Source organism: Artemia sp. Qi Xiang Cuo, chromosome 10 (assembly GCF_049724085.1).
Source record: "Artemia sp. Qi Xiang Cuo chromosome 10, ASM4972408v1, whole genome shotgun sequence".
NCBI classification, from domain to species: domain Eukaryota; kingdom Metazoa; phylum Arthropoda; class Branchiopoda; order Anostraca; family Artemiidae; genus Artemia; species Artemia sp. Qi Xiang Cuo.
The window spans coordinates 10,007,927-10,080,015 of NC_142803.1; the positions used below are offsets into that span (position 1 = coordinate 10,007,927).

The 72,089-nt window shown below is 35.3% G+C and overlaps 1 protein-coding gene across 1 annotated transcript; it reads right to left on the minus strand.

Annotated features, from left to right (window-relative positions):
* Nucleotides 1-10,642: 10,642 nt before the first annotated feature.
* LOC148947452 (uncharacterized) lies at nucleotides 10,643-42,816 on the minus strand. The gene is made up of 4 exons (XM_089095861.1): nucleotides 42,751-42,816; nucleotides 28,267-28,420; nucleotides 19,623-19,777; nucleotides 10,643-10,849 (listed from the first exon to the last, which is right to left on the minus strand). The coding sequence occupies exons 2-4, from the start codon at nucleotides 28,400-28,402 to the stop codon at nucleotides 10,721-10,723; spliced, it is 420 nt and encodes a 139-aa protein (XP_088951987.1). The 5' UTR covers nucleotides 28,403-28,420; nucleotides 42,751-42,816; the 3' UTR covers nucleotides 10,643-10,720.
* Nucleotides 42,817-72,089: the final 29,273 nt, after the last annotated feature.

Genomic DNA, 72,089 nt, shown 5'->3' on the forward strand with positions numbered 1-72,089 from the left:
CACCCTCTCTCATGTGTGGAAGGGTCTCTGTTTGTTTTAAATTTTAATGTTAACGAAATTCCAAAGTAAAATTCAATTTTGTGATAAGATTTTTTACATGTGTAAATATTTTTTGTGCTATCATTTTTTTGAGGAGGTGCCCACTCTCAGAAATCAAATACACCAGGTAGCGTGGCGAAACTGTGGCACAGGTGGCGTTCTGAGATGTACACCAGGCGGTGGGGAGCGGGCGCCCCCCTTGCATTTTTTATTTTGTTTCTGTTGCTTGATGTTTTGCTTAGTGATGGTGCTTCAGAAATCAACTTCGAAAAATACTTTAAGAAGTTACAGAATAGAAATATTCTGGTTGCACTTTTGAATCAGCATAAAAAGCTGAAATGAAATCAGTTGTTGATGCTAAAAAGGCTTATATTTTAGTGACTCTTGCCAGGGCCGTGAATACAGGTGGAGGACGAATAAGGTCCTGGAAATGTGCACTCAGCAGGGCCCACCAGTGAGTGCACATCTCCCGTGAGTTACACACCTTCTTCCAGCAATGTGTTAAATTGCATGGTGACACAGAACACCGTCGTGGGAGGATCCTCTATAGGAGGACAACTGCAGCAGGGCGTAAGACCAGATCTATGGACAACGGCCTCTGCAAAGGGCTGCCCTGACCCTTTTGGGGTACCTGCAAGACTGGGGACCTTGCGGTCAACTCTATTCCCGCTCGAGGAGTGGCGCCCCTTGAGGAAATTATAGCCTAGTAAACGACGCGGCAGTCGTGCGGGATTCTGATTAATGGATAATTCTTCTGGGCTTGGTCTGTTTTGGCGGGCGTTTTGTGGCTGAAAAACCTCTTCCTAGCTAATTTATTGACTATGGGTTGCCTCCCTGTATTAGTATAATATTTGTAGGCATGGATATATAATGAGTCGGAGGTAATAGGCATGAGATTGTCTGTGCAGGATTTTGACTCTTGTTGATAGAAGAGCATCACCAAGTGCTGAAAACCATTTTGTGACCAAGATGGACCCAGGATTGCACAAAGCCTCCATTCAAAGTTGAGGTCCCCGGGGCTTCTTGCTGTCCAGTTCTAAGCCGGCTTAAGCGCTTCGGTGTAGACCTGAGAAGATATATTCGTCCTCGTCCTGCACTAATATCCGGGACCTTTGCTTTTCCTGAGACCAAAATAATTTCAATGATTTAAAGAATATGAAAATTGGAACTTGGAATGTTACGACCATAAAAAAAAATAACTATCGTATCGACATTTTGACTGACAAATTCAGACGATTCAAACTGGATTTATTAAGAGTTTCAGAAACTCATATCGGTAGGAAGCATGAAATTAGGTAATATAGAATTTATTTATTCATGCAGGAAGGAAGGGGTACACAGAGAGGGAGTAGGACTCATGATGCATAAGGAAGCTGCCAAGTCTTGTTTAGGCTGGGAAGGTATTAATAATAAAATACTAATCGCTCTTTTATACTCCATGATCCTCTACAAGTGGCGGAACATTTTGCAAATTAGTTCTCTAAAATTGGTCAAACAGTGCAACAGGAAAACAACCAGAGTCCTGAATCCTTCCGCGAGTATGAGTTTCAAGATAATATATGGGACAGATTAGCTTTTGAGTTTGAGAGGTGTACCAGTGATGAACTACTTAAAATTGTTGGAAGCATGAGCTCCAATTCAGCAGGAATAGACGGAATGAACCTCCGAGCTTAAGTCAGTTTTGGTTTACCTTGTTCCTTGTATTGCTCATTAATAAATTAGTCGCTAGAAACTGGAATCTTTCCTGAAGGTCTCAAAACAGCCAAGGTTTTCCCCTTCACAAAGGTGGCTCAAGATCTGATATTTGGGAACTGGAGGCCAATCTCCATCCTTCCCCTTTTCTCGGAAGTACTAGAAAAAGTTGTTCATCGACGGCTCTACCAGAATTTGACAAATCATGGTATCCTTAGTGATACTCAGTTGGGCTTCCGCAAAAGTCACTCAACTACACATGCGATGTTACACCTATGTGATTTTGTGAATCAGTGTCTTGATAGTGGACAAATACCTCGCACTATTTTTATAGATTTTAAAAAGGCATTTGATACGGTTGATTTTAGTATTTTATTAAATAAATTAAAGCTTTTAGGGGTTAAAGGGGCTTATTTGAATTGGTCTGATTCTTTTTTAAAGGGGAGGTCAATAAAGGTTGTGATTGAGTGTAACCTCTAGTCCATATCTTGTGAATTGTGGTGTTCCGCAGGGTTCTATTCTGGGTCCGCTTTTATATTTGGTTTATGTAGATACCATGAGATTTTACCTTCATGATTCGTGTCTTACATCCTTCGCAGATGACACTGCTATTTCTTGTCGTGGTGTTTCTGTGGATGAGTTAATCAATAATGTAAATATGGTATTAAATGATTTAAGTGTATTTACGTCTTTAAGTATCTTGGAAGTTAATGTAAAAAAGACAAGTTTTATGGTTTTTAGTCGGATTGGTAAGCCCATTGATCTCGGTGGGCGAATATTATTTTCTGATAATTTTCTAGAACTTCGTGCGAGGTTGGGTGATGTTGCTTCTTAATCATACGATTATTAGCCCCTACATATCGTAGGGCTGTGTGGTATGGGATGGCAATTTTTTTGGTAATTATAGGCGTGTACAGGTATTACAGAATAAGGCAGTCCATTTGATAGGGGGCTACGTCCAAGAAATTAGTAATACAGCAGCATGTTTTGGGAAATTAAGGTGATGGATGTGGGACAAGTTCGTGACTACCAGGCTGCAGTTTTTACTTACCAGTGTTTTCATGAAGTGTGTCCATCGGTGTTTTTAGATTTTTTTCGACAAAATAGTGATTTGCATGATTATTATACAAGGAATGCTAATAATCTGGTAAATAGGAGTGGAAGTCGTACTGGATTTCAAATGAAACATCTAGGCCAGGGAGTATGGAATTCCCTCCCAGATAGTGTTAAGGCGGCGGAATACCAACATTTGTTTAAAAAAAAGTAAAGCATTTTTTGTTGAGGGGGGGGGGGTGAGGAACGCGGATTCAGAGATTGAAGATTTATGTTAGTATTTATTTTCTTTTGTTATTATTTTCTTCTTCTATTTTTCTTCTATGTTCATCAGTATGTGTGAAAATGGAAGTTTAAAATTTACTTTGAAATTTAAAAGTTATTTTTTAAGTATGTTGAATTAGTTTGTGTTAACCGCACAATCCCAGTGCATTAATGTCTTCCCGTGGGTGGTTACCTATGGATCATGTTTAACTAGGTCGTTTTTGTAATCCATTAATCTAATCTAAAATCTAAAACTCATTTTATGACTAGAAAGTTCAGGGTATCAGTTATAGTAGCATATGCCCCAAACCCCTGTCCTACTGACGACGGAGATGCTAGTGACTCAGATGAATTTTACTTACAGTTACAGGAGCAAATAGACAGGCTCCCAGCTAGAAATATGATGTTTTTACTAGATTTTAACGCCCAGGTCGGTAGAAATAGGGATAGATGGTATCCTAGCCTCGGTAAATTTAGTGCAGGCAAAGAAACAGTAATGACTACATACTGCTGTAATTTTGAAGGTATAACAATCTAGTTACAACCAATACAGTGTTTGGTCATAAAATGGCCCATAGGCTAACGTGGTATTCAAGTGATGGTAAGACAGCAAATCTTATTGATTATGTTATTGTAAATCGAAGACAGGCAGGATCAATACAAGATACTTGGGTTTATAGAAGTGCTGTCATTGATGTTAAAAGTAAAGATCACCGTCCAGTAGTGTCTAGGGTTAATTTAAAGCTGAAATTTCGGAAGCGTAACTACCTCCCGGAAAGTTATTATGTTGGTAGACTCCAGGATGAGAATTTGAGAGAAAATTTCCAGGAACAGTTGAATACTAAGCTGAGGAGTTTAAAATTTGACAATGCAGAAGATGGATGGAATAATTTTAGGAAACCAATTTGTGAAGTTGCTGATGGTGTCTTAGGGAATAAAGTTAGGAACACAGCTAGGAATATTAGTGAAAATGCTTTTTTATATTTAATACAGAGGAGAGGCTTGTACAAGAATTATCTGAGGGATAGATCATATGAAAACAAGAGGAATGTAAAGAAAGTGGAGAAGGCATTAAAATATGAACTAAGGAGGTGTGAAGTGGAGGCCATGGATAAAATTGCCGAGGATCTGGAAGATGCAGCCGGACGTCATAATAGTGAAATATTGTACTGGCATGTTAACAAATTGAGAGGGAGTAGTCAAACCGGACTTGTCCCAGTCAAAGATAGGAAAGAGGCCACAATTAGTGATAAGGAGAGAGTTAAAAAGACATGGGAAGAGCATTTTGAGAATGTGCTAAACCGAGATTGAGTTGCAGGAAAAGATACAGAGGAAAATGAAAAAGTTTGTGATACCTTGGATTTAAAGGAAGATTTGTTTTGTGAGGAAGAATTAGCGACAGTACTAAATGGGTTAAAAAATAATAGGACTCGAGGTGCTGATAGTGTGGTAGACAAGTTTCTTAATTATCGTGGCTCTGTTGTTTGAAATAATTTAGTGAAGATTATGAATATGATTTTTGAAAAAGGGGAAGTACCTAGTGCTTTTAGAAAAGGATTTGATCCATATTGAACTTTTATTTATTTATCGGGTGTAAAGACGGAGTCTTAGAATAGACTGGGATGGAGGAGGAACGTGCGCAGTGGTGTTGGCCTCAGGCGCCTTGATGCTGCGGTGAGTTGTTAGTAGTAGTAGTAATAAAATAATCGCATATCGCATCTTCAGAAAGAAAATATTGTCAAGGTATTTTAAATATTTTATTCAAAGAGAGCATCCTTAGGAAAACAAAAATTATTTTATAAAAGGACATTAAATAAATTATATTTAAAGAAAACAAAGCAAATGTCCTTTCATAACAGACCTAGACATGCATTTGTTACTTCTCAGAAAAAAACAACAACAAATTTTCATGTTTTTTTTTAAAAAGAGGAACTTGGAACCTCCAGTCAGGGCCGTATTCAGGATTTTTTTGGGGCGGGGGGGGGGGGGGCTCACACAAAAATCTCAAAAACGCAAAAAAAATTTGCTTATATTCATCTTGTTAGGTTCTTACGAGCCAGACAAACATTTATTTTTTTGGTAGGGAGGGGGTTAAACCCCTGCCCACCCCCTGGATACGACCTTGCCTACAGTACATGGTCCTTGGTAATACTAAATTTGATGATTTAATTTTCAGCAAGAATACTCCTCTTTTTGAGTGTTTCGTTCTTTTTCTGAGATTAGCAAGTTTTTTTGTTTTTTTTTAATTGGATCCAAAAGAGGATTATTGGGTAGCATTTCAGGATGTCCCGAGTGACCCTGACAGCAGAGGAGAACCTATGGTCTAGGGTCAGGCAATAAACATGCACATCGAATATTTAAAACCCTACTTTGGCAGTTTATCAGTTCATTCATTCGTCATCTCTGTCCACCCAGGCAGGGAAACTGAAGTATCCTGAACCGACAAAGGATTAATATTCTTTTTGGTTTTTGAGGAACCTTAAACGAGACTTACCGTAATGATATATTACCCGACTTCCCTTGAGAATATCTTTAAGAAGACTTAGAATCCAATCACATGTAAAGGCGACCAATTGACTATCAGGAATAATCTCACAATATTTATAAAATGCTACAAATTTTTTTTATAGCTATAAAATATTTAAATATAAAAAAATATTAAAATTGAATAGCATGATCAAGATCAGGGATAAAGCAAGCTCCATCAAAAGAGAAAACGTCTGACGTTTAAGGAGATTTTACATTTCCTCTTCAGCCGAAACATTAGATTGAACATTAAGGATGTGTATTAGCATATAGAGCAACATGATACCAGTGATAGGTAGGCTGGCGTTCATCAAGTAAGGCAATGATTTCTCCCCAATCATAACGTATCACCTAGGTTTTTTTGTTTCTTGGGCCCATACACACTAGAAAATTAGCGATGTAAAAAACTTATTTATGTCCTATTTTCACCTGTTCGCCCCTATATGATGACAATCCAAAAAAATGATTGGACAGCTGCAAACTTCATCCTCTTAAAATTGTGTCAGAGAAAGACATTGAAAAATTTAGATTGAAAATACACCTGTTTGTGTTTAGACCCTATTTATTAATATCAAATCTATAACCCCTGGGATGGTCCTGAGACCTTCCTGGAAATATTGAAAAATAACGTATTATAAAAGGCAGATTGACAAAGAATCCGATCTGATTACACTGAAAATTGACCTAGAGGCAGAATTTCAGAAAAAAAACTAAAGCAGCCTTTTCCATTTTAAATGAAATAGGAAAATCGAGAACAAAGTAAGGTCACCTTACTCCCTCCAAAACAAAGTAAGGTCACCCTTCGGCATCCCTCCAAAAACCATTTTCGTACAAATGAACATCAATGACAGCTTGTGAATATTGAGACCTATTGGCAAACCATATTTATAATAAGCCCTAACCATTTTTTAGGGAGACCATTAGTGTGGTCATCACGTTGTGGTGTTTAAAGGTCGTTAACCCGCTGGTACCAGGGGCGGATCCAGGGGGAGGACCGCGGAACCCCCTCCAAGATATTTCTGGCACCTCCCTTTTTTCTCTTTTTTACACCTTTTTTTAAAAATAAACTTGTCAATTTGGTCGATTACTGGCACCCTTGCCACATTGGGGCTTCCTCCTCCTAAGATGTTGCATTAGATCCATCTTTGATTGGTACCAACGTGATTTTTCGTCTTCAGTAACATATGTAAATAGCAGGTGCATACGCACTTCTATTAATATATTGATAAAATTACAGTAAGGAAGGGGCAATGTTGGTTGGAACCCCAAGCCAGAACTATATGTTGCTTCAAGCATATTACAAAAGAGATACCTTCAGTATGGCCGATTTTACTGAGAAGGCACTCTTCCAATAAATTTTCGAATCGATTACCCAAGGTGGTCACTGGATGATCACCTGCTATATTCCTAGTCCTAGATAAATTGTAGGTGGGAGTACTGATTTAAAACATACAATTAGCTCTTCTCAGCACTTGATTGAAAGATAATTAGTTTGTTTTATCTGTTTCGTCTCCATACACGAAACAGATATAATCGAGGCTGCTTAATGTGCATACGACATCAAAATAAAACATCTTGCATCCTGGACATTTTTTTGGATCGATTCAAGCCTGAAAATTGAGATATTACAGGAATGTTTCTACGGTCGCTTCAAGACTATGAAGATTTTAGAGTAGTATCATTAGTATCACAATTTCGTCAACGTTGCCACATTGAATCATGGAAATAAACAAGACTAAATAGTAAAATTGTTACGGCACTTTCCGTCTGTAGAGACTAACACTGACTATTTGTGGGTTCCCAAAGACAAATACACCTTCAAAGGAAAGCTATGCCTTCTTAAGCTGTTTGGTTCCATGTGTATTCACCTTATTTTTTGTTCATTTTTCATCCACGTTTAATTTTTTTGAATTTGGCGCGCAATACTAACTCATACTCCTTAACTGCAAATGGAGGTCCTTTTTCATTAAAAATTGAATCTCCTTTTTTTATTTTTCAGATATAATTATATAGTTGTGTAATCTTCTACTTAATCAGTTCAAACAATTAGATGTCATGTTCACCGTATTACGTACTTTAAGATAACAGTTTTCACGAACTTATTTACCACACTCAATCAAAAATTGATTCTCTTTCTCTCATCCACCTCTTCTGCAAAAAAGATTATATTCAGGAAATTTGTTTTTGGATACAGCCTATGAAGTGTAAAGACCATGCGTTACTTTAAGGTCAAATATAACATTGAAATGGCAATATCTTTCTGGGTATGTACACTGCTGGGAAGCGCATACTACTTATCTGAATATTTGGAGATGCACCCTTATTCCTTGGAAAGAGTGACTTTCCAAGACAAAGTCATATTATTTATTAGTTTGATAATGGAAGTTTTACCCTCAAAACAATTGGATTAGTTGAAATAGAAGGGTAAAACCCACTAGAAGTATAATTATGATTAAGCAAAACCCACAAAGTCCATGAACTCTCTAAGCATAAGAATCTAAAGGTATTCTAGCATGAGAAAAAAGATTAGTAGCGGCAAAATACTTAACAGGCAAGACAGGATCTACGCAACACGTTATTCGAATATCAACGTTAAGTAGACAGCTTCAGACATTGCTGCAGTAGCAAAATCATCGAAATGCATATGTAGTTGACAACCTAGCATACTATTAATGCTACAGTAGAAATAAGAAAGTATCAGACTCAGGTGCTGCCCCGAGAAACACCGACAGAGATTTTAAGTAGAAGCAAAAAACTTCACAGGAAACGTAAACGCTACACAATACGTTAGCCGAATATCAATGTTTACTAGATAGCTGCTTCTAACATTACTGTAATAGCAGAATCGTCAATACAAATATACAGTTGACAATCTAGTATACTATCGGAATTAATATACCTAAATTAGAAAAAAATAGCGTGTCCAAGTTCTCCCCTGAGGAACACCAGCAGGGATTTTACGTCGCAAGTCAGTCCTTGAGCCCCTTGGAATCACCTGAATATTATCCTTGTGGTCTCATATGCAGGAGGGTAACAGGGCTGTTTTTACCCATTTAAATTACTGCAGTCAGAATAAAAAAAAGTTAAGGTAAGTACCAAAAGAACGTCCACAAACTTCCTCCCTTGCACTTTGTTTATCAACGCTTTTGGCGGGCAGCATATGGACTATTCACAATTAGATTGGGCAATATTTCTCTGCTTAGAGATTGACTTAGCTTGTCTACTCACCTAGTTTTCATTAAAAGTGTGGTCAGATGATCTTAATTTAAACTGAAGAAAAAAAATGCTATTTGAATCTTTTAATTTTAAACTATTGTAAATTGAGTTTACTGGAAATATCTCCAGTATCTCTATTTAATGCTTTAAGGTCTCTATTTGTGGATTTTTTAATTTCAACTGCCTTCCTAAAAGAATGTGGGAAGCCATTTGCTTCTGATAATAAAGTTACCACATAACAAAGAACTAAATGGTCTGGATTTTCAATAATGTGGAGGGCCAAAGCAGAATCAATACCCTCATTTTTATTTTCCATCCGAGAGAAGTCGTGTGTTCATGCCGTCATTCCCCGGGAACCAATGATTACCCTCCCTTCTGGAAAAGCCCCCACCCCGTGGAAAATTCTCTCTCCCTGGCAGAAATCCCACCATTTCCCCCCTGGATAATTCCTGATCTTCATTAGAAGGGAAGTCTCAATTCATGCTTTCCTGTTTAAGTAAGAGGCAATCGTATAGCATTGCCTATAGTAAAGACCCTTAAGGGTTCACAATATTTTTTCATTTATTTTTTCCCAGAGGTTTTCATGTGTAAGGGGTGGTCGAATAAATTTTGAGGCGGCTCAGTTAATTGGAAAACGAAAATTCCAGAGTCCTTTTCTAAGATTTAGCCTGCTTTTTAACCAATTGCTACTGAATGTCTTGTTACTGACTACAGCATCTTTAAGAAATTATTATTCTAGTTTAACGGCCTTTGTGTTTTAGCGGTTGTTTTGAAACAATCTTTAGAAAATACAGAATTAGTTCTAAGGAAGATACGATAAGAGATTGGAGGTAGAAATTGGTATAAAATCCTCAGGGCCGTATCCAGAACTTTTGTTGTAGGGGGGGTGCTTCAGAACAGTCATAGTCATCAGAATCAGAAGGATAGGAGCTATATTTACCAGTAAATCCTGTTGATGATGATGGTCTTCATGACTGAAAGTGACTTGAATTTTCTGTTATTATGATCCAGTGCTTAGTTAATCAAAGTCATCAAAGTGCTACAAACCACTTTTTTACTTGCTTTCGGTGCTTTTATAAATACATGAAAAATAACATGTATATGATATGAGGAATGTGGCTGAATGCGGTTATTTAAATATGCAACGCTGTTAGGGTAACATTTCTTAGGTTGAAACACAGAAAAAAATAAGTAATATGATTTTACTTCAAATAATGTTTTTTTTCCTAAAAAAATAAAAAAAAATAAAAAAATAGATGCCCGAAATCAGACACTGTCCAAGTGCTGAGGAATTACCCTAGGCACAAGATTACTAAAGGGATAAACTAGACTATTAATTAAATTGATGAAACTCTAGATGAAGGGGCATTACCCTTTTCAAGCCCATGAAAATCGCTCATCAAAGTATTTCATTAAAATATGAAAGTGATGCTTGAAAAGAAATGCTCAACTGATCTTTTAGCTACAGGGCAGTTCTAAAACACCACTATGTTTCCTAGGGAGTACCATATTTTACCCTATTTTACCAATTTTCCCTTATTTTACTTACCGAGTTTTTATTTCGGTAATTTTACAACGCTAGTGGCAATTAGGTAAAATTTAAGTGTATTTTCGGGTCCAAGTGAACCAATTTATTTTTACTTCCGCGAAACAAATAATTCTAAAGCGGCAATTTTTTTTCTAAGTACATATCACTAATAGACGTCTTTTGAAGAAATAGTGTTTCATCATTAGACATTTTACCGCATAAGCTGAAAAAAATGAACTACTGAAAAATTCCTTAGAATAACCCCTCTCCACTTTTTTCAAAGAATCCATTTTATTTAGAACATTTTATTGATTTCTCTCTAGATGGAGTTAAAAATTCATTTATTTATATAAGTGACGACACACTATAACAACATCTACATCGTATACATATGTATATTTTCTACAATGTATAATTTGTATTGTGGGGAAAACTATCCATGGGCGGTGCCTCCAAAAATGCATCTTTTGGTAGAACGCCCTCCTTCTTTAGACGCTTTCTTTGATCTTGCATCATACGTATTCTTTTAGCCTGTGGATAGAAAGACATGAATTATTTAGCATTAGCCCTACATGAGTGAATCCCTACGTGCTGATAACTAAGATGCGTCTCTACTTTTTACGACTATAACTGTACTGCACTCTACTATAATTGCACAAAGGAATTTTATACTTTATTACAAAGAATGAGAAGGAAGTGCATTTGTTAGATTATTATATATAAGCTTATCTTAGTTTTAGTTTTATCCCTAATAAAGTTATACACATAAATTTATCTCATGGTCTTGTGAATTAATAATGAAAGCCATGTAAAAATGATTACAAAACTGGGAACAATAAGAATCAATCTATATGGCAGAATTGAACAATATCAGCTCAATTCTTTTGTCTACCAGATTTTTGGACAGCGTTGTTTTGTTCAAAAACGAGTTTATGTTAAGACTTTAGTATTTGACTGATGTTATAATTTGTTTTAGGCACAAGATTTTCTTTCAAATATGTCCCCAAATATGTCGGTGATGCAGTTTCCGGAAAAACATGCAACAGTGGTTCAATGGCTGCGCAACGTGTAACGGAGGTCGTGGGCTTAACTCCCACCAATGGTGGACTTTTTATTAAAAGCTTTTATTTAACTCTATCTCACAAGGTGGATAAAATAAAAAAAATAAAAAAAAAGAAAAAAAAAGTCGTGGATACACGCTTTCGATGAAGCCACCTAGAGTTACACACGCTTTCGGTATCACCTCATTAGTACACAAAAACTGTTTTAAGAGTGCCAATATAAACTGATAACAAGATATACAAAAAAGTGAACTATCGACAAGGCCGTATCCAGAATATTTTTTCCGGGGGGAGGGGGGTAATTTTTCAGGGTTGTGGTGGAAGGGGTACAAAAGACTTTAAAAACGCATCAAAACTCGTTAATATGAATTTTTGTTACTTTTCTTCGAGTCAGTAATATTTTTAGTCTGTGTGTGTCGGGGAGGGGGGTAAACCTGACAACCCCTCCCCCCTCTGGATACGGCCTTGATTATCGAATGGTAAATTTTCGGATATTCTTACATTAGCTCTATAGAAAATATGTAAGAAGGAGGGGTGAGTAGCCTAAAATGCCTATATGTATGCAGTTTGGAAGAATGAAATAGTTCTTCTACTGCACTATTAAAGGTAAAATAATTTAGAGGATTTTAACAAAAAGCTCTATATTTCATAATCAGTTTTAAATTTTATCATTAAAAAACACCCAAAATTAGGACGATTACATACGAGGAATGATACAACAATTAACAAAGACTACAAAAAGAAATAAAAACATAAAAAAAACCTTTTATAATTACAATTTTCATACTACATTCGACTCTCGATAACTTGAAATCCTCGATATCTCGAATTATTTACAATCCCCTTAGAAAAACCTGTCTAAGTCGAAAAAAAAACCATGCATAACTCGAAATAATTATACGGTCATATTTTACCTCTATAAGTCGAAGTGACCCGAAATTACCTCTATAACTCGAACTTCAGCAGATAAATCGTGATTTAATTTTTCCTTTACCTCCACAAGTCGGTTTACCTCTGTATCTCGCAGTTTTTCCAACGGACCTCTGTTAGTTGAAACCCCAGTATGCAGGTTGTAACGCATAAACTTTGATAAGCGTCAATTTTGAGAAACGCATTTTTGTATCAGATTCTGTTAATGTTCAATTATCTGTTTCCTACTAAAACAAAATTTATTATTGACATTTAAAAGTAAAGTCTTGATGTGTCAAGTCTATAATACACTAATAAAGTTATTCTTAACCTTTTAGTGGATGTAAGGAGTATATTTAGCGATTTTGTACCTCTGTAAATCGAATTTTCATTTGGCTTATTTCTATAACTCGTTACTTCTGTATATCGAATTTTGTGTAGAGTCATCTTTATAATAAAAATATTTTTCGCATTATTTCATATTTATTTTCATCGTTTTATTTTTTTCTTCTTATTCTTTTCCTTCTTTCAATATTTTCTTTTCATATATTTTCTTTTATAAAATATATTTCAGAAAATGCTGATTGAAGGAAACGGTTCGAATTTATTGCGTTCCATTTAGGTTCAATTTGATGAGTAGAACAAACAAATACAAAAATCATTGCAGCCTGGTATCTTAAGTTTACACAGCTCGCAACCTGAGCGCAAAAGTGTACTGCTGCTGGAAAACTGTTTTTTTTTTTGTAACAACGCTATGTAGAAGGGGAGAACACTACTCAAAACAGCTTTTTTTGCTCTTTTTGGGAGTCATTTTGGGGACTAATCTTTCCTATTGCACATTGTATTTTGAGCCCTTAAAGATGACACCCTGTTCCTTATCAATTGCCAGTAGAAAATGGTTACCAAAAATTCTGAAAACGCCTTTTAAAATAATTAATACTTATTTATCTCATTCCTAAAAGTGTGTGGCTTCAATTTTCACCCCTCTGAAAAAATCAAAGCCCACTATATGCATTCTTTAAAAGGCGTTTTAAAGAATGCACTATATGCATTCTTAAACTATTCTTTACAGTTGCGTAACTCTTTTAGCTATTACATTAATCAGAAGAAAAGAATCATGGTATTGAAAATGAAAACTCAAAACGAGGTAAACGCGGTAATTTTGCCGCGTAGTCTAACCCTCCATAGTCCAGTTAATAAAACCGTACAACCTTAATTTTTTCTTTAACTGTTAGTCATGACATCGAAGTTGCCTTTGAATAGTTTTAAAATGTCAAGAGTAACCAGCGCTTTTAAGGGGAACAAAAATATTTTTCTTTTTGTTCGTTTTCAAATAAAAGCATTATTTTTCTTTATATATTTTTTTTATACAGCAGACTTTGTTTTTTTTGTTTATTCATATTAATTTGTTCTCTTGATTAACATAGAATATTTGGTAGTCGAAATGTTTGTAAGTCCGCCCTAAAATAAACCGCTGTATAGTTAAATTTTGTCTTGAATATTAAGGCGTAACAAAAACAGTGGCGTCAAGTAACGAAAATGTAAGGGAGTCAGCGTGTTTTGCAAAAACTAGGGGGATCTTTTGTCGTTTTTTAATGGAGATATAAAAAGGCATTTTCAATGAAAATACCAAAACGGATATTTTTCGTAATCGAGAGGGGGAAGGGGAATCTAGAGAGGGAGGATCCACCTCTGCTGACACAAATGAGCAGAAAATCGAAGATTCGAATCTGTAGAGTATAGATCGACCAGCTCTGTTATCATTAAGAAGGGGACTGACCAAGACTGAAATATTAACATTTTACACTTTAATTAGATAATATTTTAAATTATTTTAATAATTAATACATCATTCTATTAAAATTAATAATTTTAATCAATGCTAATATTTTACAATGATTATTCGTTTCAAAAATATATGAATAGCAAGAAACATATTGGATACAATAGTAGAAATTACAATACAATAACAGAAGTGAACAAATTCACATCAATGCAACCTGCACACACAATGCAAGACGTATACGACAGAGTTGCAGGTGCGCCCCAAAACTACCAAAAATAATAATCTTTTTAGCCCAAAACTTTCCCTAAATAAGCCCTGAAATATTGCTGATTGTGATACAGTCCCTTCAGGAGTTTCCCTTTTTCCAAAAAAAATAACTCCCCAAACACAATTTTTTTTTATGCATTTGAGTTTACCAAAATAATAAAGAAAAAGGGGATTACCTCCCGAGGACATTGTATAACGGTTTCAAATAAAGTTTTCTTTTTTACCTGCATCTTTATGACCAGTTTACGAGTTGAAGAGATTTTTTGGTAGAGGTTCAAGTCGGATACCCCCTTGTTTTGGATACGGCCGTATCTGGGGTACAAGATTTTTGGACACAGTAATAGTTCGGTACACCTAGGTCACAGTTTATAGAATTAGCAGTATGATCATACCCTATCTCACCCATTATAAAAACCCGGACCAAGGTGCGAGTGCTCCAGAGAACGTTTTTGCAGATAGAAACATAAGCGGCATTAGATCTTCTCACGGGTAGACAAGTCAGATTTCTCTTGGACACGAAACAAGTGGAAACCCGCTATTACGAATAATGCACTTTGTAACCATTTCTCATTGATTGACGGAAACAGACGAACCCGCTAATGCAGAAAGAAGTGGGAGGAGCTTTTTGTTCGTACCGAGAATGAGGACCAGAAATGATCTGCAATAAACTTACTGGATAATTCTATAAACTGTGACCTAGGTGAATTATTTTTCTCATGAAAATAGCGGATCCAAAGTTATCATTTTCAATCTCGGGTCCAAACAGTGGAAGACAGAATAACATATTTTTGACAAAACAACAAGTCTAAACCTAAGTTGTGACAGGAGACAAATTTCACATTGGCAGCCGGGTTTCACATCACCTGATGAAAAAAACCTTTTCGTATGGGCAGAATTTTCGTTCGCTTTGTCAGAATTTTGACATAAAAGAGCAAAATTTTTTTAGCGCTTTTTTCTGCATCCAGGTTTTGCCAGAGATATCGTCAGTAAAGAATTTTTTCCGAAGTAACGGATTTACATGCTGACATGAGTTCCATGCTTTCACACTGGGTCATTTTGTATGAATTTTTATATGGACTTTTTTCGTTTTCATTGTATTTGATGTTTTCATTGTAATTTGATGTTTCAGAGGAAAGTCAAAAATTCGTTTCTCTGGTGAGTAAATCTGTGCTTAAAGCACCAAACCCAAGGGACCAAACCCCTTTCTTTGTTGCACCAAACCCAAGGGAGAATTCATTGAAGAAGTGTACATTCAAAGGGAATGTGTGAATGCATCTCTTCTTTCCCCTTCTATCGACTCTAAAACACTTCTAACAAAACCCTGGACCACTGTCTTTTTTATTGAAATATGTTTCATACTTGTTTATGAAATATAATAATTAAATGAATAATACCATGTAATAGGATATACATTAATATTTATTCGAATTAGCATTATTGAATATTGCAATATTCAATCTACTAAGGACATGAATACAATCATTTTCTGTCCCATGAATTCATCTTAAGTTTCATAATTATGAGGTTTTTAGAGTAGTACCACACTTTTGCCAATATTACAACGTTTTTCGTCCCTAAAAAAACAATTATAAAAAATTTGTTGATTCCATAGCCAATTAATGTTTATTCCATAGCCAATGGTATCTATTTGTAAGCTAATTAAAAAATAGATACCAAAAAAAAAAAAATTAGTAAAAAAAATATATACCAAAGCTCTAGATATTTCGAGGACATAGATAGTCATCATCATCAGTAGAGAAACTAAACTATTAAAACTAAAACAAACTATAATTTTAATACTTTAGTTTCTCCAATGATGATGATGACTATGTAATCAAAATATCTAGAGCTTTTATATATATTTGTTTCACTGCCTATTAAAAGGACCTATCCCTATTTGGAACTCTTATTTGTTTGGTTATAGAAAAGGCAGTGTGGTCTTGGAAAAAATACCAACTTCATAGCACCCTATATTTTCAGCTCATTTTTCCGATTTTTGACTCTTTCTTTTTTTGAATTTGGCACTTCCTGCTACCGAAAACTGTATAACTGAAAGGGAATTATATAATCTATATAATTATAATTTTAATTATAAAATGAATTACAAATTTTTCTCATTTTTTAATACAGGCCTATATGTGGTTGTTTAAGCTTGGAATTACCTAATTCTAAAAACAGATTTCATTTTCACTGTCCTTGGTATTCTGAATAATTTTTTTAATACAGACTTGTTATATGTATATTAATAAAATTTATGTATTATAATTTATAGACATAAATTTATTTATATATTAAATTTACATATAAAATTATATATTAATATATACATATATTAAAATTCATATACTTATATAAAAATTTACATTATATTTACAAATTTATACCTTATAAAAATTTATAAAATAAAAAAAAACGACCTGATAGAAAGTACTATCGATATTCTTTTTTGAAAGTTATGAAAGAAGTTCTATTTAAGAGATTTTAAAGGAAAATTTTCGGGGAATTTCATCGTTCAACTCTGATCCAAAACGGAAACGAACCAAACATTGACCCACACGAGGACATTTATGAAGATTTATTTATTTCATATACAATTTTATAAGCTGGAGAAGCGAACTCCTCAATTCTGATAAGAAATGGAAACAAACTGATTATTCACCCACATTGAGATCATTAGAGCTTCATTAATTTCATACACAGTTTTGCAAGACAGAGAAGCGAATTTTTCAACCCTGATCCGAGACGGAAGATAACCGAATAATCGCCCACATAAAGACATTTATGAAGCTTTTGTTTAATTCACTACTTTGCAACCCAAAGAAACATTTTTTTCTACCTTAATCCAAGACGAAACTGAACGGAATAATCACCAACATAAAGACATTTACGAAGCTTTGACTTGTTTCTCATTTACTTATTTATCTCAACTACAACTCGCTAAAGTCCTAAACCATCTGAGTTTAACAAGTGCTACCACATTTCCGTTCACTGGCAGCGCTACCCCATACCAGGCAGTTTATAAAAGAGCCTTTTAAGTATCAGAAAAGGCCACCGAAGTAACATGAGACTGAAAGCTCTTGCATGAATCGTCAAACTCAAATTTCCTTCCTTGTAATCTAATAGTTTAAGCCCCATCCTTTATTATGCTAATAAAAGGCATCCATAGTTATTTAGCCTGCCATAGGATTGCTGCGCTGGATTTAGGATCTTTTGTCCGAGAGGACAAGGGTTTGAATCCTAGTGTACTCAATTATTTGGTTTGGGACGGGGGTCACTGGCATGACTCTGTAAGCTCAGCCAGAGTCGACCCAGCTTTAAATGGGTACCTGAAGAAATCTGGGGAAGGTAAACAGGAAAGGTGTGCGAAAGCACAGGAGGGTTGGCTCCCAACCCCCCATTGCACTTCCTGACTGAAGGGACGGAGATCAGCACCACCGGTAGGGACTGTAAAGTCCAATGCCGTATTCTTTACCTTTACCTTACATTTATTTATTTGAAGCCAATTGAGAGAAACAAGAAGAAAATATCCAAAAAAAAACCTAAGTTGTAATCAAATTAATTCTACATCTGGAGCTAACCCCATTACAGGCCTAATAACCTTTAGTGGATGAAGAGAGCATTGATAATGCTGCCTTTAAATATATGCACAACACGAAAATTTATCTCTACGTGCTCCTCCTCCGCCCCAAACTATTAAAAGCTTTACTTAATAGTCCCCCATTCCAAGAAGATCCGATTCCTTCTATTCTTAAGAGTAGAGTTATAAGAATTATAGATTTATAGATTAATAAGAATCTATTCTTACAATCTCTTCTCACCCCACTCGATCTTATTTTTGTTTCATCCCAGATGGATGGATGGCAAAAAAGCATAATTATTGGCAATCTAACATCATTTGTCCGTAAAACGTGACCTACCTTTCTTAATCTTTCTTTCAATATAGCCATAGAAAGCGGGATCGAACCGTATATACGTTATTATATAATTATAACTATAGTTACTATATCATATACGGTCAGTTAAACGACTATATATAACTATCCTTTGACATTCCTCTGAACAACTCTCCCCTATGAAGAGTCCTACGACAATTGAACAAACGATTCCTGGACAATTCCTATTGTTTGATATACGGTCAGTCAAACGAGTAGCTAGATTTAAGGTCATGGATAATACGGGCCTGCATGTATGATACGTATCTAGACAGTTTTTTGTTCTGAATATATAAAATAAAGCCTTTCAATGCACCCAGACTTCAGATCCACACATGGCCCCCGTAATTACAACCCTTAGAAAACTAGACTAGACATTAGCGAACCCATTCAGTTTCACCACCAACAGACAATTTGTAAACTATAGTATGAAAAATATCATAGAGACGCCCCTCCTCCAGATGCGTACATAACTACATATACGGTCCTACAAAACGTGCAAAGCGTACTTTTTTTTCAAATGTGTCAAAGAATAGTGCATCCCCTCCACCCGTCGAGATTCAGATTCAGCATATAAAAATCCGCTATGGGGTCCTATAAACTCTGGTCTAAGTTATCTGTACTCCTAATACCCATTCAGAATGAGGCTCAGCGTCAGAATTTTAGTAACCGGTTCATATAAGTTTTACATCAAGCTAGAGCCAGCACCAAAGTTCAATTTATTTGAGCTTTATTCAGGAATTCCGCCACAGCCAGCCAATCAGAGATCTGCAATATCAATTTTTAGCTGCATAGAAATTTAACCACGTGGTTAAAATTTTCTATCCCAGCTAGTCAGAACTAGTGAAGCATAAATTGTATTATGGATGGGACTGATACTGGCTGCAATTTCGGAATTGAGACATTTCACGATTATGAAACTTCAAATTATCTTTTGATACACAGACCGTTGGTCATACCGTCAAGGTAAAGTTTATTATTAGACATTAAGCCCTCACATTTAGGGCCAGAATTAAGACATTTATGGCTTGTAATATGGGATGACTTGCCAGATGAGTTAGAGGCAGGTAGATACCAAATGAGCCTCTTATTAGAGGGTTCTCAGCTAATTTAGTTATTTTTTTCTTTTTTTAGGGGGGGGGGGGATAATTGCGGGTAATAAAACCCCTGTCGTATTTTTCTTCCTCTTTTTGTCCTTATTTGTTTTTGTTAACATTGTGCTTAATCCCTTACAGGCTAGAGACTCCGGGCATTGTTCATTGAAGAATTAATTTTTTAATGGCCAGCTCAATCATTATTAATAAGTAAGTCTGGTTATTTGCTAAATTTCAGTGTGAATTAGCCTTTACCTGTTTTTCACCCATTCTGCATTCACGTAAATCGTCATAGTAGTCTCTGCACTCCTTCAAATGTCTCGGGTGCCCATAAGCGGATACACACTTAAAATAGTTATTTTCAAATCTTGCACATTCTGGCCATGTATTTTGAATGAAAAGGGTTGAAGCTGCAAAGAAAAAATTAAGTATATAGAATTATCTACTTCTTCATCTGTTATACCCATCAGCTCTTTAGTATTCCCTACATAGCCTTCTTCTTTTTACCTGACGTTAGTAAGTGGATCATTGGAACTTCACGTGCTTTCTTCAGACCCATTCATAATAAGATTTTAATACTACCGGGATATTTGAGCCAATGAGTTTTTCATAGAATTTTTCAGCCAATCAGAAAATTGAATAAAAAATATAATATGATCAATTCAATGTTTTTTTTTTTTAATTCAATTCATTTAATTACAAAATAATATAACACATAACAATAATCCACGTGGCTGCCCAAAGAAAGACATAAAAGCACAAAAAAAGATCAAATTGCAAAATAAAAATAAAATGGTAAAGATGAAAAATGGGGTTAATTCCAGTCAGTGAAAACAGAAAATAATAAGTAAGAATATTTAGATAAAAGACCTTAGGACAAAATATTAACAAAACAAACCTTAAAAAGAAACACTAAAATTCTACACAAACTTGTATATTTTTTTTTGTCGTGTATAGCCAATGTTGTCTTAGAAATTATTTAAAGTTAAATTAGCACTAGCTAAATCACGGTTTGAGCAAAATCGCATAGTGTAATGGACCTTTGGCTAGATGAATGGTTAGACGTCTGTATTTTTTCTAAGACTTCACTCCCCTTCTATGTCGTAAAAAAATAAGAACTTACATTTATTCAATATTAAAGAACTCAAGAATTTGAATGAGCCCTCTAGGCCAATGGACCGGAAACTATCTATGACCCGTAAGTAATTATTTTGGTCTGTATAAATATAGGTTGTTTTTTACTTTAGTTCCGCTGCTGATGATGATCACTGATGTATATGGTCGAAATATCTAGTAGCTTTTGTATCTGTTTTTCCCTGTCTAATAAAAAGGACCTATCCCTTTGGAACTTCTATTAGCTTGGAATAGTTAGATGATGGGTAATAAAACTATTGTTGAATCCAGCGAGAACTACTTTCAAAAGAATGATTTTAATGTTTACCTTGATACCCCATTCCTGTCCTAAAGACAATAGGAAAACAGATGTGAATTCAAGTTGAGATTAATTTAGAAGCGTAGTTACTTACAACTAATTATTTAATGAGGTTCAACATTTAAGCGAAAAATTAACCATTAGGAGAAAAAAGGTAGAGCGCGAATACCTTTGTGGTACTTACTTGATATACCCCTACCTAATATTCTTCCAATATGTTTTTCGGACGCTCAATCCTAATGAAATATACCCAAGTGTGATAAAAACATATAATACTTTAGAAACAATTTTGGGCTATATATTTGCACATTAGGGAGGGTGGGGGTAAAGTATAACGGGTCTGCATGCCTAATGTTTTAGGTATAATTATTCTGCATATTATGTAGTAATAATTGTTTTCTAACTTCAAACTATCCAAATACTTACCCCTCCCCCTCTAATGTGCAAATATATAGCCTAAATTATATATTTTCCATCTATTCTGTCACTTCTCTTTGTCTTTTTTTATGCTAAGCTGAATGAAACTAACAAAAAAAGGTTCTGCAATACGTAAATGAATGAACAACTTGAGCGGTGGGGGAGGGGGTTTCATACAACTACCACTTTTGCCTCCAGATACTTAAATATCAAATTTTATATTTTAGTTTTTACACTTCTTGAGAAACTTTGATCTGCTAGGTTTTAAGAGGAATTAGTAAACTCGTGGGACCTAATTTAATTTACAAGATCAGGTTGAACATCTTTAAACAAACAAGGTCTGTAAACATGCTGTGGAGAATATATAATTATATATACAACTGTGTTAATTTATAACATAAATAGATTTATTTCACAAAAAATGGCAGTGGTCTAGGGTTGATTAGCAGCACTGCAGAGTCGGTACAACGGAAGGGGTTGTTCCTGATACTCCCCTTGAATACACACTAGATCCTGAAATTCCTTTTGAATTCAGGTGTCCTGCAGAAGCATTAATTTTTTGCTGGACCCAGTTTCCTAACAGCGTTCTTTCGTTAGTATTTGCCACCAAGAGCCCTGGTATTTATGCCAGGGTTTACTATGGCCTCACACGTGTTGTGCATACAAAATTTCCCTCCAGAGGCGGATCCAGGATTTATTTTTAGGGGGGGGGGCAAAATAGGTTGTTTCGATAAACTTGCCTTAGGAGCAAGTTTAGTTAACGCAATCTTGCGTTAATTAAGTAAATTACGCTACTTTAGACTACGTTAAAGGGGCGCGCACCCCCGCCCCCCTGGACCCACCCCTGGGCCCCACTGGCGTTTCTTTTGGCAGGTATGGCCCTTTCCGGAATAGCAATTTAAACGTATTATTAAATTTTCTTCCTGATTACCCAGTCCTGCATACACCCCCTGTTTGTCGTTTTTACTTGCAAAATGTGTCACTGAAGACTCCCCCCTAATAACTTCCACGATCAAACTACAACCGATTTGACCTATCTGGATACAGTACAAATATTATTATAAAAAGCAACAAGTCTTATTTATTTTTTCAATGATTTCTTTTTCATGTTATTCAATGAAAAAAAAATTCTTGTTTTGCATGATTTCATGTATTTCAATGATTCCATTTCCGTCGGATATGCAGACTGTTGAGGGTGTATTCATATCTATTTTTGAAAGTTTTAAAAAGAGAAAGTCTAATCTTGAACTGATAGATTTTAGGAAGTAAAAGACCCTTAACTAAAGGAAAATAGTTTGCCCTTAGGTAACGTGGCGAAACAGGAAGTATAGTACATTTTCGCATTTTTGCATTTTCGCCATTAACTAGGCTCACCTATTTACTTGATGATAAGGTTTCAAAGGCGGTATGTTTGCATAAACATTAATGCGGAACATATTAGGAAGTGTAATGAAACTCCGTTTTTCGCGTTTTATTTATATTAAAAACGAGCATGGATTAATTAAAAAAAAATCTGCTCAAAGTAAAGAACGAAGTTGAATCTTAAAACGAGCAACAGTTTTAAAGTTACAAAATAATTTTTTCTCGAAATTATTGGGAGGCAACTGCCCCTACCCCACTACCCCCCCAAAAGAAGCCACTGCTCTGAGGGGAATATTTTATCGTTTTCCCTGTGTTTCCTCTGACGTTTTGCACAATTAGCTGTAGCTATATTTGACTGGATAGTTAACTTTGAGCAGCTCTCAACCACTCAAGAAGCTTAAGATTAACTTGGGAGTTAAATGTTAAAAGCCCTTGAAGCGAGAAAATTCGTCCATTTGAGCTAGATCTAACAACATCTCCTACGTGAGAGAGTTGATCTAAGTAACTGCTTTATTGACATGGAATATTTTAAGCAGCTTGGCGTGGCACAGTGGGATTGATAAGGGGCTTTGATCCCAGTGATGGATTTTTTCCCCACCTTTCTTGATTTCGGAACCACAATTTTTTTTTTATATCCCCACTTCTAATAATTCATTTAAATTAGCTTCAAAAAGCAAAGCATCTAGCGAACAAGCAGTAGAGTAGATATTTATTGAAAATTTCATGTAAAAATAGTTGCAAACCGCTACATTGTTGCCATCTATATTATACGCTGTAGATCAATAGACGGAACTACACGGATAACTAAATAAAAAAAACAGATACTAGTAGTACTAAGATTTCACTAAGTATAATCAGTAATTCTGACGTTATCGGCTTATTTAATTTATTGCTGAATGCAGACTCAAGGGAGGGGAGAGGGGCAAAGACAGGAAGAAATCTTTGACTGTTTTTCTCAGGTCGGATGATAAAATAAAATCTAAGCTTTTCTATTGACAGATTTTCTTTGCTATTAAGGTAGGCATCATCGGCGTAATAAAAGTGGCAGAAGATTTGAATTATTGCTAATATTCACTTCAGCTTCAGACATTTGATTAAAAATATTTGCATTTAATAAGTTTCTCATACAATAGCAACATAATAACACAATATTGTGTAGATTTCATTTTCACTGTCCTTGGTATTCTGAATAATTTTTTTAATACAGACTTGTTATATGTATATTAATAAAATTTATGTATTATAATTTATAGACATAAATTTATTTATATATTAAATTTACATATAAAATTATATATTAATATATACATATATTAAAATTCATATACTTAAATTATACAAACACAATTATATTATACAAACACAAACACAATAACACAATAGCATTCTTACCTGTTGATTATTCATGTCATTGTCTTTTTATCTGCTATCTTTTTTTAATGACAATAAATAGTGTAAGTTTTGTCAACAGAAATAGAAAAAAAAGTGGGCTACTACAATTATTTACACTGACCACACTTTACATATTAGGGTAAACAATTGCTTCTGAGACACTCTTTTTAATGATTAATCATATTCATATACCAGGCTGAAGATAACAAATGAGACCCCTCAGAGCTGGATTTTTTTGGCTCCAGCACTTTTAGTAAACTAAACTACAGTTCAAATTAGCAATAAAAATACTACATTTTTATGTTTTATATTATAAATTTTTTATACTACATTTTATGTTTTATATTGCAAATAATTTATTGTCTACGTTAGAATATATTGTGAGAAATCAGAATGCAACATCAGTCCAAAATGAAGTCATATCCCTTTTTATTTATGCTGCCGTAAAATTCAAGATGCAAAGAATAGCCCAAATTGGGAGCTACATTACTTTTAAATACCTATTTTACAATAATTATGTTTTAAAATATTAATAGGAGTGTCATAGCCAGAAAGCCTAGGAACTTTAATGTATAAGTTAAAAAAACTGAAAAAACAGCTTTCACAAGAATTTTTGTCCATATTAACAAAACCTGTTACTTAAAAATGTTTTTCAAATCATTCTCTTTTTCTGTCCTTTTTAAAAAATTGTCCTTTTAAGTTTCAGTTACTTAAAAGAAATGACAGCAAGATAATAAAGCAAGCATTTAGAAACCAACTTTTTTAAAGTAGGCTACTAAAGTAAATAGTAAATAATAAAACAGCTGCCAGAGAAAATTCGTTACTATAAATCAACTTAATGAAACAGGGGGAAAAAACACCAGAAGCATGGCAAAAGAACTAGAGCAAAAGAATATAAAAACTGCTTACACAGCCTGCTTGCACAGCCTGCTAAAAACTGCTCATGAGCAACCTAATTTTAGTTTGTTTTAAGTTTTAAATGTTGTCTTTAGATTTTAATTGAAAATAAAACTGTTCTTTTTATATTTCTGCACATGTTTACAGTCCATCAATACGAATGGTAATCATACTCTAGTGGCTCTCTATATAAGGTTTGTGATCCTGCATGGGACCAAGAAGAATTTTTGGAAAGACAATGAAACTTATCAAATAATTTATTATTTGTACAAATATTTGTCTCAATTATTGCATGCAAAACTTCTTGGGATTACTGAAAAATATTCTTCCCCAAAGAATATTGTCAGAGAAAAGTAAAGAGCCATACTAAAACCTAATGGGAAGTAGGCAGGGACGTACGCAGGGAGGGGGGCCCCCCGGCCCTGACCCCCCCCCCCCGAAATCTCACGACTTTATTTTATTTTTCTATGATTTTCTCATTTTTCTCACAGAATAATGGATTTGAAGGATTTGGCCCTCCCCCAAAACAAATTCCTGCGTACGTGTCTCAAAGTAGGTGTAGGGGCGATCCTAACTTATAACACCTAAATCGTTCCTAAAGCTTGGTTATAAATTTAAACACAATTTTAAATATGTCAGAATTAACAGAAGAAGTCTTTAAAAATGCCATTTCGACAGGAATAATTCCCAGGTGACAATCCTGGCACCAACTTATTAAGCACTTAGTGGCTGTCAAGATACCCAATAAACACAGGTACAGTCCTTAAAAGTGGGAGGGCGAGAGGGTTTTTCTGAGCGAGGATGTAAGCCCAAAACACTTTTACAATTTTTGGACTGTTCTTGGAAGACATCCCCACTCCTTATATCAAAATAAACTATTTAAGCTACATCCTATTCAACAGAAAATGTCAAGACTGCAAAATTTTTCATTAACAGCTTGTTGATGCTACCACTTAGTTAAACAATTGTAAAATAAAGTTGGATGTAATTTTAGCTGTGTTTGGAGCCCCCCCCCCCCTTTGAAAAAATCATTTACCACGGTATACCAGTTATCTGGCAGTGAAACATATTTTTGAACTTGCATTTAGCACAAAACCAGTGCTTCCACTATATCAGATTTTTCCGACGTTGTCGGATTTTTGGCCCTCTTGTCAGACAAAGAAAAAATTGTGTCAGACGTCAGAATTTTGTCGGATTAAAAAACAGATAGCAAAAAACGGATATCTGTCGGATTTTTAATTGTTCCATATTTTTTTTTTTTTTTTTTTACTGGAGAAGGATTTTCAAACTAGCGAAAAGGGTGGATCGTTCTCTTAGTGATTTGTTGCAGTTTTGTTCTGCAATAAGGAGTATGAAATACAAGTATACCTCCTTGATATGGTTGTTGAGTGTTGTGATGGGAAAGCGGAAACTATTTTCAACCTTATTTGCGATGTTCTCCAAGATAAAAATATACCTACAGAGAACTGGGTTGGATTCTTTGTGGACACATGTAATACTATGTTTGGGTTTGATAACTCGGTTGTGACCAGAATCAAAGACAAATTCCCATCTGTGATATGTGTCAAGCGCAGCAGTCATTCAACTCATTTAGTTGCTTCTTATGCTTGCAAACAATTGCAAAAGCGATTGGAAGATCTGTGTCGCACAGTACATAATTACTTCAGCATGAGTGCCAAATGACGCTCTGAGTTCGAATTGCACTAGAAGTTTACATACACCCAAGTCCTGAATGTGCTTGCCTGGGATGCGATTAGTCCTGAATGTGCTTGCCTTGATTGGGATGCGCTTAGTAGCTACTTTCAGGAGGTAGTAGCTGATGATCCAACTCACGCGAATGACAGGGCATCGCAAGCCCTAAAAAATCCACTGCTTCGGATTCAACTTGAGCTCCAGCTTTATGTACTGGAGCAGTTTACAGATTTTATTCTTCTTTTTCATGTGAAAAATCTTTGTTTCACAAAATAAGATTATAGATGGGGATACTTCTAAGAAATCTGACCATGAATTTCTTGAAGACTAGCTACATTAGACTAACCTCGCCATTGAATCTCGACCCTGACAAAGCCAGTGAATACCTTCCAGCTGAAGATGTGTACTTGAGAATGGCAGCTCACGGGTCTCTTCAAACCTTGCAGTCAAGTCCAAGTACATAATCAGATGAACTTGAAGTGAAAGTCATCTATGAATGTGCTCGTAAGTTATATGTGAAGGGGGTGAAGCAAATCAAGCAGCGATTCTCGTTTGAGGACGAAGTGTTTACAATGTGTGAGATTCTTGACACTACGAAAGCTTTGGACATAGGTGCAATTGGTCTTCTGCAAAAGATTCTACAGAAATATAGTGCACCGTCGTGGGATGGACGAAAGATAGTAGAGTTTACAGCTTTTTCATCTTCCAAATGTGACAGATGTCTGTGATTTTTGGCGTCACGTGGCTTCTGTAAAAACACCAAATGGTACTCAGAGGTTCTCTAACATAATCAGCATTGTCCAATTCCTCCTGACCTTGCCATTTTCGAACGTTATTGTAGAGCGGTTCTTTTCAACCTTAAAGATGTTAACACAGATCATAGAAACTAGCTCAAAAGTGTGACCCTTACCTCAATTATGCAGACCAAGTTTGGCATGAAAAGAAAAAGACATGTGTCCCATGATTTAGAGGTCGATGCTTTCCTCTTAAAACTACTCAAAAGTGTAAAAGCCAACGCGATGGTGGAGGAGTGCGTTGAGTGTAGTTAAAAAGTGCATCTAAAAAAAGAAAAAAAAATGATGAAGGTTTGTTTTGTATTTGAGGAATAAAGGATTTTATATGAATTTTTCAGAATATATGAGGTGAAAAGGAACAAAAGTGAGTGTGAATAAGGTGCGATTTTTTTTTTTTTGAATGTTACCATTGTTACCATAAAGATATATATGTTACCATTGAGGGAGGAGGAGCCATAGGACAGAGAGTGTACAAGCGTTTCTTGTGAAAAGAAAAATATTCCTATGCGACAGAATATTGTCAGGTTTTTCGGTTGGAGTCGGAAATTTGTTGGATTTTAGACCATTGTTGTGTCGGAAAAAATGTCGAAATTTCTGTGATCGGGTGTCGGAATTTTCAGACTTTTTAAACTGACCGATCGGAAGAATGGTAGGAACAAAGTGGAAGCACTGCACAAAACCTGTTTGAAAAAAGAAGGCTGTTCAGAAAAAGAAATCCTGAAATTAAGGAAAATAAACGTATATTTTATAGCTCCTCAGTAAATAAAAAAAAAGACCCTTGTGTATGTAAAATACTGATAAGACAATACCCAGTAGACAGTAACCTGGCAGGCTGGAGTTAGATTACCTCCAATAACCTACTTTGCCTGTAATGACAAAAGAAACTGTACAGCACTGAAAAGACGGTGCTTACCAATAACATCTGTAAATGGGGTTCTGATTACATGAGGCAGATTTGGGAAAGCAGTCCTGTCTTTCTCCCATGGCCATAATTTATCCCCTCTAGAGGGGTCACTTGGCATTGTTCCATCAGGATATTTTGTTGCCATTTTGGACACTTCTTTTTCCTAAAAAAAACAATTGTCAATTTATCTTGTTTTAGTAGTTTTGAAGGCATGATTGCACCACAATAGAAAGGTTTGATTAGAAACTGGAGACAGTGGCTACTTAGAGCTAAAAAAGTATCTGGTAATTGTCTGACTAGGACAAGTGACAACTCAGACACTGTCAGTGCTAAGGCAGATAGACTACAGATATTTATTTAACTGCCTTATCATAATAACTGATCTCTGGGAGTCCATGCTCATAATTCATTGATCATCCATTATGTCTGATTTAAAAATTATGTCCATATTTCTAGTTAATTTTTAATCTACCCAAAAGTTGCTTTCAAAATATGAAAAATATTTTTTAAAAGTGTATTGCATACCCAATGAGGAGTGCCAAAAGCCAAGCCAGATTGCAATACAGAAAGCTTTCATTATCATTGCCTATTTATTTTAATACAGATCATATTGATAATAGCCAGAATTTGCTATTTCTTTTTAACATGCATACATTACTAGCCTATTGATCACTTTCAGGACCCACTCAAAAATTTTAAGACCCAGTTTGTCAAATCAAAAGAAGCAACCTCTTTTTAATTAACAAAAAGCAAACAAGATATTTTTTTCACCTAAGAAGCATCTAGCAGAAACAAACTGAGACAGTGCAAAACAAGAGAAAATTTGTTTTTAATAAAGTTAAGTTGCATACAATGTAAGTATTTTATCTGCCATCCCGCTCCCCCCCCCCCCAAAAAAAAGGGTAGAAACCTCAAGGAGTAACTTCATAGTCTAATTTTCACTAACTTCTACCTTTTTAAAATACAGGAAAAAGCAAAATTATGTTTTCGTAAATGGGATGCATAGGGGGGGGGGGGAAGGGGCTATAATTCAAATATATAACTAAATAATTAGTTTAATCAGTTAGTTTAAATGTAAATAAATAATTAAATATCGTAATTACTTTTTATAAGATGAACTTTAAAATAAATAAATATAAAAGATAGCCTACAAAATAAATGAATTAAAGTAATCTTTAAAAAATAATACAAAATAAGTGAATACAGTAACTAAATTAATATATATGTATATATATATATATATATATATATATATATATATATATATATATATATATATATATATATATATATATATATATATATATATATATATATATATATATATATATATATATATATATATATATATATATATATATATATATATATATATATATATATATATATATATATATATATATATATATATATATATATATATATATATATATATATATATATATATAGTAACGGGAGCACGACGGCTTCGCCACAAGGCCCCAGCACTCGGTACACGGCAGGATTCTATATACGGATTCTCATTGTCGCTTGTATTCTAACCGCGGACAATTTGAGCCTTTTCTTGATGTCTTGATGTCACCACAGGTTTGATACAGCCACCCTGTGAAAAATACGACATTTTTTCTTAAAGTCCTGCCCTATTCAAATGGTTTTTATTGCCAGTCATCGCAATTCTATGTTTTCCAACTGTTTATTTTGTTATCTATGTTTGTTTTCCTTTATCTCAAAACGTTTTTTCCACGCCTTTTGCTTTAGTAGTTTAGATTCATACATCATCCCATTTAATTTCTTAAGACGTTATAGACAACAAATACGTCTTTCCCCGTTCCCAACCATAGATCACTGTCCAAAATTTCGTTTACAATTCAATGTAATTTGCTGTCAATTGTTATTTCGTTTACAATTCAATGTAATTTGCTGCCAATTGTTCCATTCCTTTTTCTTTAGCTGTTGCAATTCTCACTTTCAATAGTTTTCTAATCACATTTATCTGTGGTTTATTTCCATCAATCAACCCCTTAAAGATTTTAAATGACCTTAAATTAGAATTAGCGCCATTGTAAAATTACATTTTTTGTTATTGGACCTTTAACTTTTGCCTTGGCTTGTTTTTTTTTTCATTATGAAAAACATAACGCCAAACCTTTGTTTTTTTAACAGAGGCTGAGCTGATGCAGTATCAGGTTCTTGGCCAACGTCCTTATAAACTCCAATGTCTCTATTTATACCTGTTTCACTATTTCATTGCTTGGAGCTTCTATAAAATGTTGAACGTCAACTTTTGCCCCAGCTTGTCTTTTGACATTATGAAACACATATTGCCCAAGCTTTGTTTTCTTAACAAAGGCACGGTAAGCATTGATGATCTTATACATGTCCAAATCCCAAAACCAATCATCACAACTAACATTTTCAATTTTGACACGTTTTGATTCTTGCTGTCACTTATCTTCTAACCCTATTTTTCTTTCTTCTTCATTTTAGATTTTCATTACTTCAGACAATTTGATAATGCCCTTTGCTTTAGCTGCCCTTATTGGTCTAGTCTCACATGACGGCCCAGGTTGTAGATTTGTTAATTGTTTGAGTGGTGGGATAAAAACTTCTTCTTTGAACAAATTATCATTTATAACACTTGTATATTTTCATTTTTTTTTTTGGTCTACCTCTAGACAAGTTATTCATACTGATATGTCTTTTCATACCACTGTCTTTTCAAAGATACTAATTAAAAAAAACTCTCCACAAAAATAAATTTTTCAAAGTAAAAAACTTCATTAAACCAACAATGAGCGAAAATAAAACCAAATAATTTACAAAGCAACTACAACAAATCAGCATTGATAAATAAACGAAACCCAAGACGAACAGAAATTACAATAAATAACCGAGTGAAACTCAAAACGAGCAGAAATTAACAGCAGTAGGGCTCAAAACCCCTATGCCTTCCCAAGACCAGAACATAATTTGCACTTTACTGTAAAAAATACAAATGAATGTGCATCGTCAGTTTAATATAAATATACTGATATTTATTCCTTAAAATGAATAATACTTGATTTTATTAAAGTTATTAAAGCGAAAACATTTAAAATTTGTTCGTTTTTTTTCAGTTCGTTTTGTGTTTCATTTATTTACCAATGCTGATTTGTGGTTAGTTATTAAACTTATTTTGTGGAAACATTTTTTTTAATTAATTTCTGTTCGTTTTATATCAACATAGTCTTTTTAGGGAAAAAGAAAATAATCGTTATAATCTTTTCAGTTTTTCTTTAAGAATTTATAGTTTGGCTTGGTATTTGTATGATGGAGACAACTTTTAAACAATCTTTAACAAGAGACACCCTTTTAGAAATCTGGACATAAACAGTAGTTTTTACTTTAGTTTTATACCTTGTCTAGTTGACCTGAAAAACAAAACTTGATACTATTCTGCAAAAAAATCCATCTATGACCTTTGACAGCTTGGATACACTTTCACTCTTTTGATTTAGTTAAACTTTAAAAGCAGAAATAGTAATAGAAGTAGCCCCAAAAGTTTGAACATAATACTCTCAGTCATTCTTGGGATACTGCTGATATGTCTTATTGGTAATCAGCATACACACAGCGCTTTTTTATTTAATCTTAAGGCAACATTTAGTTTTTAAACATAATGGGCTAATTGCATAGCTGTGGGGGGTTGACCTACGCAATAGCCCAAGAGACCCTTCAGACCGTTTGTCAAGAGATTACAAGACCATTCAGTTATGCTGAACAAATGGCTATCTTAAATTTTTATTGGAAGTGTTTCGAAAATTATGAGATAAAGAGGATGACTGATTGCCCTCCAATCCCCTTTGACTCTTAAAAAGGGCACAAGAACTTTGAATTTCCAATCAAATTAGCACCTTTAAAATATCAATGATATTAATTGCTATGATAGAGCAGTGCTGCCTATCATATTGCTTATATGCCCTTCTAATACTTGAATGCGTTTAGTTTTTTGGTTTAATTGAAACTCTCCCTAAACGTTTCAACTTAATGCCCTTAGTCTCATTAGTTACAGTAACCGTAGTAATAGTATCAAAAGTATACACATAATGTCTTCTGGCTAGTTCCAAATCTGTCACAACTTACCCTGAAAGGTCTAACTTAATAATATAAGCTGCTATTCAAATCTACATGATAATAGTTCATTTTGATTTAGTTCAGCATCTGCCTAAATATTCCTTAAAAGCTTCACCTTAATACCCATAGCTTGTGCAGTAGCTATAGTTATAGTAGTAGCAGTACTATTAGTGGCAGTATACACATAGCACCTTTTTTTAAAATCCCCTTCAACACACGATGAATTTTTAACTTAAAACCATCAACTGTTCCCGAAGCATTGCTGATAGATCCTCTTGACAACCTATGAGGGAATAGTGTTTTTATTAATTTCAATATAGTTACATTATTGCCCCAAATTTTCGCCTTAATACCCTTAGGTTTATTAGTAGTGGTAGTAGCACCAGTAGTTATAGTAACAAGTGCTGTAAGCTTTAATTTCACACACGAAACTGCTCCTAAGACATTGCTGATATTCCCTTTTGACAACCTGCATACAGATGGCAGGTTGTCATTTGTACAACAGAAATTTTCAGAAATATTCTCTGAAAATGTCACCTTCATACCCTTAGGTAAAGTTGTAATAGTAGTCACAGCAGTAGTATAACTACTTAACTTAATCCATCTAGCCCTTGCTATGATATTGTCGATTTGCTCTTTTGATAACCTGTATATTCATATACTTCTGGAAATTTTCGGGATAGAAGTAGCCTAGTAATTGGAACAATAGTAATATTAAAACTAGTAAATGTTGCAATAGCAGTAGTATTAGTAGTAGTGAGCACATGTTGCCTTTTGGTTAATTGACCTTCTCCTTTCTCAGTATTCTCTGAGAGTTCCAACTTATTATTAGTAGTAAATTCTCAAGATTAGCAATTCTTAAGATATGCTATTTCGAAAATCTAAATGTACATACTGTCTTTTGTTAGTTCGAATTTGCCATCAATATTCACTCAAATTTTACCTTCATAGACTTAGCCTTAATAGTACTACTATCTCATAAGTATTGGTAGTAAAAGTAGTTGCAATGTTAGTGTAGTGTTGGTAGTAGTAGTAGTAGTAGCAGCAGCATTAAAAGCAGTAGTAGCATGTGCATGTAGCCTTTTGGTCAGTTGAACATCACTTTCAAGATCCCCCAGAGCTTTCACCTTGACATGTCAAGCTGTTCCAAAAATATTGTTGGTGTGCACTTCTGACACCCTCTTGACGCCCTTTTCACCTTAATACTATAAGCCTTACAAGTTGTTGCAAATGAAGTAGTAGTTGGAGTAGTTTAGAAGTAGTAATAGCATAAGGAAAAGTACCACTGGTATTAATGTTAGTAATGACATTCATATATTACCTTTTTGTCAATTGACCTTCCTCTTTAAATATTCTCTGAAAGTTTCAACTTAATACCCAAATCAATTTTTGAGATAAACCCTTTTGACAATCCGCATGTGCACAGTGTTTTGATTTAGTTCAAGTTCCCCTCAATATTCTGTTAAAATTTCACCTTCAGACATGTAGCCTTAATTGTTCTAGTATCATAGTAGCAGTGGTAGTAGTAGTAACAGTAGTAGCTGTAATAGTGTATAATTGTTAGTAGCAGCAGTATTAACAGCAGTAGTAGCATGTACCTTTTGCCTTTTGGTCAACTGAACATCCCACTCATGATGCCCAACTGACATCCCCAAACGCATGATTACTGAACCTTTCAATTATGCTGAAAAATTGATGTCTCAAAACTTTGTTTGGATGTTTGTTATGGGAATTGATGGGAGGGGGGTCTCTCAAATCACTTTGACTCTTAAAAAGGACACTATAATTTCCAATTTGAAATCGAATGAGACCCATCTGAATTTAATACAACCACCCATTCCATAAAAGCCTCATATGCCCCCAGGGCATAACTTAAAGCCCTTGCCCCAGGGCTCTAGGAGGTTGTGCCATCCCTGGAGGCATTGTTATATGTTCTTTGGATTGTTTTAAACAAAATTACGATTGCACAATTTCAATTAGATACATTTGGTGAAAGGAGGGGTAGTTGAGGTGGGGGGGGGGGTGGCTGGTTGACCTCCATCACTATTGACTCTTAAAAGGGAACTAAAGCTTCCAATTTCAACCAAATGAGCCACCTCTAAACTTTATATAACCTCCCCTTCCATAAGAATCTTAAATGCCCCAGGGAAATAACTTACAGTCCTTGCCCTCAGGCACTGGTGGTTTATATCAACCTCGAAAGCCTTTAGACCATTTTGAATAAAAGGGCTGTCTCAAAATATATATTGGACGCATCTCGGGAAAAAACGACGCGTTTGTGGTTGGGAGGGGGGGGGGGTAGTTACACTCTGATCACTTTGACTCTTATAAAGGGAGCTAGAACTTCTGATTACTAGTCCAATGAGTCCCTTCCAAAGCATATACAACTACCCTTTCTATAAGAACCTTATATGCCCCCAGGGCCTAACTTAAAACCCTTACCATGAGAGCTGTATGGGGGGGGGGGGTGTCTTCCTCAAAGATATAATTTCCAGACCCTTCAACAACAATGAACAAAATTGTTATCTCAAAATTTTGATTGGAGATGTTAAGGGAAAGGATGAGTGTGGAGGAGGGAGGCAGTCTGGTTTCTCTCAAATCACTTTGACTCTTAAAAAGGGCACTATAACTTCCAATTTCAAATCAAATAATCCACATCTGAAGCTTATACAACCGCCCGTTCCATAAGAACTTTATATGCCCTCATGTTATAGCTTATAACCCTATCCCCAGGCTGCTAGGGGGTATGTGTCGACCCTAGAGGGATTATTATATGTTCTTTGGAAAAATTTGAACAAAATCACTATCTCAAAATTTCAATCAGATGCGTCTGGTCAATCAGATGCGAGAGAGGTTGTCAGGGAGGGGGGCTAAATACCCTCCATCACTTTTGACGCTTAAAAAGGAACTAGAACTTAAAATCTTCAACCAAATGAGCCTATTCTAAAGTTAAACAACCATCCCTTCCATAAAAACCTTAAATCCCCCATGGCATAACCTACAACCCTTGCCCCAGGCTCTGGTGGTTTGTATCAACCCCAATAGCCTTGTTATATAATGTTTGGACTATTTTGAATAAAATGACTGTATTAATTTGTTTTTCAATGTATTTTGGGAAAACACTACATGTTGGGGAGGGGAGTAGTTGCCCTCTTAACACTTTGACTCTTAAAAAGGGCACAAGAAATTCAGATTACCAATCCAATGAATCCCCTCCGAAGTATATATGACCACCCTTTCCATTAAAACCTTACATGCCCCCGGGGCATAACTTAAAGCCCTTTTCCTGAGAGCTATGGGGGTGGGGTGTCTTCCTCAAAGTCATAATTTCCAGACCCTTCAACTAAAGTGAACAAAATTGCTATATCCAAATTTTGATTGGATGTCTTTGGGGAAATGATGAGCATGGGGGAGGGGGGCTGCTTGCTTTCAAATCACTTCTCATTTGTAAAAAAAAGTACTATAACTTCCAATTTCAAATCAAATGGACCCAATCTGAAGTATTTTAATCAGATTCAGTTGGTGAAGAAGGGTAGTCAGAGGGGGGCTAGCCTCTATCACTTTTCACTCTTAAAAGTGAATTAGAACTCCCAATTTTCAACCAAATGAGCCTCCGCTAAAGTCTATACAACCATCCCTTCCATAAAAACATAATTTACCCTTGCCCTGGGCTCTGGGGGTTTGTTTCAACCACAAAAGCCTGGTTATATGATATAATATTTAGACTATTTTGAATAAATGGCTATCTCAAAATTTCTATTAGATGCATTCTGGGACAATATGACGTGTGTGTGTGCGGGGGGGGGGGGGTAGCTGCCTTAATTTCACTTTGACTCTTAAAAAGGACACTAGAGCTTCCTATTATCAAAAAAATGAGCCCCCCTTTGGAATTTATATGACCACACTTTCTATAATAACCTTATATGCTTTTAGAGCAAAACTTACAACCCTTGCTCTGAGGGCTGGGGGTGATTTGTCATCCTCAAAGACAGAATTTCTGGACCTTTCAACTATGTTGAACAAAATAGTTATCTCAAAATGTTGATTGGAAGTGTTTGGGAAAATGTTGGGCATGGGGGTGGGGTATTTGTCCTCTTATCACATTTCACTAAAAAAAAGGGCACTAACCTTCTCAATTTCCAATTGTATGAGCCCTAGTTGAAGTTTTTACAACCCTTGTCCTGAGGACTGTGAAAAGGGGTGTCATCATCAAGACATAATTTCTGAACCTTTCAATAATGATGAACAAAATAAGCTATATTAAAACTTTGATCAGAAGTGTTTGGGGAAATGATGGGTGTGGAAGGGCGGAGGGCATTCACCCTTGGGTCACTTTTGACTATTAAAAATGGCAGTAGCCCTCTCAACCTCCAATCAAATGAGCCCTTTTTGAAGTTTCTACGACAACGCTTTCTATAAAAAAAACCTTATATGCCCCAGGGCATAACTTACAACGTTTGCCCTGAGGGCTGTGCAGGGGAGTGGGGGGGGGGGGTGTCATCCATAAAGAAATGTTTTCAATACCGTTTAACTACGTTGAAAAAAATGGCTAAATCAAAATTTTGATTGGATGTGTGGGGGGAAATGGTGGGTGTGGGAGGGGTTGAGTTGCCATATAATCACATTTGACTGTTAAACATGGCAGTAGCCCTCTCAACCTCCAATCAAATGAGCCCTTTTTGAAGTTTCTATGACAATGCTTTCTATAAAAAAAAACCTTATATGCCCCAGGGCATAACTTACAACGTTTGCCCTGAGGGCTGTCCAGGGGGGGTGTCAACCATAACGAAATATTTTCAATACCGTTTAAAACAGTTGAACAAACAGGCTAACTCAAAAGTTTGATTGGATGTGTTTGGGGTTTGGTGGGGGTGAGAGGGGTTGAGTTGCCATATAATCACTTTTTACTGTAAACAGGGCAGTAGCCCTCTCAATTTCCAATTTCCATCAGCCCTTTTGAAAGTTTCTATGACAACTCCTTTGATACAAAGTGACCTGACCAAAGATAAAACAAATAATAATACATTGTGCCAACATAAGCACTATTGTCCTGCCTATGCTTTGACAACTAAAGCAAGTCTGATTTCTAACATTGGTTGTCTACATAGCTTCTAACTTTGGGATTACTTTTTTAAGGTGTTTCAGTTGTTGTAATCCATTTTTAAAATTTACACAAATATTTTTGCTATAACCAGTTTTTTGCTCTTTAAGCAATTTAATGACTTTTCATACTGTGTCTTTTCAAGGATATTTAATTTTTCAAGCACAGTATATGCTTAGTATGAAAGCAAAAGCCACCAAGTCCTGGAAAACACCACACTTCTATATATAGATTCTCATTGATGCTGGTCTTCTAAACGCAGACAATTTGAGCCTTTTCTTGATGTCATGAAGTCCAAATACACCTTAAATTAGAAGTAGTACCTTTGTAAAATTAATTTTTTTTTTTATTGGACCTTTACAATTTGCCTTGGCTTGTCTTTCGTCATTATGAAAGACATATTGCTGAACCTTTGTTTCTTTTAATTGTTCAGGTGGTGAGAAGAACTTCTTTTTATTCCAATAATTTATTTAGTCCAGGTTTTTGATTGGTAAGCATTGATGACCACCTTTGTTTCTTTTAATTGTTCTGGTGGTGGGACAAAAATTTCTTCTTTTGCCTTGGCTTGTCTTTTGTCATTATAAAAGACATATTGACAAACCTTTCTTTCTTTTAATTGTTCAAGTGGTGGGACAAACACATCTTTGTCTTTCAAAGATTTATCTAGTCAAGGTTTTTGATTTTCAAAGGTATGGTATTTATTGATGGCTTTATCCATGTCAAAATCCAAAACCCAATCATCATTGCTATCATTTTCAGTTTGTTTTACCTTGGCTTGTCTTCCATCATTATTAAATACATATCACTAAGCCTTTGTTTTTCAACAAAGGTATAGTAGGCATTGATGACCTTATCCATGTCAAAATTCCAAACCCAATCACCATCTTTATCATTTTCAATTTTGACATGTTTTGATTCTTGCTGTCCAAGTTGATTTTTATTGACTTGCTCACATGTTTGGTGTTGTATGTCTTCCAAATGCATTTGTTGCTTTGCTCTTCATTTTCATTTTTGACATGCTGCTGTTGTTCTTCTAACCACGTGTGTGTTTGTTCTTCATTTTCATTTTTGAGTCAATCACATGCTCAATGTTAAATGTTTTGTAACCACGTGTGTCTTTGCTCTTCATTTTCATTTTTGACATGCTGCTACATTTCTTCTAACCATGTGTGTCTTTGCTCTTCATTTTAATTTTTGACTCACTCACATTCTCTGTGTCACATATCTTCTAACAAAGTGTCTTTGCTCTTTGTTTTCATTTTTGACACACTCTAATTATTGTTTTTGCATGTCTTCTAACCACCCATGTCTTTGCTCTTCATTTTCATTTTTTACACATTTTGGATTTTGATTACTTCAGACAATTTAGCAACAGCCTTTGCTTTAGCTGCCAGTATTGGTGATGTTGCAATTGATTGTCCAGGTTGTCAATTGTCACATCTTATTGTGTTTAATAGTTCATGTGATGGTCAAACTTCTTGTTTTATTTTTTAAGGTTTTTGATTTTTTGTAATCCCTTGTCAAAATATATGCAAATATATTCGCAATTACCAGTATTTTTTGCTCTTTAAGCAATTTGATATAAACTTCTCCATACATGAGAATCTTCAATTTTTAAACATAAGAGTGACAAGTGTAACAAAATCATTGCAATACTAATGTACATAAGAATGATGTGACTCACACAATTTTTTTCTTCTAAAATTAAGGCTCTTAACAAATTTTTATCAAACTTCTCATCTATCTAGATCGTTTTTAGGCCAGAATATCCCAGGATACCAATTTTCCCAAAAAAAAATATGGAGCCATTTTTGAGAAAAAATACAGACACACATACATACACAAGTAAACATAAAATTATTGCTTTACATATATATATATATATATATATATATATATATATATATATATATATATATATATATATATATATATATATATATATATATATATATATATATATATATATATATATATATATATATATATATATAAACTTCAGATTCTGAAACAGTTCAGATTCTAAATCAATTTTTTGAAGTTTTTGGCAGATTTCACCTAAAATATTCCAAATAAACTGTATGTTGCTACAGTTAACAAAAAATATCTTGCAAAAATTTTTAAGAAATTCAAATCATTTTTATAGACTTCTGACTCAGCTGGCAAAAACATTTTACCCTCCTTTATTGACAACAATACTTGGGACTAGTATTGTTGTAACAAGTTGCCCCAAGATACAATACCAATATCCAGGGGCTAGTATTACCAGACAAGCAAAAATAGAGAATATAAGGGTACTAATTTTATTAGCATGTTAGGTATAAGCCTAGGAGACCAGCCATAGATAAGGAAATATGTTAAGAAAACAATTCTTATAAACTGCAAAACAATCCTAAGCAGCTAACACATAATGTTGAAAGAGAACCTTTACCTTCACTTCTGTCATTGGTGTACAATTTTTTTTAAACAAATTTCTGAAAAACAAACATGGACTTGACAGCATGTTTCTATTTTCAAATATTCTATATATTTAATGAACCACCGTCAGTGCCATCTAATTATTTCTCACAAAAACATGTAAATAGACAAATAGTGATAAACTAGGTTAAGTTAGAGGGTGTTTGTTTATAGATGCTTTTCAAGACTTAGAGAATATACAAAATATTTAGAAACATGATAGAAAACCTGGAAATAAAAATCTAGCTTAGCTACTTTTTTCTATCTTGAAAAGGGGTTAGGTTAAGAAAACAAAACTTTCAGGGATACCTCTACAGGCTAAAGTATGTCCTGGAAAGGTATTTGAAGTACCTACCTTCACTCCTCTCTCTAGAGAGAAGTGACCTTTGATGGTGTTACAAAAGTGAAACCTTGCAAAATAGACCTTGTGCTTATATGAAGTACAACAAAACAGTTTTCAGCTTCACAACTTTGCATAACCCCAATTTATGAGGTTTGAAAGATCTACAAATACATATCCTAAATTTAGAAAAATAACCCAACAATATGACTTAGTAACCTTCCCAGAGCACATTTGTGGCCCTGATTTCATTACTGAAAGTTTAATTTTCCTAACCTAACCCCTTTCCAAGATAGTAAAAAGTAGCTAAACTAGAATTTTACATTTCCTAAATTTTGAAATTAGAAGTGATCAATGTAAAATCCTACTTGAGCTACTTTGGGCTATCATGGAAAGGGATTATGTTAGGAAACTGAAACTTTAAGGGATGGGTCTACAGGCAAAAGTATGTCCTGGGAAGATATTTTGAAGTACCTACCTCCACTCCTTTTCTCACTAGAGGATCCTGAAATTTGCCTACATGACAGGTCTATTACCTAGCTTATTGAAATTTGGACAAAACAATATTTTACCATAATTTTCAGTTATCAGTGTCTTTGTCTCTGGCTTTAGCTCTGAAAGTTCAATTCCTGCTATTTGAGTAGAATTTTAAGCCATATCAATGATTTTTTTTTTAATTTACAAAATGTGTTTGCATATCTTTAAAACCTTATAAATTGAGATTCAGCAATGTTGTGAAGCTGAAAACAATTTTGTTGTACTTCATCTAGCCTAAGCACAAGATCTATTTTGCAAAGTTTCACTTTTATAATACACAGATTTATAAAGGTCATCAAAGGTCAGGACCATCTAGAGGGAGGAGTAGAGGTAGGTACTTCAAAATACCTTCCCAGGACAAACTTTAGCCTATAGACCCATCCCTGACAGTTTCATTTTTCTAACCTAGCCCCTTTCCAAGATAGCCAAAGGTAAATTTCTAGGTGGCACTATAATTTAACTAGGATGAAAGTGAAAACATCATTTGATGCCTTTTTTATGCTCCTTCATAGCTCAATAATTGCTTCTGGTGTTAATTGCATCTTGAACCCTTAAAGGGGCCCCAAAGGTATTTCATTTTTGTAACCATACAAAGAAGTTATGGTACTCATGCATTATGCAGGCCTGTCATGAAATAGACAATGTAACCTATTCACAAAATAGACCAAGACACATGATGAAAAACAGGTTTATGCTGCCTTGTGGGATATAAACAAACTGTTTCTCACTCTAGGAACTATGTTTAAACTGTTGTTTTCTGGAGTTTAGGGGGGATGGAAGGTACCTAGGTTAGGTTATGTATTTAATATATGGTATGCTTTGCCCCTAGCCCCCCTAATGTGCAAATATATAGCCTAAATTTGTTTCTACACTATTATATATTATCCTATTTTATTTCATTAGCATTAACCAAACTTGACTTTTTAGAAAGGCCTGCATAATGCAAGAGTACCAAAGTTATCAACACTAGGCTAGTTAAGTTATTAAATAGTGGTTAAAAACATATCACTAGTTTATAAATAAGTTGTTCAAGAGTAATATAGTCCAAAACTACTTATTCTAACAATTCAAACCTCATTTATTAGGCAACTTGAATATAAACTGTTTTCCTACTAGGCCTATTTCAAGTTTTTCAACTGTCATTACAAAAATCCCACTAAATTTTGTGATTCAAAACTTTGCCATTGACAATTCAGGGTATATATTTGGACATTAGGGGATGGAGGGGGGGGTGTGGTAAAGTTCATGGTAAATTTGCAGTGAGCCATATAGGCAAATTTAGTGGTAAATTTTTACCAAATCATATTATTGACTTACAAATAAAGTGAATAGCCTATACCATTTGATGCTTTTTTTTATGCTGATTATGAATATAATAATCATTTTTTGAAAATGAATTTTAGCCCTCCCCCTCTATATAGGCTATATGTCAATTCAGAATATATATATTTGCAGATTTGGGGGGGACAGGTTAGGTTGGGTGGGGCTAAAATTCATTTCTGACAAAAATGATTATTATAGGCTAGGCCTATTCGTAATCAGCATAAAAAAAGGCATTGAATGGTATATTTACTTTAGTTGTTACTCAATAACATGATTTGGTAAAAATTTACCAATTCAGCTAAGATGAAGGTGAAAACATCATTTGATGCTTTTTTATGCTCTTTTATGGTTCATGTACAATACCTTTAAGGGCTCAAGATGCAATTAGCCCATTGAATTACGAAAGAGCATAACAAAAGGCATCAAAGGATGTTTTCACTTTCATCCTAGCTAAATTATTGTGCCACCTAAAAATTTTCCATTTTACCGTGATCAACCACAAGAAATTACCAAATCTTGAAGGCAGGTGGCCTGCCTTAAATTAATTGGTTGGTAGCCCAACCTGTTACTCTTTTCTTGATGCTTGCAATTTGGCAGCTAGAAATCACAACTTTAAACATACCGAGAAAAATTCCTGGCTTAAAAAATTTTAGAGATGAGAAGAAAAATTACTTTGAAGAAAATAATTTAATTTTAATTTCTATATAAATAGGCTATGATGCGCCAAGCACGTTACCTATAAAATATTATTTTAGGTAGCGTTAAAACTTGCCCATTGGCATACCTTCCAAGTGTTTCAAATGGATAAGATTTTGGACACTTTTTTCGTAAAAAAATAATGTTATTGTATAACACTAGCCTAACGCTTAATAGTGAAAAAAATATAACTCATTCATTAGTTTCTATACTAAAAATAAAACTGAAGACAAAAGGGGTCTGATCACCTATTTAGTCGATATAACCTCTGGAACTGGAATTCTTGTTCCACGACCCTCTTCTTCTCCTAAAATCTTGTTTACAGAATTTCAAAGTCTAAGAAGTATTATCATACTAAGTAACTTGTATTTTACATAAACCAATCTATTGCCATTATAATAATCATACTCACTCTTATTATCTTTCTTATAGAGGTCAAATTAAAATTTTCCTAAAATTGTTAAGGTTTTTTTGGGTTTTGAAGGTTTAGGGTGTAAGAATAAATTTTGTTCGTACTTTAACTAAGTTTTATTTTAGATTTTTCATTAATTTATTTTTAAATATAATAGTACAAACAAAAAAATTGTTGTCTAAAGTTTTGTGTTTTGTTACATAGGCTTACATAAATTCAAGTAAAAAAAAGAAAAGAAAAAAGAACTACATCAAAGCATGGCGCATGACCGTCGCTGCTAAACGATGCCAGATAGCACAAACGAATTATTGTAGGTAACAATATTTAATGATCTGTCTGTTTTTCAAATAATTCATAAGAGAGTTTTAAAAGGTAGAGGACACTATCAAAAGAAGGGGATATAAGAGCTTAAATCTAAGTTAAACTACCAAGAAACCAGTGTCTGTTAGATGCGTTAACATCAAAAATGCCCTAAATTATGCCAATCAAAGGAAGTTCAGAGGGTCCTTTCACAATTTATTTTATATATAAATATTAAGATTGAGTTTCGGTGTGATAAAATTTTTTTATAGAATTTCTACCAACGAAACAATTCAATAGAGAATAAAATTAGCTCAAATTAGTGCTAGATAAACTTTGCAAAAAATATCATTGTAATTGTTTTTTTTTACTAGCATTGCGACCTTCTTTATCCTACAGATGACAATCATTTATGGACCATTTTACCAAGCTTAACCAAAATTGCTTAATCTATTGAAGGGGTGCACTGTTATAAAACATTCCCTTGTAGAAAATGGGGATATTTACCATGTTAAAGTCATTCTATAGCTACTGAAAATCTTATATGGTTATATTTCTAAAAGCTGAAATTCCTATCATTAAATTTTGGAAGCTGCTGAGTCCCAAGTTCAAGCTTAAATTCAAGTTCGATTTATTTTGCTAAATGAACAATTTAAAGGCAACATTCCAAAGGTCTTAAAGCCCCTATATATTGGGAACAACTTGTAATAACTAATCAGTAGTAAGACCAAACATATTGCATTAAATTAACCTGAAAATGAATTAATAAAGATTTAGAAATCAACTCACGGACTGTTCCCAAAAATACGGCAATCTCTTCGCCGCTCCACAATCAAGATCGATTGGAAGCATTCCAATAGATCCTTCCAATCGTAAGATATTAAAATGGTCGGGGGCTGGGGCGATCCTCTTTTGTAAGACTTTTCCCAGCTTTTTTCTAATCAGTAATACAGCTAATATATAGTAATTGGTAAGAATGAACTTCATTTGTTTTCACCATTTCAAGATAAGGGAATTTAGGCGGGAAAAATAGCTTCAAGGTACTATAACAATCCTATACCCCCCCCCCCCAAAGGCTCACTGACAGGGAATGCAGGCAGAAAGAAAAAAAAACACACTAAAAAGGGAAATAAAAATCACAGGCATTCACAGTTGAGTTGAGCTTAGTTGAGTTTAGGTAGTTAAGGCTGTATGGGTCTTCTGTCAGAGTTTGAAACATTTTCACTACGATGTCAGAATATTGAGATGATTGGTGTGATGTTACACTCATGCAAATGTTAGTACATGTATGACAACAGGCAAGTTCTACCTTTTTCAAATGCTATCTTTTTAATCTTCATGTGAGAATGCTCTTTCCAATCCACTAAACCTTACTATATGAGGCTTGAATTAAAATCAAGTATTTTGCAGTCATCAAGACATCGCTAATTGTAGAAAAAGCCAAGAAAGATACTCCGAGTGATTGAGAGGGAAATCTGAGATAAGCCCTTGTTAGGATTGTATAAAAAGGATGTTATTTCATTTGTTGATAGATAAGTCTATCTATTATCCATTCGTGTGTCATTCCTAGGGCAGAACTAAGGTAAGATAGTTAAATAAACAAGGGATAAAAGATTGGATTGATTTTGGGTTGATGCGTGACGAACAATGTCCACTGAACTTGCAGGTAAAATCTGGGACTGAATTTGCTTGGACTCACAGGTAGTGAAAAATTGTAACCGAGGCCTAATAGGCTTGACAACTGGTAGTCTAAACGTGGATTACCGTGTTATAGGATTGACAGATAACCAACAAGTCCCCTGGACTTGCAGGCGAACGATGAAACCTATATTTTTCGAAGTGTTTGGTTAAATGGCAGGGTTAAGGAGCGGGAGTAAGTATGACTCTTAATGAACAAATATTTGTGTGTTAGCTTTTGGAAAGGCACGCCTGCCTAGAGTCTCAGGCATGTTGACCAAGAATTTAAAACTGACATAGAACGGTTAGATGGTCTAGAATGAGAGGCAAACAAGGCACGTCGGCCTATGGTCTTAGGCAGGTTGACCAAGAATTTAGAATTGGCATAGGATCGTTAATTTGCTTGGAATGACAGGTAAACGAACGTTTAAAGTCTAATAGCGAAGGTCCCAACTACCTAGAGTGCCAGTGAGTGTCAAAGGCCATTTAATTAGAATAATTTTCACAGTCCTAAAAAAACCTTAGCGTGAAGAGCGAGGTATTGACAAGGGTGCGACCCCCCTCATATATGCAATATTTCTGTTTGTTTTAAGTTTTAATGTTGTTCCTTACTTTCAGATGAAAAAATTGTTTTATCTATTTAATTTATGATCGCCTTTTAAATAATGCTGGGAAATCCGGCACCTCCTTTATGGAAAAATTGTCTTCCCCAATGAAAAAATTCCTCCATGGAGACACCTAACCTAACTTTAACTTTTACCCGCAAAGCTAATTGAATCGAAGCAGAGAAAAAGGAATTACAAACATTCACCGTTGAATGTCGACATTAACTAGATTTCGGATATTCACCGTAAAATAAATACCTGAAAGGCATCGGTTCATAGTTCGGATCATGGTAGTGGCTTAAGTTGAAATTAAAATTTATTTTTGAAATTTGTACATATAATGCAAAAGCTACGCGAAGGTATTTTTGTTCAATAGTTTGCACGATAAAAGTTTTTGAGATCTGTCTGTCTCACTATCTTACAGCAAAACGTAAGAAAGTCAAAACACCCACAGTACGTTTTAATATTGTTTTTTTGTGCTGATACTGAGCATCAGTTTCAAATTTTGAGTTATTACTTTTAAATCATTGTAGTACAGACAAAAAGATAGTTGTCTATGGTTCTGTTATTGTTTGATAGAAGTATAAAAATTAAAGTAAAAAATGAGCAATGTCCAGTTTTGATGGACGACAACTGTTCCAGTGTTCCGTGTAGTACACTAACACGGTTCAGTTTGTGTACTATATGATGCCAGATAGTGAAGAAAAATTGGTATTATTTAACCCACAGGGGAAAACCTTTCATGGATCATTTTACTATCCATAACTAAAGTTGCTCACGCTATGGAAATGGCAAATTTCTCTAAACTTCTATAAACTTCTATAACTTCTAAGCTTCTACAAAATATTCTCTTACAGAACACGAGAATATTTACCATGTTAAAGCAATTCTGAAGCTATTGAAGGACTTACATGGTAATATTGCCAGAAGTTGAAATTTCGACCGTTAAATTTTAAAAACTAACTAAAAGCCAATTTTCAGTGCCAATTTCGTCTTTAAATTCAAGTTCCCTTTACTTCACTAAATAAACACACACAAGGACAATATTTCAAAGGGCTCAATAGACTGTTATTAGAGAAACAACTAATAACAACTTATTCATATATTGTTCCCATGAATACAGCAATCTCTTCATCGCTCGACGACCAAAATAATACCAAGATTTTCTCTACATCATTGAGGAACTAACCTACAATAAACAACGACCAACAAATAACTATAGCAGCGTATAACTCAAGCTTAACTATGATTTACTTTTAGCAAAAAAAATGTATTTCGGAAAGAATTTAGGCGTACGGGACTACCGTCTCTAAGCCAGACTTGAATTTTAAACATGCCCCATAATTGTGGCAAGACCAAAGGTGAACGCACTGGGAGGAGTGTGGTTGGAACATTACATAATCCTGGTTACAAACTGCGTACATATTTACTTCCATCCTTAGATGAAGTGGTCCAGAAAAGCCCGATTGGAGCCCTCTGTAGAGCTATTGTTATGCAAGCAAAGATACAAATAAAATATAAATATACTTCATCTTCATAAGATCTACTAAGATTATTCGGAATGATTCCAAGTCCACGTGAAACTCTGACCTTCATTAATCGAATATGCCGTTTAAATGATATATTTTTAGTCAGAATTATCCCTAGGAAACGCAAATATCAGTGGTGGTTGGGGTAAGGTATTAGTCATTGGGGTGCTATAAGCCCAGTAAAGGTTGTTCACAATGGACAAGGATGGCCCAAGAATTAAATCTTGGTACACTCTGAGGATAAAACAAACTTATTCGTCTGCAGTTTCAGCAGTGATAAATCTGGCGACAAGGCATGAAAAGAACCATGACAATGCTTCCCCGCGTACTGTCAAAACCTTTCTTTACATCAAGGGAAATGGCCGTAGGAATGAGACCATAATTTACAGAACAACGAATAAGCTGGACAAGTGCAGTCCTCGTATTTTTCGTTGAATTGCTTTGTACGAAACTTAAACTGATGCCGACCGAAAAAAATCTTTTTATCTAGAAATCTTATATCTACAATACCCTTAAGTGCTGAATTTTCAAATATATTAGAAATCACAAATAGAAGAGAGTTTGACGTTTCTGTGACTACTTGAAACTGCGATTGTAACTACTTGTAACTGCGACTTCATTAGTTACTTGTAGATGCAGATACTGACGACTGATACAGAAGCTAATTGTGACTAAACTAAGCGACACAGTTACTGCAGTCGCTTATGACTACAACGACTTGTGACTGTGACTCTGACTCAGCGGAAATGCGACTGCGACAACTTTTAACTATTGCTACGATTAGTTCAAACTGCTTCTACCACTGCTGTTGCGACTGTGACAGTAGTATAGGTGTATGCAGTCCGACCGGGCCCATAAGGAATTACTACGAACTGGCCCATAGGGCATTACTTTAACAGGAGCCTTATCCCAGTGATACAAAAAGAGCCATATCTCAATGTGCTAACGGACTTACCAATCTCTCATGTCCTATCTCCGCTTTTAACTTGGCCGATAGGGCATTACTTTAACAAGAGCCCTATACCGGTGATGCAACAAGAGTCATATACGAATGTGCTAACGGAGTTACTAATCCCTCATATCCTCTTTCTGCATATAACAAGAGCCTTAACATTTTTCCGGAAACTGCATTTTTTCGGTCAAATCATTCAACTGATACAACAAGAGCATTATACATTTGGTCTTATCATGCTTCCACTTTGATAAGGAGTTCTCAGAATTGCATTCTTTCTGTAACAATGCCATTACTTTGAGCGGGCCTATAGTGTTATCTCAACCAAATATTTGATATATAAGTGAGGGTTGGGGGTGACTTTTTTTTTACTTAAATTTTTTCAACTTTTTTACTATGTCTTAAAATCACATGAAATATACTTATAACCAAAAAAAATAACCTATGATATTTTAAAACTACAAAATGAGAATGATATAAATATGTTGGTCGTGATTCTTCTATTAGAAAAATAATATTTGTAGTTACATTTATGTTTTTCTTTTCTGAGTTATTTTTTTAGAGAAATTTTTCGACTTTTTATGTCTTAAAATCACATTAAATATACTAATAGCAAAAAAAATTACCTGTGATATTTTATACGTACAAAATAAGGATGATATAAATATGTCAGTCGTCATTTTTTTATGAACAGAAATTTAAATTAAAATTTTTCTCTTTAAAGGCTGAGAAACATTTTTTTGAACTTAGATATTTTTGCTTGAACTTAGAAATTTGAACTTAAATTTCAGAATTTTTTTTAATTCTAGGCCAATGAGCGTTTCATTCTTTCCGTGAAAGTCCAAATTCATTTAAGTTCTTTTTCTTATAACCTCATGAAAATGATATAAGTAAGCTAACCATGATTTTTTTCTTTTAGAAAAATATCAAGAAAGTGTTTATTCACTATAAAGTTATCGTAACTTTAAATGCTGTCAAAGAGAAGTATTTGAATTATGAAACAAGCATTACTGGGGATCTTATGGGAAATGCATGCATGCATTGTCCTTATAGTAAGGAGTTAAATTCCTTTAACTCCTCAATTCCTTTAACTTCCTTTAACTTTAACTCAAAGACCTAATTTCCAGAACTTTCAACTACGTTGAACAAAATTGCTATCTCAAAATTTTTATTGGATGTGTTTCGGGAAATGGTGGGTGTGAGAGGAGGGTTAGTTGCCCTCCAGTCGCTTTGGAATTTTAATTAGGGGAATATCCCTTTGAATTTCCAATTGAATGTGCCCATTTTGAGGTTTCTACCATAACTCTCTCTATAAGAACCTTATATGCCCCCAGGGCATAACTTACAATCCTTGCCCTGAGGGGTGTGGGGGGTTTGTTATTTTCAAAGACATAATTTTCAGAACTTTTAACTACTTTGATGGCTATCTCAAAATTGTGATTGGATGTGTTTGGGAAAATGGTGGGCATGAGAGGGGGGTTAGTTGCCATCCAATCATTTTTGGCTATTAAAAAAGAACACTAGCCCTTTCAATTTCCAATCGAATGAGCCCTTTTTGAAGTTTATACGACAACACTTTCTATAAAGAACCTTATATGCCCACAAGGCATAACTTGCAACCATTTCTCTGAGGGCTGTGAGGGGGTTTTCATTCTCAAAGACCTAATTTCCAGAACTTTAAACTACGTTGAACAAAATGGATACGTTGAACAAAATCTCAAAACTTTGACTGAATGTGTTTGGAGAAACAGTGGGCGTCAGAGTGGGTATTAGTTGCTCTCCAATCACTTTTGACTATTAAAAAGGGCAAAAGCCCTTTCAATTTCCAATCAAATGAGCCCTTTTTGAAGTTTCTACGATAAAGGTTTCTATACAAACCTTATATGCCCCCACAGCATAACTTGCAACCCTTGCCCTGAGCACTCTGAGGGGGTTATCATCCTTAAAGACCTAATTTCCAGAACTTTCAACTACGCTGAAAAAATGGCTATCTCAAAATTTTCATTGGATGTGTTTGTGGAAATGGTGGGCGTGAGAGGGGGGTTAGCTGCCCTCCAATCACTTTCTACTATTAAAAAGGACACTAGCCCTTTCAATTTCCAATCGAAAGAGCCCTTTTTAAAGTTTGTACGACAACCATTTCTTTAAAAACCTTGTGTGTCCCCAGGGCATAACTTAAAAGCCTTGCCGTGAGAGCTCTGAGGGGGTTATCATCCTTAAAGACCTAATTTCCAGAACTTTCAACAACGTTGATAAAAATGGTTATCTCAAAATTTTGATTGGATGTGTTTGAAGAAACGGTGGGCGTGAGAGGGGGGTTAGTTGCCCTCCAATCCCTTTCAACTATTAAATATGATAATAGACCTTTTGATTTCCAATCGAATGAGCCCTTTTTGAAATTTCTGCGACAAGCCTTTCTATAAAAACCTTATTTGCCCCAGAGCATAACTTGCAACCCTTGTCTTGAGGGCTCTGAGGGGGTTATCATCCTCAGATACCTAACTTCCAGAACTTTCAACTACGTTGAAAAAATGGCTATCTCAAAATTTTGATTAGATGTGTTTGTGGAAATGGTAGGTGTGAGAGGGGGGTTAGTTGCCCTCCAATCACATTCTACTATTAAAAAGGACACTAGCCGTTTTAATTTTCAATCGAATGACCCCTTTTTTAAAGTTTCTACGACAACCGTTTCTATAAAACCTTTTATGCCCCAAGGGCAGAACTTACGACCCTTGCCCTAAGGGTTGTGGGGGGGGGGGGGTTCATCCTCATAGACATGATTTCCAGAATTTTCAACTATATTGAACAAAATGGCTGTCTCAAAATTGTAATTGGTTGTGTTTGAGGAAATAGTGGGTGTGAGAGGGGGGTTAGTTGCTCTCCAATCACTTTCGACTGTTAAAAGAGCACTAGCCCTTTCAGTTTCCAATCAAATGAGCCCTTTTTGAAGTTTCTACGACAGCGCTTTCTATAAAAACTTTATATGCACCCAGGGCATAACTTACAACTCTTACCCTGAGGGCTCTGAGGGAAGTTATTATCCTCAAAGACTTAATTTCCATAATTTTCAACTACGTGTAACAAGATGGATATCTAAAAAATTTTCATGATGTGTTTGGGGAAACGGTGGGCGTGGAAGGGCTTTTAGTTGCCTTCTAATCACTTTCGGCTATTAAAAAGGGCACAAACCCTTCCAATTTCCAATCGAATGAGCCCTTTTCAAAGTTTCTACAACAAATCCTTCGATACGATGTGCCCTGGTCTAAAACCAACCAAAAACATATTGTGCCAACATCGTTCTTTACTTAGGCAGCGCCGTTACGCTGCCTATGATATTATGTTAACTTTTAGTTACTACGTGCCATAGTTTTTTTGTTTACTAGGTTTCAGATATTTCTACTACTACTACTAACAACTCACCGCAGCACTAAGCCGCCTGAGGCCAACACAGTAACGCATGCTCCTCCTCCATCCCCAATCTATTCAAAGCCTCCCTTTTTACACCCTTCCACGAAGTTCCCATTTCCTTTAAATCTTTGTTTATGACGCCCTCCCACCCCAGACGAGGATGACTTGTTTTCCATTTAGCCCTAGACGGTTGGCCAAAAAGAACAATCTTCGATAATCTGTCATCCTTCCTCCGCACGACGTGCCCTAGCCTTCTCAACCTTTCTTTCATTATAGCCCTAGAGAGCGGTATTGAGCCACATTTTTCGTCCAGCCTATTGTTTGAAATACGGTCAGTCAGCCGGGTACCCAGAACAATCCTTAAGCAATTTCTCTGGAAAATATCTAGCAAATCTTCATCCGCTTTTCGAAGTGTTCATGCTTCAGAGCCATATTTGACTGCTGCCATCACTGTAGCTTCTAATTTTCTAATCTTGATTTGCAGACTAATCAGCCTATTCTTCCAAACTTTTTTTAACTGTGAAAAAATACCCTGAGCCTTGGCTATTCTACTTTTAAAATCTTTACTGCTCCCACCCTCTTTTCACAGCTCCCAACCACACTTTTCGTACAGCCTACTGGTTAAAATACGGTCAGTCAGCCGGGTACCCAGATGATCCGTAGTAAATTCCTCTGGGAAACATCTCTGTGAAAAAACACCCTGAACCCTGGCTATTCTACTTTTAACATCTTCACTGCTGATACCGTCTTTACCAATAATACTGACAAGGTAAGGTGAGGCGCTCCACAGGATAGATCTTTTTGCTATCCATCCCCACTTTTTCATCTTCACTTACTCATAGCCTTAACGACTTAGTCTTCTTACTATTAATTTTCAAACCTTTTCTAGCACCCTGAACTCGCAAATCCTCTAAAAGTTTATTCAGTTTGCTCAAACTTTCCTCTGGGATGCTTAAATCATCAGTAAAATCTAAGTCCAGGAGACAATTTCCTCCCAATTTGATTCCGTGGCCCCCCATTTCTTTTCCTGTGCTCCTTAATACAAAGTCCATCAAAATAATCCATATAAAGGGGGATAGAACACAACCCTGCTTAACTCCTGATTTATTACAAAACCAGCTGCTAACCTCATTTCCTACCTTAACTGCAGCTGTGTTATTCTCGTACATAGCACTAATCGCTTTAATGTATTTGTCTGGTATACCATACAAGGATAAAACCTTTGCTAAAACTCTTCTATCAACAAAATCGAACGCTTGCACATAATCTATAAAACTAAGGACCAAAGGTGCTTGACAACTCAGGCACTTCTCAAATATCTAACCTAAGAGAAAAAATTTGGTCGACGCATCCTCTACCTTTTCTAAAACCGCACTGTTCGTCTCTTAAAACTTTGTCTACGGTATCTCTCAGTCTAAAAAGTATCACATTACTAAGTAATTTGCTATCTACGGAGACCAGACTTATGCCTTGATAATTACCACACTCACTTTTATCATGTTCCTTGTAAAGTGGCTTAATTAATGTTTTCCTAAAATCATTTGGTACTTCCCATTTTTCAAAACTCATATTCATAATCTTCAGTAGCTTATTTCTAACCTCAGAGCCACCATATTGAAGAAACTCATTTACTACCCTATAGCAGCACCTGGAGCCTTATTATTTTTTAATACTTTTAGTAATGTCATTAATTCTTCCTCGCAAAACAAGTCTTCCTTCACATCCAAGGTATCACAAACTTTTTCATTTTCCTCTATGTCTTTTCCTCCAACTCTATTTTGGTTTAGCAAATTCTCAAAATGTTCTGCCTATCTCTCTTTAATTCTTTGCTTAACGTTAATTGTGGTCTCATTCCTCTCTTTAACTATCTTTAACTACCCCTGGGATATGAGTTTCTGAAACTCCTAATAAGTCCAGTTCAAATCGTCCAAATTCGTCAGTCAAAATGTTGAAACGATAAACTTTGTTTAGTCCCCATTTATAATGAACTATTTGGATTCTTTATGTAATTAACTAAAACAACTTTTTCCACAAAATAATTTTTTTTAAAAAAATTTAAAGAACTCCATTAAACCAAAAAAAGAAAAGAAAAAAATAATCTAACAAGCATACAACTACCAAAAGTCAATCAATCAATCAATCAACCTTTTATTTTTAAATAAATGAACAAACAAAACAATTAACATGAACTTTCGACTCAACGCAATGCTTGTGCGAGTCACACCTGATATTGGTAAACAAATTTATATCACACCATGAAATGAAAAGAGGACAGCGGATAACATAAGACAGGATAAAAAACTAGAAAGGAAAGAATTGAGAAGAGTTCGAGTAAAAGAAGGAGAGTGAGAAGATAAGATACAAAAGAAAAATTAAGACATTAACTCATGCGGTATCTAATACTCTGTAAGAGAGGTATCGTTTTTGGAGTGTGCCAAATAATTTTATGGATTTAATAGATTCATTAATTGGGTTCCATACAGAAATACTCCTTTAAACTGGAGAATGTTGAGACCTTGTAAGCTTTCTTCTCGGTAGCACAAGATTGTACTGGTTGCAGCGGAGAGCTCATCCTCGATAGATGGTGCTACAAAGCTCGAAGTACCTGGAAAGACCTCGAGAAACTCTATTCGATATTCCCAAGTGTGCTAAACGCAGATAACTAACGTATATTATCTCTTTCTAACATTTTATATCTATTGTTCTAGTGTCTCTGTATAGGTCTGTTGAGGGGTATAGCCTGGGGAGGCAATATGTGGCCTTGACTGTACGGGTTTGTGATCTCTTCAATTGTTTTAGATGAGATTTGAATGTATTGCCCCAGAAAGAACAGCAGCAGTTCAAGTAGGGGAAGACAAAAGCATTATAAAGAATTTCCATCATGTCAGCACTTAGAAGCAGGCTAGCTCTATCTAACATTGATGTTTGCCGTGAGACTGTTGAAGACAGCTGGGATATGTGATGTTTGAACGAAAGAGAGGAATCTGCAAATGCACCGAGGAACATTGTGACTGTGGTCTGAGGAATGGGATTTCTATTGATTGACAGTGCGACAGTGTGAGACAATGAGGAGTTTGAAGGAGCAGAAGTGAAGACTATGATGCAGCTTTTTGTAGCATTTACCTGCATTTTGTTATGAAAGCATCAGTCAGATATTTCGTCAATAGTTTTTTGGGTCTTTTTTGAGCAGACTTGGATAATTGAGCAGCAATGAAGAAATTTGAGTCATGAGCGAATAGTACTGGGTGTGCATTTGTAATAAGACATTTTGTCTTGTCATTGATATACAAAATAAACAAGAGCGGTCCAAGTACCGATCCCTGAAGTACGCCAGATTTTACCGGCAATTCTACCGACACAATACCCTTCCACAATTATACACTGCTTACGATCAGTCAAGTACGGTGAAAAACACTCGTGAGCAACACCTTACATTCCAAACGAATGTAATTTTGTGATGAGGATTGAATGGCATACCGTGTGAAAAGCTTTAGTGAAACCCAAAAACATCCATAGTACCTTTTTTCCAGCATCCTGGCTATTTAATATGTATTCAACTGAATCAACTAGGGCATGCAAAGTTGAGTGATAACGCCGAAACCCGTATGCATGGGGAAAGACGAGTTGCATGCCATCGAGGAATCCATATACTCTGTTATAAACCACTCGCTCGAGGACTTTTGATATAACCGGTAAAATTGATATGGGTCGATAAATAGAGATAAGACTCTGGTCTCCTTTTTTGTAGAGAGGAAGGACTTGAGCAGTTTTAAACACAATGGGATAAACTCCGGTTGCTAGTGAAAGGTTGACCAGGTGTGTAAGCGGAGCTACAAGACCTGCAGAGGCCTTTTTCAAGACATAGTTGCACAGCCCAAAGGTTTCTTGGGTTTTGCCATTAGCCAGCTTAATGAATGAGTGAATGAATGATTTTTATTACCCATCTTTAACAATACAAAAAAGTAAAAATGTAGTAGAGAGACAATGAAAAGAAAACAATAAAACACATCGAACAAACGAATAACTTAAATTAATATTTCAATAACTAAAAAAAAACTAATGGCGAAACTATTTACATAAAAAGACAACCATTACACATTGCTGGCTTTAGCTTCATACATGCTATGCGTTGGGTGTAAAGACTTCAGGAACTTCTCCTTCCTGGTCGCGATCACGACGAAGGGGTCATTGAATCCGTAACGTGTTGAAATCTGGCGGTTTCTTCGCCAGGGAGAAGGCTAAGCAGATATCTTGTAAACTTATAGAATGCTGTACGGATTGTTTTTTATCATCAAAAGTAAAGAAAGACCAGAAAGTTGACAAAGCTAAGATATGAGGGCTGGCAAAGGAATTGAAGATCCGTGTTAGAATTTGGCGGTTATATAGGCGTTTGCGTGACAAAATCAAGTTTGAGATCATTTATTAGACAGGACCGGATAGCTTTAAGATTAGAATTAATTTGAAAACCAAGGGATGTCATTGACGCCGCTGCAGTAACTGTATTACTACCTAGTGCAAATATGACAGGCGCCGACTCATTCTTACGACAATTAAAGACGACCACCTCGCTTTTACTGGAGTTGAATTCTAGGCCTATGTTAGCATATTCGTTAGACAAAACTCTGAAATTACTCTCTATGCCACAGACGGATCTACTCCTATTTAAAATGTCATTAACAAGAGACAAATTAACAAGAGACAAAACAATTCCACGAAAAATAAAGCACGTTTTCACCAGCTTCTGAGCCTCGATGATACTGTTATTATAAATAGGCGGTGATGATAAAGCCCCTTGGCGAATGCCTTTTTGTACTGGTATGAGGAAATCGGATACAGTCGGGCTCTGGTTATTTACTGCACTTACTCTAACCTTCGACTTAAAATACATGTTCCTATAAGTAGAAATTATATATCTGTCAAGACCTCTCTTAAACGTAGAGACAAGCAGTTGTGCATGGATACCACAATCATAAGCCCTGCGGACGTCGTGGTCTGCAAGTACCACGGGTTCTCCTTCAGCATCTGCGTCCAACAAAAGAATAAACAATAGGCTATGCACGTGCTCACGGCTAATATTTCTCTTGAAACAGAACTGCGAATCTGGCGTACTACAAACATACTTTATCTCCTCAATAACTAATAACTCCATCAATTTACAAAAAACGGGAGCAATAGTTATCGGGCGTAAGAACAACATTCTTAATGACGGGGGTGATTACACCGGTACAAAAAATATCTGGCACTAGACCGCAACTAAAAATCATTTGGAACATAAGTGCTAGATGTACTGCTAACAGTTCACTACTACTATTACTACTACTACTTACAACTCACCGCAGCACCAAGCCGCCTGAGGCCAACACAGCTACGCACGCTCCTCCTCCACCCCAATCTATTCAAAGCCTTCCGTTTTACACCCGCCCACGAAGTTCCTATTTCCTTTAAATCTTTCTTTATGACGTCCTCCCACCCCAAACGGGGACGACCTGCTTTCCGTTTAGCCCTAGATGGTTGGCCGAAAAGAGCAATCTTCGGCAAACTGTCATCCCTCATCCGCACAACGTGCCCTAGCCACCTCAACCTTTCTTTCATTATAGACCTAGAGAGCGGTATTGAACCACATTTTTCGTATAGCCTATTGTTTGAAATACGGTCAGTCAGCCGGGTATCCAGAAAAATCCTTAAGCAATTTCTCTGAGAAACATCTAGCAAGTCTTCATCCGCTTTTCGGAGTGTCCATGCTTCAGAGCCATATTTGACCACTGTAACCACTGTAGCTTCTAATATTCTAATCTTGGTTTGCAGACTTATCTTCCTATTCTTCCAGACTTTTTTAAAAAACACCCTGAGCCTTGGCTATTCTATATTTAACATCTTCACTGCTCCCACCATCTTTACTAATAATACTACCAAGGTAAGTGAAGCTGCCCACCTGATCAATCTTTTCATTACCCTACATCACCTTTTCATTGTCACTTATTCCTAGCCTTAGTGACTTAGTCTTCCTAACATTAATTTTCAAACCAATTCTAGCACCCTGAACTCGCAAAACCTCTAAAACTTCATTCATTTTGCTCACACTTTCATCTAGGATGCTTAAATCATCAGCATAATCCAAGTCCAGGAGACTTTTTCCTTCCCATTTGATTCCGTGTTCTCCCATTGCCTTTCCTGTGCTCCTTAAAACAAAGTCCATCAAAATAATCCATACAAACAGGGATAGAACACAACCCTGCTTAACTCCTGATTTAATACAAAATCAGCTGCTAACCTCAGTTCCTACCTTAACTGTAGCAGAGTTATTTTCGTACATAGCACTAATACGTTTAATGTGTTTGTCTAGTATACCATGCAAGGATAAAATCTTTACTAAAACTCTTCTATCAGCAGAATCAAAAAATTGCTTATAATCTAAAGAGAATTAGAACCGAAGGTGTTTGAAAACTCAGGTAAATCTCAATTATTAGCCTAAGAGTGAAAATTTGGTCAACACATCCTCTACCTTTTCTAAAACCACACTGCTCTTCTTTTAAAACTTTGTCTACGGCATCTCACAGTTTAAAAAGTATCATATTACTAAGTAATCTACTACCTACAGAGACCAGACTAATGCTTCAATAGTTAACACACTCACTTTTATCATCTTTCTTATAAAGTGGCTTAATTAAGGTTCTCCTGAAATTATTAGGTATTTCCTCTTATTCAAAATTCATATTCATAATCTTCAGTAACTTATTTCTAACCTCAGAGCCACCATATTTAAGAAACTCATTTACCACCCTATCAGCATCTGGAGCCTTATTATTCTTTAATCCTTTTAGTACTGTTGCTAATTCCTCCTCACAAAACAAATCTTCCTTCACATCCAAGGTATCACAAACTTTTTCATTTTCCTCTATATTTTTTTGTGCAACTCTATCTTGGTTAAGCAAATTCTCAAAATGTTCGGTCCATCTCTCTTTAGTTTTTTCCTTACCGCTAATTGCGACCCCATTCCTATCTTTAACTGGGCCAAGTCCGGATTGACTACTCCCTCTCAATTTGTTAACGTGCCAGTACAATATTTTACTATTATGCCGTCTAGCTGCATCTTCCAGATCCTCGACAATTTTATCCATGGCCTCCACTTCACACCTCCTTAGTTCATATTTTAATACTTTCTCCACTTTCTTTACATTTCTTTTGTTTTCATACGATATATCACTCAGATAATTCTTGTACAAGTCCTTTATCCTTTCTATTAAACATATAGCTTTTTCACTAATATTCTTAGCTGCAATTCTATTTTTCTTCTCTAATACACCTTCAGCAACTTCACAAATTATTTCAACTTATTCCAACCATCTTCCACATTATCAAATTTTAAACTCTAAAGTTTAGTATTCAACTGTTCCTGGAAAGGTTCTCTCAAATTCTCATCCTGGAGTCTACCAACATCATAACTTCCCGGGAGGTAGTTACCCTTCCGAAATTTCACCTTTAGATTAACCCTTGACGCTACTAGATGGTGATCTTTACTTTTAACTTCAATTACAGCACTACTATATACCCTAGTATCTTGTATTGATCCTGCCAGTCTTCGGTTTACTATAACGTAATCAATAAGGTTTGCTGTCTTACCATCACGTGAATGCCATTTTAAGTTATGAGCCATTTTATGACCAAACACCGTATTGGTTATAACTAGATTGTTATACCTACAAAATTGCAAAAGTCTGTATCCATTACTGTTTCCTTCTTCTACATCAAATTGACCTAGGCTAAGATACCATCTATCCGTATTTTTACCAACCTGGGAGTTAAAATCTCCCAGTAATAGCATCATATTTCTACCTGGGACCCTGTCTATTTGCTCCTGTAACTGTAAGTAAAATTCATCTGAGTCACTAGCATCTCCGTCAGTCGGTTCTACAGGGGCGTATACTACTATAACTGATACCCTGAACTTTCTAGTCATAAAATGAGCAATCAGTATTCCATTATTAATACCTTCCCAGCCTAAACAAGACTTAGAAGTTTCCTTATTCATCATGAGCCCTACTCCCTGTCTATGTACCCCATCCTTCCTGCCAGAGTAACAAATTCTATATCACCTATTTTCATGCTTCCTACCCCTGGGATATGAGTTTCTGAAATTCCTAATAAATTCAGTTCGAATCGTCTGAATTCGTCAGTCAAAATGTCGATACGTCATTTTTTAATGTCGTAACATTCCAAGTTCCAATTTTCATGTTCTTTAAATAAGTTCACTATTATATTCACTATATTCATATTCACCCATATTCACTATTTGGGGAGTGTCCCATAGCGAAAATAAGATTATAGAAATTGAAAAAAATATAAAATATTTTCAGTGTTTGTGCTTAATTTTAAAAATAGAGGGTAAAAGAAACATTATTTAATAATAGAATAAGATATTTAGGATAGTTTTAGTTTGAATAAGTAAGGTAAATGAGTTATTTAGGATGGGTAGGTATTAAGTGTGAATACGAAACGTCATTAAATAGTGGAATATATTTCGTAGATTTGCATTGACCGCTAGGTAGCGTGAAGAGAAGGTTGAAATATTTCGTATGTTTCGTAGATTTGGGTGGACCACTAGGTAACGTGCAGAGAGTGTTGAAATAAAGTACTTAATCTGGTAATTGGATTAATTTTTTTTTCTTTTTCTTTTCTTGGATGCTTTTTAGTGGTGGTGTTGGTGTTTATTTAATAGTATTTTGTTATTTGCTTTGCTTTTGCGTGTGTGTGCTATTTTACTTACTTAGTTTAAATGACTCGTGTTTAAAGCATTGTGAAAAAGGAGAAAAAAAAGATGAGTGTACGAGGAATTATAGGAAAAGATGGGAAAACGTTGAAATATATTCAAGAAAATACAGCATTTATGAGTTTCACCGCATTTTCAGATGAAGACCTGCCAACTGAACTTGAGATACATACATGGATGAAACAGAAAGGTGTGCAAAAAGAAAATCTGATAGGCATGCGTCAGGTTTGAAGTTCAAGAAAACAATTTTTGTTATATTTACAAACTGAAGAACTTGAGAAGTTTTTGGAGCAAAGAAGAAACGGAATGCTCCCATTCGCAACGACGGATGGAGAAGTAAAATATGTAATTATTGAAAGCTGCGAGGATAGACCTAGCTAGGTTAAAATCGAAGGAATACCCTTTGAGATGGAAGGGTCAACAGTGCAAAAAGCATTGACTGGGTACGGTACGGTGCTACAGTGTAGAAGGGATGTTTAACAGGGAGGTGAATATATAGAAACGTCAAAAACAAGATTTATAGCAACGAAGATAATGAAGATAACTATGAACCTTCCATCTTTTGTTTTTGTGGATGGACTACGATTGCGAGTATGGTACGATGGACAGATAAGAACGTGCGCCAGATGCAACCAAGAAGGACATATGGTGGCGGACTGCTCTGAATCTCCATCAAAATCAGTCACCAATCAAAGAAAAGAACGGGAGATAGTCGAACTGGATGCTTATGTGTCATTTCCATCCTTGACATAAGAAGTAACGCGAAAAGATTCAAAGGTGGATAAAGACTTAAGAAAAGATGAAAGCAAAATTGAACAAAAAGTAGAGCAAGAATTGCAGAAAATGAGAGAAGAACTAGAAAAGAAATAGAAAACTGAGACAGAAAACATAGAGGCTACGAAGAAAGAAATGAGGAAAAAAACTAAAAAGAAGACAGCTAACTCAACAGTAAGCAACGAAGATAGTGAAAAAGAAGAAGAGATCACAGATATATGACCTCATAGCCATTCTACACCAGGAGTAATAACAAGAAGGATGAAAAGAAATAAAAACAGACGGTTTAAGAAAAGCGAAGAAAAAGAAAAAGAATCTGGAACGTTGAAACGCATCGAAAATATGGAAGCTATGCTAAATAGCATTACACCGGTGCTGATGGTGGACGAGCACTTGGATAATACATTGGTGAACAGGGTAGAAGTAGAAATGAATACGTCAACATCATCTAGTGGGTCAGAAAAAGAGAATAACAAAGCAAAAAGTGGGAAGAAGAGGAGACTGAAACGAGATTAGAATTGGATCCAAAAAACTTCTAAGTTTAAATTTAAATGGACTGAAGCAAAGAATGAGACAACAGCTTCTAAGAGACTTTCTGATGATGACAGAAAGTATCGAATTAGCTTTTGTACAAGAAAGTGATACTGATAATTTAAAAAGTGTAGAACCCGAATACAAATACTTGACAAAACACTTGTATTGGTGGCGGTAGTGTAGCAGTGGTATATAAACGTCAGTTTGAGCCAAAAAATGTCAGAATCGACGAAGAAGGAAGAATTATCAGTTGTGTGATAAATAGAAGAACATATATCAATGTTTATGCGCCATCCAGATCCAAAATAGGAAAAACAGAGATAAATTTTTCCGGCAAGATATTGCAGCATTTATCCCCAAAAATACTGATGAATTAATATTACTTGGAGATTTTAACTGTGTAACAAGTAAGAAAGATGCCGTAGTCCAGGAATAGAATATTTGCACAGCATTGGTTGAGCTAATATATGGGCTGAAACTGGTAGATGTATGGGAGGAACTTAAGAGGATAAACAGCTTTACAAGAATAAACTGGGTAGGAAAACATGGGGGTGGAGCAAGACTTGACAGAGTTTATGCATCAAAAGTAATGTTACAAAGTATGGTAAACATAGAACACAAGATAGTGTCTTTCACGGACTACAATACAGTGTTAGTGACAAAAAAAAAATGAAAAAATACAAGGAAGAATAAAGAAATCTACATGGAAAATGAATGCTGCAGTCTTAAGAAGTGATGAATGTAAGACAAAGATAGGGAAGATATTGAAGTCGACGAAGGAAATAAATCCCATGCTACTATCCGAATACTGGAAACAGACGATGAAGTCCAGAATTACGCAAGAGGTGAAGACAATTTCACTAGAATTATCAAAAACTAGTGAGGAGTATCTGAAATGTGTCTATAGAATGGCTTATGAACTAAAAAGAGAGATAAATGAAGGGAGAAATTCAAATAAGGAATATTTCGAGACTCTATTAGAAATAAGAGAAATAGAACAAAAGAAGGCAGAAGCCTCTAGGATAAGAGCAAAATGAGAGGACCAGATAAGGAATGAGCCACTAACAACAACAACTATTTGCAAGGAGAAAAAGCAAACAGAAGAAACTAATCTTAAAAGAGTTAAAAGGAAAATGGGGAAACAACTGAGAAAATGGAAGATATCATGGAAGAAGTGAAATCCTTCTTCAAGAATGTATTTACAGGAGAGACAGATGAAGGAAAAGAGATTGTACGAATTCTTTCAAAAGATTGAATATAATCAACTGACAGAGGAAGAAAATAATATACTAACGGCGAAATTAACAAAAGAAGAAATAAAAAAAGTTATAATGGAGACGGATAACAATAAAACACCAGAACTTGATGGAATACCTCACGAATTTTATAAGACACATGTCGAAGAAATTGCGGAACATCTGGAAGATATTTTTAATGAATTACTAAATAACGATGATATCAAGATACAGTGTTTAGGGATGATGAAATTAATACCGAAAAAAGGTAGCCCTGAAGGCCTGAACAACTGGAGGTCAGTTAATATCAAAGATTGCAATTACAGAATTATGTCTAAAATATTAGCAAACCGTCTAAAAAAGGTGCTACCATCCATACTAAGTGTAAACCAAAGAGGAGGACTAGAAAACTGTAAAACGGCAGATGTATTGGCTAGTATAAGAGACGTAATAAACAAGCATGAAGTCGAAAGGAAAAAAAGAAAATAAAATACAGGATAACGAGCTACGATATTAAAAAGGCCTTCGATAAAATAAGAAAAAAAATATACTAGTATGGATCGTGAATTACTACGGTTCCACGAGACATTCATAAAATGGATAAATAGGATAACTGAAAAAAAACGTACAGGGAATTTGTGTGAATAGCGATGTTACAGGAGAATTTGAAGCAGAAACTGGAGTGCGCCAAGGATGCCCGCTGAGCCTTTTACTGTTTGACATATATTTCGACCTGCTACTTAAATATCTAGAAAAAAAAATAAATGGCATTATAACAGAAAATGTGGCAATGAATTTGAACAGTTTTATAGATGGTCTGACAACGTACACAGAAACTGAAGATGATTTACAAGTGGCCATTCACTTCTTAGTTGAATATTGTGACATCTTCAAGCTACAGCTCAATACAAATAAGTGTTAGATGCTATCACTGGGAGACGAAGTAGAAGAGGTGTTCGAGGGGATCTCGAGGAATGAAAAAATTTAAATATTGGGTATGTCTTTTCAAAGAAGTTGGAGCCGAACGGAAAGTGAAAATTGGATAAAGACAATATCGAAATTCAAAGATGTCCTTGGACAAGGATATGGAAGAGGTTTGACGGTTCACCAGAGAGCCCAGTATGTTAATACTTATGCTTGCCCAGTTTTATGGTATCTGTCCTTTGTTTCAAAGCCCAAAGAGACACATCTAAAACAAATTGTGAGTGCAATTTACCAGTACATATGGAATGAAAAATTTCCACCTAAATTGAAAACAGACAATATAATTATATATAAAAATCATGGAGGTCTTCAGGTCATACATGTGGAATGTAAGATGAAAGAATTGTTTATTAGGACAATGTTGGAACAAGTGTTGAGGAAAAAAGAATCACCAACAAGTGCTTGGTATGAAACATGGAAAAGAAAAGAAATATCCTCCAAAATATAATCAAGCATTCAAAGAAATTTACGAAATAGAAAAATTAGGAATGTCGCTTGAGATAAGTGGGAAAATTGACAAAGTAAAACTTAAGGAATATTATGAAAAAAAGAAGCAGATTCATCCACTAAAAATAATTGTAAATGGTAGTTATAGTGAAGTAGAGGTGGACAAAAGTTTCATACTACTAGAAAGTTGCCTGTTGCCCCCAAAAGTTAAAGAACATATGTTTTTATTTATGCATAATTTGTTACCCACAGAAGAGTCGAAAGTAAGGATGAATCTGAGTGGTAGTAATGGACTTTGTAGGCTATGCGAGAAAAAACTAGAAACGCAATATCACGTAGTGTTAGAGTGCGAAAAACAAGAAACAAATAAAGCAGAACTGAGGAATTTATTGGCAAGTGTTACAGGTAAAAAAGAAGAAATTAATTTAGAGAAAGCCGTTTAACTAAAAGTAGATGATGAGGCTTATATAAGGACAATAGTGTACATAGTATCACTTTTTTGTTATTACACGTGGAAGTGAAAAGAAAAGCAGAAGGAAGATTATGATGTGATAAATCGAGTGGAAACAGAATGGAAAAGGATAAGGATTATGAAGTGTAAGAAAATTGAAGACATGTTTGGTATGAAGTAGAAGGGAATAGTTTTTGTGTCTTGGTGGGCAAGGTCGTGTTGTTAAAAAAAAGGGAAAAAATAATAATAATAAAAGGTGGGTTGAGAAAAAATTATAGCGTTTAAGGGTTTAAGATTTTACATTTGTAGGATTTTTGTTTTTTCATTTTGTGGTAAGGATCTCGGTATAAGACTAGAAAAAGGGGTTTTTAATTTTGGTATAAAAAATAAAGGAAAGATGGAATATATATTTATGGAATAAGATTAGATTTTAAATTAAATATTTTGAACTTTTAAGGAAGGGTTTGATTTTAGAGTTTGATTAGAATTTTTAGATTATAACAGTTAGATTCACGATTTGTTCAGAATTTTTAAGTTTAGCTATTAGGTAAGATTTAAATTTAATTGAATAATTAGAATGTATGGGGGTTATGATTGGGAGAAGATCAGATGATACGGTTGAATAAAGGAACGAACGCGAGTTGGCGTCACCGTCAGTCGTCAGCAAGTTGATGTTAAAGTCACCCATAAGACATGTATTTTTACCTCGACCACATTCATTAATCTCCGACATAAGCTGCTCAACTTGCGAACAGTAAATGTCACTTGAAAATGGCGGTAGCTTATAAAAAGGCATACGAAATCTATTGGAGAAGCATCAATAAATAAGTAGTATAAATAGTCAGTATCAATAAATAAATGAAACCCAAAACAAACAGAAATTAAAATCATAGGCAGCGCGCTAGCGCTGCCTAAGTAAAGAACGATGTGGGCACAATGTGTTGTTTTTTGTTGTTTTGTTTTTCTCCATACCCGGGCACTTCGTATCGAATAAGTTGTCGTTGAAACTACGAAAAGGGCTCATTCGATTGGAAATTGGAGTGGCTAGTGTCCTTTTTAATAGTCGAAAGTAATTGGAGGGCAACTAGCTCCCCCCCCCCCACGTCATTCCCCCAAGCACATCCAATCAAAATTTTCAGATAGACATTTTGTTCAGCATAGTTGATTTCCAGAAAGAAAATATTTCTTCGAGGAGGTCACTCCCGCACAACCCTCAGGAAAAGGGTTCTAAGTTATGCCCTGAGGGCATATAAGATCAATGTTGACAATGTACAGTTTATTATTTTTTTTTCTTTAAAGCAGGGCTTTTCATATAAAAGGGGTCGCCGTAGAGACTTCAAAAGGGTCTCATTCGATTAGAAATCGAGAGTTCTAGTGCCCTTTTTAATAGTCGAAAGTGATTGAAGGGCAACTAGCCCGCCTCCCCACGCCAATCATTCCCCCAAATACATCCAATCAAAATTTGGAGACAGCACTTTTGTTCAGAGTAATTGATTTCAAGATAGAAAATGTGTTTTTGAGGAGGTCACTCCCCCACAACCCCCAGGGCAAGGGTTTTAAGTTATGCCCTGGGGGCATATAAGTTTTTTATAAAAGGCGTTGTCGCAAAAACCTCAAAACAGGCTCATTCGATTGAAAATTCAAAGGGCTAGTGCCCTTTTTAATAGTCCAAAGGGATTGGAGGGCACCTAGCCCTCCCCCCACGCCCATCTTTCCCCCAAACACATCCAATCAAAATTGTGAAATGGCCATTTTGTTCAAAGTAATTGATTTCCAGATAGAAAATAGGCTTTTGAGGAGGACACTCCCCCACAACCCTCGGGACAAGGGTTTTAAGTTATGCCCTGGGGACATATACAGATTTATAAGAAGGCGTTGTCGTAGAAACTTCAAAATAGGCTCATTCGATTGGAAAATCAAAGGGCTAGTTCCCTTCTTAATAGTAGAAAATGATTGGAGGGGAACTAGCCCCTCTCCCACGCCCATCATTCCCCCAAACACATCCAATAAAAATTTTGATATAGCCATTTCGTTCAGCGTAGTTGATTTCCAAGTAGAAAATATGTTTTTTAGGAGACACTCCCCAACAACCCTCAGGGTAAGGGTTTTAAGTTATGTCCTGGGGTATATAAGGTTTGTATAGAAGGCGTTGCCATAGAAACTTCAAAAGGGGCTCATTTGATTGGAAATTCAAAGGGCTAGTGCCTTTTTTGATAGTAGAAACTTATTGGAGGGTAACTAGCCTCCCCCCCCACGTCCATCATTCACCCAAACACATTCAATCAAATTTTGAGATAGCCATTTTGTTTAGCCTAGGCTAGTTGATTTTCAGATAGAAAATATGTTTTTGAGAAGGACACTCCCCCACAACTCCCAGGGCAAGGGTTTTAAGTTATGCCATATAAGGTTCTTATAGAAGGCGTTGTCGTATAAACTTCAAAAACGGCTAATTCGATTGGAAATTAAAAGGCTAGTGCCCTTTTTAACAGTCGAAAGTGATTAGTAATATTTTTTGTTGCTGTTGTTGGTTAGACCAGGGCACTTCATGTCAAAGGATTTGTCGCGGGAACTTTGAAAGGGGCTCATTCGATGGGAATTATATGGTTGATGCCCTTTGCAAGAGTCAAAAGTGATTGGACGCCAATTAATACTCCTTCCAGTCCCACCCACCCCTTGGCCTATTCTTTTTAAAAACCAAATTTTTCCTTAAGATTAAATCAAAATGCACTGTGATAATGCTAATTCCCAATAAGGCATCTCAGCAGTATCCCAAGAACGACTGAGGGTATTATGTTCCAGCTTTCGAGGCTACTTCTGCTCTTAAAATTTAACCAAATCAAAATAGTGCAAGTGTATCCAAGCTATCAAAGAAAGTAAACAGATTTTTTTTTGCGAATGGTATGAAGTTTTCCATTTCAGTTCAATTAGAAGAGGTATGAAACTAAATTAAACAGTACTATTTATGTCCAGATTTTTAAAATGGTGTATGTTGTTAAAAATTGCTGAAAATTTTTCTCCAGCATACAAATAGCAGGCCAAACTATAAAGTCTTAAAAAACGAAAAGATTTAAAGCGTTATTTTCTATTTCCCTGAAAAGACTATGTCAATATAAAAAGATCCGAAATTAATAAAAAAAAATTTCCACAAAACAAGTTTTTCAGAGGAAAGTAAAGAACTCCCTTAAACAAAAAATGAGCAAAAATAATATCAAATAATATACCAAGCTCGAAACTACCACAAATCAGCATCGATAAATAAATGAAACCCAAAACGAACAGAAATTACAATAAATAACCGAGTCGATAAATAAAAGTTCAAATAGGGATAAAATCCTTTTAATAGACAGTGATTGATAGAAATTCACAAAAATACTAGATATTTCGGTCACATATACAGTGACCGTCATGACGGTCACTGTATATGTGACCGAAATATCTAGTATTTTTGTGAATTTCTATCAATCACTGTCTATTAAAAGGATTTTATCCCTATTTGAACTTTTATTTATCGTCATGGAAAGGCAGTGTGGTCTCCGAAATTATCTAAATAACCGAGTCAAGCTCAAAACGAGCAGTAAATTAACATAAGTTGGGCGCAAAACCCCTACGCCTTCCCAAGGCCAGAACAAAATTTGCACTTTACTGAAAAAATGCAAATGAATGTGCATTGTCAGTTTAATATACATATACTGATATTTAGTAATCAAAATGTTAAAATTATTTGATTTATTAAAGTTATAAAAGTAAAAACATTTATATTTTTATCAGTAAAGTGCAAATTTTGTTCTGGCCTTGGGAAGGCTATAGAGGGAGGGTTGTCATCCTCAAAGACATAGCCTAATTTCCAGACCTTTCAACTACCTTGAACAAAATGGCCATATCAAAATGTTGATCAGAAATGTTTGGGGAAATGATGGGCGTGGGTGGGGGAGTTGAGGGGGGGGGGTGTTCTCCATCCGATTACTTTCGACAATTGAAAAGGACAATAGCCATCTCAATTCCCAATCGAATGAGCCCTTTTTGAAGTCTCTAAGACAACCTTTTCTATAAAGCCTTGTTGCCCCCAGGGAATAACTTACAACCCTTACCCTGAGGGCTGTGGGGGGTTTTCATCCTCAAAGACTCAATTTCCAGAACTTTCCACTACGTTGAACAAAATGGCTATCTTAAAATTTTCCTTCATTTAACTCCGCTGGTGATTACAAAATCTCATACCAAGTGGGAAGTTGGAAAATCCAAAACAAAGGCGGGAAAAAAGTAACGAACTACGTTTCTTTATACGAAAGTGTATTTCTAATGAAGAAAAGTGACGATTTCTGCTATGAAGAAACGATTTTTCGACTTGCTAAAAATCGCACTTAGTCAGCAGTTGTATTTGGGTAGCATTAATTTTTTTGCTTCCTTTATAAGAAGAGTCAGGAAATTTAAAAGAGTGTTACTTAAGTCACTATCCCTATCACTGCAAAACAAGGTGACCCAAGCACAGTAGAGAGTATATAACACAGTATCGACAAAGGCTATATTCTCCGTTTAAAAAAAAGTGAAGTTCACTTAAAACCACACAAAATTCATACTTCGCCATCGCGCACGCGCGATTCCGATGTACACATCAAGAGAAGCCTATGGAAAAACCTGTTTTTTTTGTCCGATCATTAGCAACTAAACTAAGGTTGTGACGTATATTGCCAGGGACGATACGCGCAATATCAAATGTGTATCATGTTTGAAAACAGAAGACTCTACAGTTCTACAAACTTCTACAGTGGATTCAAGACTGGGATGCCAAATGGACACTTTTAGTGGCTTTTTGACACTTTTTCACTCTGAGGGACACCGGGACACTATTGGGTCAAAAAAGGCAGCTTTTTGAATAAAAGGGACACTTTTTGGCATTTTTTCAAATCAAAACAAAATGTCTTTATTTTCTTCTTTTTTTATAAATACGACTGCTTTTAATTTGTACTTTACTGATTGAAGATAACATGCGCCACACTGGGATGCCAAATAGACACTTTTAGTGGCTTTTTGACACTTTTTCACTCTGAGGGACACCGGGACACTATTGGGTCAAAAAAGGCAGCTTTTTGAATAAAAGGGACACTTTTTGGCATTTCTTCAAATCAAAACAAAATGTCTTTATTTTCTTCTTTTTTTTATAAATACGACTGCTTTTAATTTGTACTTTACTGGTTCAAGATAAAATGCGCCTAATTTGTACTTTACTGATTGAAGATAAAATGCGCCACACTGGGATGCCAAAACTTTTAGGGACAAAAGTGTCTAAATCAGTCAAAAAAGGACACTTTTAGTGTCCCTTTAGAAAATTAGCCAATATACAGGGTTGCCACTATGAATTTTCAAACCTGTGAAAAAAGTGCCAAAAAAACTGAGAAATTTGTTCTTCTTTGTTCTGCTACCTAGCGGTCTGTTACTTGCATGAGTTCATCAGGTGTTGTCAGCTTTTGTATTGACGCTAAGAATAAGTTATGTGGACTGCTATTTCAAATTGAAGAAATTGCATAACAAAATAGTAATGAGAATGGCAACAAAGCAAAGTTTCATACAAGCTTTTATTGCCGCTTCTTTTCTTAGTTAGAAGGTAAAGAGTCAACCATAAACTCATTTTCACCTCTGCATTTTCTTATGCTATATGAAAAAGATGCAAGTCATTCGTATTCGGTAGCTATTAGTAGAATTTATATATTGAAATATCGCAGACTATTTTACTTTGCGTCTTTACAGAGCAAGTACTTATGGATTTGGGTGGATTATTTTCCTTCCTATGCTATTCTAAGGGTTTATGTTCCTTCCTATGCTATTTTAAGGGTTTATGTTCCCTCCCATACTATTCTATGGCTTTATGTTCCTTCCTGTGTTATTCTCTGGGACATCTACACGTGATTAAACACGTTTTGCTTATGTCCCCTTGGTACCTTTCCAAACGAGCGGGGTTTCCCCACTGGTTCCTACACATTGCAAAAAAAAGCGTGCAGTACGAACGGGGTTTCCCCACAAAAGTTTTTTTAAACACCATTTTTTTCAACCAGACGGGTTTTTGAGGCAACACCTTTTTTTTTTTTTTTTTTTTTTTGCCATTTTCATTTTTTCTGTTAAAGGTTAACATTAATTACTAAAAAAGATATAAAAAAAGGGTTTTGTATTTGCGAATTTGATCCTATTAATGTGGCAAAAAAAGGGTTTAGCATTTGCGAATACTTCGATATGTTCTGTATAATACACAAGTGGTGTTTGAACAGTGTTGTCAGTTTAATATAGAGTCTAACGAGGGTTTGTTAACTCAGGAAATTTGTTATAAATTTGGGACAACATAAATCTATGAAAATGGTTAATGATGATAGAATGACATTGCGAGTTGACCTAGCTCTACCTCTACGGATTTTTTATTCGTCCTTGAGATTTTGTATAAAATGCTCATACCTTACAATTAAATTTTCATAATGGTTTAACATACACAGGAATGGAATTGTCTTGGGGGGAATTTTCTATGGAAAAGGGGAAGGGTATTTTTACGTGAAAACAACTTCAACCTTGGCCCGCTCCCCGCTATCAGAAATTAAATTATAAAGTTTCTTCAACTGAAAGTAAGGAGCAACATCAAAACTTAAGCGGGCAGAAATAGAGGCTTTTTTTTGCACAGGAGGGTTTTATATTTTATTTTTTCTTTTGGCAATTGGCATTTTGTCTGATAACCGGTACCATTCATTGCGATCATAGCTCTAAAAAGAGGGCTTATCATTTGAGAATTTGATCCTATTAAGGTGGAAAAAAAGGGTTTAGCATTTGCGAATACTTCGATGTGTTTTGTATAATACACAAGTGGTGTTTGAACAGGGTTGTCAGTTTAAAATAGAGTCTAACGAGGGCTTGTTAACTCAGGCAATTTGTTTTAAATTTGGGACAACATAAATCTATGAAAATGGTTAATGATGATAGAATGACATTGCGAGTTGACCTAGCTCTACCTCTACGGATTTTTATTCGTCCTTGAGATTTTGTATAAAATGCTCATACCTTACAATTAAATTTTCATAATGGTTTAACATACACAGGAATGGAATTATCTTGGGTGGAATTTTACATTAAAAAGGGGAAGGGTATTTTTACGTGAAAACAACTTCAACCGTGGCCCGCTCCCCGCGATCAGAAATTAAATTATAAAAAGTTTCTTC

Coding starts and splice junctions, on each gene's coding strand:
- LOC148947452 (XM_089095861.1), bottom strand. CDS start 28,402: ATGGCAACAAAATATCCTGATGGAACAATGCCAAGTGACCCCTCTAGA. Junction 19,778..28,266: donor CCCATTTACAGATGTTATTG/GTAAGCACCGTC, acceptor TTTTCTTTGCAG/CTTCAACCCTTTTCATTCAA. Junction 10,850..19,622: donor GCAGAATGGGTGAAAAACAG/GTAAAGGCTAAT, acceptor TTCTATCCACAG/GCTAAAAGAATACGTATGAT.